Raw genomic sequence first — 71,123 nt, forward strand, 5'->3', positions numbered from 1 at the left:
CGATTCTTAACTGTTATGTCATTCAGCCCTCGATAATCCACGCATGGGCGCAGGGACCCGTCCTTCTTCTGAACAAAAAAACCCCGCTCCGGCGGGAGAGGAGGAGGAGACTATGGTACCGGCGTCGAGCGAAACCGACAAATAATCCTCGAGAGCCTTACGTTCGGGAGCCGACAGAGAGTATAATCTACCCCCGGGGGGGAGTAGTTCCCGGAAGGAGATCAATACTACAGTCATACGACCTGTGTGGAGGGAGAGAAGTGGCCTTGGAACGACTGAACACCGTGCGCAGATCGTGATACTCCTCCGGCACCCCTGTCAAATCGCCAGGCTCCTCCTGTGAAGAAGAGACAGAGGAAACAGGAGGGATAGCAGACATTAAACAGGTCACATGACAAGAAACATTCCAGGATAGGATAGTATTACTAGACCAATTAATAGAAGGGTTATGGCGCACTAGCCAGGGATGACCCAAAACAACAGGTGTAAAAGGTGAACGAAAAATTAAAAAAGAAATGGTTTCGCTATGATTACCAGAGACAGTGAGGGTTAAAGGCAGCGTCTCACGCTGAATCTTGGGGAGAGAACTACCATCTAAAGCGAACAAGGCCGTGGGCTCCCTAACTGTCTGAGAGGAATGTCATGTTCCCGAGCCCAGGTCTCGTCCATAAAACAGCCCTCCGCCCCAGAGTCTATCAAGGCACTGCAGGAAGCAGATGAACCGGGCCAGCGGAGATGGACCGGAAAGGTAGTGCGTGATCCAGAAGGAGAGGCCTGAGTAGTTGCGCTCACCAGTAGCCCTCCTCTTACTGATGAGCTCTGGCTTTTACTGGACATGAGGTGACAAAATGACCAGCGGAGCCGCAGTAGAGACAGAGACGATTGGTGATTCTCCGTTCCTTCTCCTTGGCCGAGATGCGGATACCCCCCAGCTGCATAGGCTCAGCATCCGAGCCGGCGGAGGAGGGTGGCAGTGATGCGGCAGGTGGCAGTGATGTGGAGAGGGGAGCAACGGAGAACGCGAACTCCTTTCCACGTGCTCGGCGACGAAGATCAAACCGTCGCTCTATGCGAATAGCGAGAGCTATTAAGGAGTCCAGACTGGAAGGAACCTCCCGGGAGAGGATCTCATCCTTAACCTCGACGAGGAGACCCTCCAGAAAACGAGCGAGCAAAGCCGGCTCGTTCCAGTCACTAGAGGCAGCGAGAGTGCGAAACTCAATAGAATAATCCGTTATGGATCGATTCCCCTGACATAGGGAAGACAGGGCCCTGGAAGCCTCCTCCCCAAAAACAGAACGGTCAAAAACCCGTATCTTCTCCTCCTTAAAGTCCTGAAACTGGTTAATACACTCAGCCCTCGCCTCCCAGATTGCCGTGCCCCACTCACGCGCCCGTCCGGTGAGGAGAGAAATGACGTAGGCGATGCGGGCTGCGCTCCTGGAGTAAGTGTTGGGCTGGAGAGAGAACACCACATCACACTGAGTGAGGAATGAGCGGCACTCAGTGGGCTCCCCTGAGTAACAGGGCGGGTTGTTGATCCTGGGCTCCGGAGACTCGGAAACCCTGGAAGTGGGCGGTGGATCGAGGTGGAGTTGGTGAACCTGTCTTGTGAGGTCGGAGACTTGGACGGCCAGGGTCTCAACGGCATGTCGAGCAGCAGACAATTCCTCCTCGTGTCTGCCTAGCATCGCTCCCTGGATCTCGACGGCGGAGTGAAAAGGGTCCGGAGCCGCTGGGTCCATTCTTGGTCTGATTCTTCTGTTATGTACTTGAGTGAAGACCCAAAAGCGGTTTTAACAGAAAACAGAGTTCTTTAATGAAAAACAGGAATGGCATAAATCCTCTTCCAACGTTGTCAATGGAACAAAAAGAACGTTAGTATAATGCAGGATGCACCTGCCAGGCAGACTCCGACAGGATAGGACAAGGTGGAAGCAAACGGGACGACAGCTTGCTTCTGGCATGAAAAACACAAACAAGAATCAGACACTGAAAGTAGCAGGAACAGAGAGAGAAATAGAGACCTAATCAGAGGGGGAAGAGAGAACAGGTGTGAAAGAGTGAATGAGCTAGTTAGGGGAGATGTAGAACAGCTGAAGAATGAGAGACAGAGAAGGTAACCTAAAAAGACCAGCAGAGAGAGACAGAGTGAAGAGAAAGGACAGGAACAGACATAACAAGACATGACACCCACAAAATGACCTGCCCTATCCAGTAGCCTACACTCTCTCTTTACTGACAGCTGATAAGTAATCCTTCTCACCCCCCCCCCCCCCTTAATGATTTAGATGCACTATTGTAAAGTGGCTGTTCCACTGGATGTCAGAAGGTGAATTCACCAATTTGTAAGTCGCTCTGGATAAGAGCGTCTGCTAAATGACTTAAATGTAAATGTAAGCTGAAGCTGCAATTTCACCATGTTCCATGGCTGCTTTCCACTAATGCATTTGGAGACTGTTTTTAATTTACAATGATTACATCAATATAGCTAGCTAATAGGAAGATAGCTAGCTGGTGGCATAGCTGACGACATTTAATTAACTTACCTAAACACGGTGTAAAGTTAGCTGGCTTGCTATCTAGCAGCTCACTTGAGTTAACCTATAAAGTGGCCTACTGTAGCCAGCTAGATTGTTTTTTAACATTTAAAAAATGTATTTACTTACTTGAATAGGTTCCCCCACTGCCTCCATTTTTTGGGGTCCTTACACAAACTAAATAATGGGCAATCTTCAAGATATTTTGGTGATAGCAAAGCGCAGCCAGCAACCTTGTGGACAGGACGAATGGAGTCAGAGCGGGTTGGTGTCATTTTTTTTTGTCGAAATAAGGATGCATAAGCAGAAAAGAACCCCATAAAATATGGTGTTGGATCTTTAGTGTTATGGGGCTATTTTGCTTCCACTGGTCCTTGGGCCTTTGTTAAGGTCAATGGCATCATGAACGTTACCCAGTACCAGGACATTTTAACCAAAAACCTGGTTGCCTCTGCCAGGAGGTTGAAACTTGATTGCAAATGGATCTTCCAGCAAGACAATAACCCCAAGCACACATCAAATTCTCCAGACATCAAGCCCATTCAAAACCTGTGGTTTTGGGCAGTCCATAAGCACAGATGTAGAATATTGAGGATCTCAAAATATTCTGTATGGAGGAATGGTCTAAGATCCCTCCCAATGTGTTCTCCAATCTCATAAAACATTTTAGAAAAAGTCTCAGTGTCGGTATCCTCGCAATGTGGAGGGTGCTGGAGTACTGATTAAAAAAAGCTTTTTAAACAGTATGTCAGCTGTGTTGATACACACTGTATTAACACAGCTGCCTTCTCAGCTTTATCTTTCTTATTTTTTGACCAAAGCCATTCGCTCACCTGACTGTTCACATCCCATCCTCGTCACCAAGCTTAAAAGATAATTTTCAGGTGAACAAAAGAGAAATGCAGTAACGGATATAGTCAATCTTAAATCAATATGGTTTTAATACAAGTTTGCAAACAGGGAGCACAGTATCCTGCACAGGAGCAGAGAATAATGTTTAACTTGGCCTTCACCCTTATATCCTAATTACACTGCACCAGGAAGTCAAATCAACTTTGTCAGCTGCTAAAGAATCAGTCTTTCACAAATTACAACAATGTCCTTGGTCCTTGGACCTCCAGTCTGGTGTCAATCCCTATCAACAGATATGAGTTTAACATATAGCATCGAGTCTATTGAACATCAACCCACACAACCAGAACCTTGGAAATCATGTGTATTACAGATAGGGAAAAAACATACAGTGTTAATCCCTCTAAAATTAATAACAACTTTATTAATCTTAAATATTAATTGCACCCTGTCCAAAAAATCATTCAATATTTTGCTCATCATATTATAATAGATAACGCCATAATGTCTTGTTTGCAAATAACACCCTTCTCAGATGAGAATCTAGAAATATTACCAACATTTCAAGAGTAAGAAATTCATTACTATGAGTAAGACCATGTTTATCAAGAAAGACATTGAGCTAAACACTTAAACTTGCTCTCACAAACAATAATAATTATTTTAATGTCATATAAATCCAGTTGCCAGTTTTAATATATTATTCCAATCATGTCTTCAGATCAAAGGAAACATTCACAACAGTCTCTTTTTGATCCTTCAGAGTACTGTATGCAGGTTGAGTAGCACACACAAACATATTTTGAGCCAAATAATTACACACAAAAGGACAAAAAAAGACAGAAGAGATGATAATGAATTGATGTGGTAGCTAGTGTTTGTCAGAAGCATTTTGGGGAGGCTCTCATTCTCAAAGGTTTTTGGAATAGCATTGTTTCATTCAGGTTGAATAGCCTTGTGTCATAATGCGCCCACCACCACGCCTAGTTCCTCCAGGGGGTTATTATATATTCCACAAAACCATTCCAGGTGCATCTCATGGAGGGGCAGCAGTGGAACAGGGAGATACTGGACAAACGTCACTCCCAGAACTCAATCATATGTGGACACATTATGGATTACTTGCAGCTGCCAGGTCAGAGTCAAATGAGCATATCAATTATTTAGATGTGTCTGTATGTGGTATATCTATGGGGTTATGTCAGTTATGTCATGGTGTGATTTTTGTTTGTGTTTTGAGACATTCGCTCAGGTAAAGCAGTAAACCCTGAGATAAGGCTTAAGGCTATTTTTTTTACACGTTTCTTATGATATCTATGAATAAGAAATTGTATTTGTGTTAGCAAATCAATCTATTTGAACAATATTTTGTACTCACATGGTACACATGGTATGTAAATAACATATGCAACATGTGATCTGGTTGGGAACTCTGTATTTGCTTGATATTGTTGAGTGGAGACAAAGAATAAGTCAGACTACTTTTTAGTTTTAATAATGTGTTGCAATTACTTTGGTTAAGTTTGTATCTATTAACTGCATGCACACAATCGTCCCTCCAGGCCAAACTCACAATCTTTTGGCAGTCTGTTCATTTCTCTGACCTGGCCCTGGCCATTTTGGTCCTTCAAACGGGCAGACTGGGTTACACACAAAACTTTGCTCCTGATTACATGGCCTGCGTTTCCTGTTGCTTACATGGTTTCAATCAAAGAATATACGGGTGACGAAGATGCTTCTTCCCACCCTGCCCTCACAACCCACCTGACTAGTACGCTTTCCTTTGATCTTCAGTCTCTACTTTACAGGCAAAACTCAAATAATTATTCATGACAATTTACAGTAGATATGTTAATATTGGTGTCGGATCATCATGTACTCTGCGTCTATTTGTTCCAGAAAGCATCACAGAAAAATCTACACCTGGTGGGCAGATTTTGGCAGAGAGTAAACAGAGAAGCTCCTCTGACAATATCAACTCTCCACAGACAAGTGACAACACCTGCATACCCAAGGACTTCAGCTGCATATACAACAAAGGTAAATCCAGGCCAACAAAAGCTGCATTATGAGGCTGATGAAAGCTACTGCTGGTAACCTTTTCATCAGTTAAACTGCACTCGAGGTCTTTGTCCCAAATGGGACCTTTTTCCCTATAGAGTGCCATACTTTTGACTAGGTAGAGCAGTGTGGGGACTAGGATGCCATTTGGGACACATGTCAATAAAATGTATTTATTAAACCTTTTTTTACATCAGCCGATGTTACAAAGTGCTATACAGAAACCCAGCCTAAAATCCCAAATAGCAAACAATGCAGATGCAGAAGACACATACAAGATCAACATGGTCTGGCTTTCTATCCTGAAGGTGAAAGAAATGTACACCTGTTTAGGCGAGGCACTGGCTAGTGGAGTAGAACACTTGGGGAAAAAAGGACAGCCGCACACTCTAGGAGCTCAGATGAAATAATTGAATAACCAAAGTTTTGACAGCCAAGCTGTCTTCATCAGGGTATATTGACAAACGCTGCAGGTCACTTAAGCAATAAGGCCCATGGGGGTGTGGTATATGGCCAATATACCACGGTTAAGTGCTGTTCGTAGGCACAACGCAACGCCACAAACCCTCAAGGTGCCTTATTGCTGTTATAAACTGGTTACCAATGTAATTAGAACAATAAAAATAAATGTTTTGTCATACCCCCGATATATGGTCTGCTGTACCATGGCTGTCAGCCAATCAGCATTCAGGGCTCGAACCACCCAGTTTATAATAGTATTATATAGTTTGAAAGGACACACACAGGTGTCTGTAATCATGGCCGGCTGTGGCTTGATTATATTGGTCGATTATTTACAGATATACTGTAAATAGAACATATAAAAAACATGAATGGATAACATACGATCATAGATACAATTTGGCTACATAGGCCTACAAACAGTATTTACAATGGATAGCAAATTAAAGTAAAGGTCCAAACGGCCTCTCGTTTTAACAATAAATTGTCACGGTCATCCCTTCTCCTAGGGAGGGGGACGTGTTCAATGCTGATATAATGAAGGGACAAAATAAAGTTGTTGCACCTAATTCTTGTAACTTCTGCTTCCAACTCATACTCTCAAACACGTAGATCCCCTGAACGCAGCTCACTTTCCAGCCCTCTTTCCTGCTCACACTCTCAAACACCTAGATCCCAATCACCTGAATTCTGATCACCTGTTCACACACCTGTATGTCAGTATCACACACTATTTAGTTCAGTTCTTTGCACCCCATCATTGTGAGGTATTGTTTGTTTTGTGACACACTTCTAGTCAAAGCGCTGGTTTTCCAGTGATTTAATCCTCCCGTGTATGATAGTTTTTGCATGCCTCACTAACGAAGCCTTTTGCCTATTCTCTGCCTGTACTTTAGCCTATCGGATTTCCTGTTAACTACCTATTGCCTGATCTCCCGGACTATGTTACTAGCCTCCTTTTCCCTGCCTGTACTGTTGCCTTTTTAGACCCCCAGACAAGATTAAAGAATGGGACCTGTACAATATAGAGGAAAACCTGGTTCAGTCTCCTTTCCAACAGACACTGGTAGACAGATTCACTTTTCAGCAGGACAATAACCTAAAACACAATACCAAATATACACTAAGTGTACAAAATATTAAGAACATCTGCTCTGTCCTTGACAGACTGACCAGGTGAATCCAGGTTAAAGCTATGATCCCTTATTGATCTCTTGTTAAATCCACTTCAATCAGTGTATATGAAGAGGAGGCAGATTAAAGAAGTATTCTTAAGTCTTGAAACAATTGGGACATGGATTGCGTATATCTGCCATTCAGAGGGTGAATGGGCAAGACAAAAGATTTAACTGCCTTTGAATGGAGTATGGTAGTCAGTGTCAGGTGCACTGGTTTGAGTGTATCAAGAACTGCAACGCTGCTGGGTTTTGCATGCTCAACCGTTTCCTGTGTACATCAAGGATGGTCTACCACCAAAAGGACATCCAGCCAACTTGACACAACTGTGAGAAGCATTGGAGTCAACATGGGCCAGCATCAACACATTGTAGAGTCCATGCCCCGACAAAATGAGGCTGTTCTGAGGGCAAAAGAGGGTTCAACTCAGTATAAAGAATGTTTTGTATACTCAGTGTAAGTCAGTCCTTGCGTCTGCAGTTTGCATGAATTTGAGTGGTTAATAGAATACATGTTGACAGAATGGCTGTGAAATAGGTAGGGCCCTTGCTTCTGGTACCACTGAAGGCCCCAGTGTTCAGTCAGGCAGCTTGAAGAAGATGTGTCACCATCCAGGCTCATGTCACAGCATACAGTGGCCTGATAGCGAGATTAAAATAAATGCATTATGTACCTTTCACCACAAAAGCCATGTAAGCATTCACTGCACATGTTGCTGAACAATTCAACCCTTTTGCTAGTGTCATTGATATATGGAAATTCACATACAATATTCATAAGCTTTGACTAATACCTGTATTGTCTTGTGGGCCGCTTTAGCATTAGCTAGCCTAACATGAATCATATTACCGGAGCAAATAACTTCTTCTTTCAATACATGTGTTCTGGACCTTTTAAAAACTACTCGCGGGCCGCTAACTGTTAGATAACAAACAACCTTATCCAGTCATGTTACCTAGCTGACTAACAACCTGATAACACGACCACCAGTATGCTTTAAGATGGCACTGGAAAAAAGGAAAGGTGCTCTTGGATGTGCTCTCAGGCCTATAGGCTAAATCAATTGAAATCAATACCTATGGTGCTCCTAAATACTTTTTGGTGCTCTTAATTATTTAAAAATGAGCACTGACTACCAATTTAAAAAGTTAATTTAGAGCCCTGACTGTGTCCCTTTTATGTTTAGATCTACTCCCTGCTCTCAGTGGTGAGGACACAACCAAAAGTTTCTTCCAAGAGCTGGTGAACATTCTCCTCAGCTATGTCTGCAAGTCGTTCAGACGGAGCTCCAAAGTCCTGGACTTCCACCACCCTCACCAACTCAGAGAGGGCCTGGAGGGCTTCAGTCTGGAGCTCCCAGACCAGCCCGAGAACCTGGAACAACTCCTGGTCGACTGCAGGGACACCTTGAAGTATGGAGTCAAAACAGGTACCGTAAGAGCTGTTGACTGTTTTGCCAAACGGTTCACCAAGCCCAAGGTTCAGTACATATTGCAGTTTTGGGGTTAGGGTTCAGTTCAGGTACAGTGAGAAAATGAAATGCCAACAGTTAATGTAGTTCCTTTTTGTTTATTTAAGAAAATACAAATTATTGGTACTCCTGATTCAAGATGATCATGATTCATAATGCTTTATGACAGCACAGGTGAAATTGTTTAAAATACAGATTTCTGTACTCTAACGCAACCCCTGGATATGATGGTTATTATATCAATATTTGAGCATTAAAGCTGTTCTACTGCCATTTCTTGCATAATTAAGTTTACAGACACAAAAATATCCCACCTTGTTAAGTGTATTTTGTTTTGTCGACATTTGGAAAGTTTACCAACAAATTAGCTAGCTGTTTACATCAGGCTGGTCATGAAATGCTTTATCCAACATGTACTTTACTCACATTAAAAGGATGGATGGAAACCGGGTTAATGTCAAGCCGTTTTGATGCTGGAATTATATTTTGGACGAACCTGCACATGCCTACAGGAGACTTGAAGTAGCCAAATCAGATTAAAACATTGTGACTGGTTGTAAGCTATATGTAAGCTATATTTTGTCTCCAATGTTTATTGAAAACATACATACATTTGCACAATAATGACTTGTTGTCTCTCAAATACATTGTTACAGTTGGTGGTTAACTATCTAGCAAATTTTTTGCCATATTAGCATTAATGTGAAATCTGTCAAAACACAAGTTGAAACAAGTTGAAAATGAGCCACTTACAATTCCCCACATGGCAGTTTCTTGTCATTCTTGCTGGTAATCTGGCGAGCCAGAATCACAACAACAGAATCACAACAACAGGCTGACTTCTCCCCTATGGAAGCGAACATAGTTTTCGTGACATTATCAGCCAACCCATCTCTATTATGGCCACATTATTATAGGACGACTTGGGATCTGCAACAGATCACGCATATCAGTATCAGAAGTAAAAATACAGCCAGACTGGCCTGCTACTATACCTTTCTACATCTTATACACTGTCGAGAGTAGACCCACAACTGATCTAAATGTAAAGAAACATTCATATCACAGGGCTTTTGCACATTATTTAAATAAAAAATGTTCACTGCAGCCGAGAGTAGAATTTTGTACTCACTTGAAAACAATAATGCAAATATTCATTGCATTGTGGTGTTGTAGGCTAGTCTAGGTAAGATAATTGTATTGTCCCTAAACAAGATCAAATCAAATTGTATTGGTCACATACACATATTTAGCAGATGTTATTGTGGGTGTAGCGAAATGCTTGTGTTCCTAGCTCCACAATGCAGCAGTATCTAACAACACACAACAACTGAGTCCGCAGTGTTCTGTCAAACATTCTTAAAGTGCCAGTGTTCCATGACTATGTTCTGTACATAGGGCAACAGCCTCTAATGTGCATGTTAGAGTAACCAGGTGGTAGCCGGCTAGTGACAGTAACTAGGGGTACTGGGCGGAGGCAAGTGGTGACTATTTAATAGTCTGATGGCCTTGAGATGAAAGCTGTTTTTCAGTCTCTCGGTTCCAACTTTGATGCACCTGTACTGACCTCGCCTTCTGGAGGGTAATGTGGTGAACAGGCCGTGGCTCGGGTAACTGAGGTCCTTGAAGATCTTCTTGGCCTTCCTGTGACACCATGTGCTGTATGTAGATCTCCTGGAGGGCCATACTAGGTGGTGATATATTCCAATGGTGCATCTGTAAAAGTTTGTGAGGGTCTTAGGGGCCACGACAACTTTCTTCAGCCTCCTGAGGTTGAAGAGGCGCAGTTGCGCCTTCTTCACCACACTGTCGGTGTGTGTGGACCATTTCAGTTTGTCAGTGATGTGTACCCCAAGGAGCTTTTCACCTTCTCCACTGCGGTCCCGTCGATGTGAATGGGGTTGTGTTCCCTCAGCTTTCTCCTGAAGTCCATGATCAGCTCCTTTGTTTTGGTGACATTGAAGGAGATGTTATTTTCCTGGCATCACTCCACCAGGGCCCTCACCTCCTCCCTGTAGTCTGTCTCAATGTCGTTGGTAATCGGGCTACCACAGTTCTTTCATGCGCATTGATGCACTTGGCCTCTCCTCAGCTATTCCTATTTGTTCTTGTGGATTCATATTGAAAATTGATGCAGCTTTGAATGCTTTTATGTGTGCTATGATTGCTAGTTAGCCTATTGCAGATCTGGACAAATGATCCACCGACCATTATTGTCACTCTGAGTGGAGAGATGAGACGGCAGGGTTGACATTTAGGCTGTATATTGACCTGTGGTATAGTTAACCAATAAGGCCCGAGGGGGTGTGGTATATGGCCAATATACAACGGCTAAGGGTTGTTCATAAGCACAACGCAACGTGGTACAGTATATTTGCCATAAACCGCAGAGGTGCCTTAATGCTATTATAAACTGGTTACCAACATAATTAGAAGAGTAAAAAGTTATTTTTTGTCATATCCGTGGTATATCAGTTTTCAGGGCTCAAACCACCCAGTTTATAAGGAAAGTTAGTGCACGGAAAAGCAAATTGTAAAAGGGATGTATCAAAACACCTTGATATTGTCATGGGAAACTAGGTGAGTGAGGAAGAATCAGGCGCAGAGAGCATATAGTTCCACAGGAAGTAGTGCACTTTAATTAACATTGCACCGAAAACAATGCCCACAACACAGGGCGCGGAAAATGTGGACCAACCCAAACATACAGGGTACCAGGTCCGGAGTACGAATACCAAAGTCATGTCATACACACGTAACATAAGAGTAATCCCGCACAAAACAAGGGCGGGTAGCCTAGCTATAAATAAAGAAGCCCATCAAGCAAACACAAAAGACACAGGTGCAACTAATAAGACAAAACAAACAGAAAATGAAAAAGGGATCGGTGGCGGCTCGTAGGCCGGTGACGACGACCGCCGAGCACCGCATGAACAGGCAGGGGAGCCAACTTCGGTGGAAGTCGTGACAGATATAGGTGAGGTGCATGCAAGAAGATGAGGAAATATGGATAGAATGGAAGACATTCTATAGTAAAAGCTGCCAAAGAGTGAATGTAAACCAGGGGGAAAAAACTCACTACCCTCCTCTGTGTCCAATAAAAAAAATCCCACAACCCTCACCAAAGCAGCAAAAAAACTGATAGACAACTCTCCCCTATTGCAGAGTGGAGACGAAGTTGTGCTGTTTTTTCGTTTTGTGGGTGATGTAGGCCAACCTGGACTCAGGAGTAGATGTAACATATTACATTTAAATCTGTGACATTCCAATTAGTATTATATGTTAAGTTTTGCATGGTATGTATTAATTTGTGGATGTCCATCATTCATTTTGTATGATATGTTGCGAATTACAATTTGTATATGTTACAAATTTCAATTCGTACAATAAGTTACGAACTGAGTACAATATATCACACATTTGAAAAACGTATGATATGTTATGAATTCCAATTTGTTGTGGCTAAGGTTAGCTAGGTCACTAATGCTAACATTAGCTAGGTGGATAACGTTAGCTAGGCTAGGGTTAGGGCAGGGTTTTCCAAACCCCAAGGGGTGCACGTTTTAATAATGTTAATGCACCCCTTGGGGTCCCGAGGACCGAGTTTGGGAAACGCTGGGTTAGGGGTTAAGGTTAGTGTTACGTCTGTGTCGGCATTAATGTGTCAACATGTTTGAGGTGTTGACAGCTACATGGGCTATTCTCGTTGATCAGTGTCGACATATTCTCTCTGTCCATTGCTGTTGTGACCATCTCGAATCACACCGTACCTTCTCCGCTGTGCAATCTGGTTTCCGAGCCGGTAACGGGTGCACCTCAGCCACGCTCAAGGTACTAAACGATATCATAACGGCCATCGATAAAAGACAGTACTGTGCAGCCATCTTCATTGCCAAGGCTTTCAGAGTGCAGTGTGTCAAATCGGAGGGCATGCTGTCCGGTCCTCTGGCAGTCTCTATGGGGGTGCCACAGGGTTCAATTCTCGGGCCGAATCTTTTCTCTGTATATATCAATGATGTTGCTCTTGCTGCAGGCGATTCCCTGATCCACCTCTACGCAGACGACACCATTCTATATACTTCCGGCCTGTCCTTGGACACTGTGCTATCTAACCTCCAAACAAGCTTCAATGCCATATAACACTCCTTCCGTGGCCTCCAACTGCTCTTAAACGCTAGTAAAACCAAATGCATGCTTTTCAACCGTTCGCTGCCTGCACCCGCACGCCTGACTAGTATCACCACCCTGGATGGTTCCGACCTTGAATATGTGGACATCTATAAGTACCTAAGTGTCTGGCTAGACTGTAAACTCTCCTTCCAGACTCATATCAAACATCTCCAATCGAAAATCAAATCGCCGCCAAACTTACCCTAGTAATACTCACTATCCTACCGATCCTCGACTTCGGCGACGTCATCTACAAAATAGCTTCCAACACTCTACTCAGCAAACTGGATGCAGTTCATCACAGTGCCATCCGTTTTGTCACTAAAGCACCTTATACCACCCACCACTGCGACTTGTATGCTCTAGTCGGCTGGCCCTCGCTACATATTCGTCGCCAGACCCACTGGTTCCAGGTCATCTACAAGTCCATGCTAGGTAAAGCTCCGCCTTATCTCAGTTCACTGGTCATGATGGCAACTACTGTGTTATTGACTTGTTTATTGTTTACTCCATGTGTAACTCTGTGTTGTCTGTTCACACTGCTATGCTTTATCTTGGCCAGGTCACAGTTGCAAATGAGAACTTGTTCTCAACTAGCCTACCTGGTTAAATAAAGGTGAAATAAAAAAAATAACAAAATAAAAATCTACTGGGAAGTCAAAATGTTCTTAAACGATGATGTAGAATCCTCCTTGTTTATCGACCCAACCACTCGCCATCACACAGATCTAGTTCTTGGCTGCAAAAGGACTTTATGAAATTTGCCAATTAAGATTTGAATTTATACTACAAAATGTGCATAGGATCCAGTTGTTTTAACACAATAGCCTGAAATGTTTGTTTTTTTCAGCTCAGATTTACTCTAAGCTTATACTGTAGGCTTAGTGTTTTTTTGTGTGTTTTTTTAATGTATTCATTCGGGAACCGAAGTCCCAGTACCGAACGGTCAAGTAAAAATATGTGTACAGTTACCCCCCCATACTCCATGTACCAGTATGTCATGGGTTCTGGCCATGGGAATGGCTAACATTATAGACATCATAGACATTATAGATTAGTAGAATGTTCCAGAATGTCCTCATCTGTCCCCAGGTCACCCACGCTTTTTCAATCAGCTGTCATCAGGGCTGGATGTCATCGGTCTGGCCGGGGAATGGCTGACGTCTACCGCCAACACAAACATGTAACATTTACATTCCTTTTTATTTAACCCTTATTTTACCAGGTAAAATGACTGAGAACATATTCTCATTTACAGCAACGACCTGGGGAATAGTTACAGGGGGGAGGAGGAGGAATGAATGAGCCAATTGGAAGCAACCAAAAAAAAATCATCATCAAGCTTTAATTATTTGAATCAGCTGTGTAGTGCTAGGGCAAAAAACAAAACATGCACCCAGGGGGGAAATGTTTTTTTTTAAGTACATTCCCTCTGGGTGCATGTTTGGGGGGGCAGGACCGAGTTTGGGAAACACTGTTTTAAATCATAATGAATAAAATAATATGGACAGGGTGAATCTGATCCTATATCAGCACTCCTATACGCTTGATACATACAGCCCCAGGTTACACTACATTCTTAGAAAAAAGGTCTCCAAAAGGGTTCTATGGCTCTCCCCATTGGAGAACCCTTTTTGGTTCCAGGTAGAACCCTCTATGTTAAAGGTTCTACATGGAACTCAAAAGGGTTCTACCTAGAACCAAAATGTTTTTTTCAAAGGGTTCTCCTATGGGGACAGCCGAATAACCCTTTTATAGGTTCAAGGTAGCACCTTTTTTTCAAAGAGTGCATGGCCCATGGTGGGATCTGTCCTCTGGTAAATGTCATTCTGCAATATGAGTTAAAGTGTAAAAACTTTTTTCTAGGTTTACATATGAAGTGTCCCCAGTGTTCATTCTGATGGAGGAGATTCTACTGAGGAAGATGCAGGAGATTGTGGGTTGGTCAGAGGAAGAAGGGGATGGAGTGTTCTGTCCAGGTACAGTGTTAGCTACATTCCGATCTTGCTATCGATACAAACAATGTAGCCAATGACAAACATACACTTTGTTACATTTATCCTTGGTACTTTCAATGAATTGGTTCATTGTGTCCTCTTAATTTTTTATATATTGTTTAGTTGTTATGAAGTTCAATGAAATTATAAGCTTAAGACAATCTCTCAGATATCCACCTATAATACAGTACTCTCTATGACTCTCTATAGGTTACACAGACCTTTGGCCCCAATCCTATTCTAACCACCTCTCGCCGGCTTTGTATTCATGCTACCTGATGAAATTGCTGTATAACATGATCATGTTGCTATCTAATGCACATTCAAATGTCACAAATCAACACTGCAGAGCTTTCCCTGTCCTCTGCCGTGCCTTAATTGTATTACTTTTGAAAATATCTGGAAATGTGCATGTACACCCTTGCCCATCTACTGTTGCTAGCCACAATTCTGACTTGTGCTCTGATATATGTTTCACTGATTTCAGCTCTCGTAAAAGCCTGGGATTTCTGCACGTTAACACTAGAAGCTTCTGATTTGTCATAGACGCTAGCTAAAAATATTTAATGAGCAAGCCTTCCTTCATGACCTGGCCTCTGTAAATTGGTACATTGCTTTATTCCCTCTGTTCGAAGAAGCTTGGACCTTCTTTTTTGATATCTTCAGTGATATTGTTAACAAACCCTCCCCCATAAAGAAAATGAGAATTAGATACAGGTTCAGCCCCTGGTTTGACCATGATCTTGCAGAGTTACTCCACCTCAAGAATTGCATTTGGCAAAAGGCTCAGCACGTGCATACTCAGGCTGACTGGCTCTCGTTCAGGCAAATGAGAAATAAGTATACTCAGGCCATCCAGAAGGCCAATGTTAGTTACCTTAAGGAGCAGTTCTCTCTCTGTGGGTCTAACCCCAAGAAGTTCTGGAAAACGATTAATGACCTGGAGAATAAACCCTCCTCCTCACAGCTGCCCATGTCCCTTAATGTTGATGATGTGGTTGTTACTGACAAGAAGCACATGGCTGAGCTCTTTAATCACAACTTCATTAAGGCCGGATTCGTATTTGACTCAGCCATGCCTCCTTGCCCGTCAAACATTTCCTCATCTCCCACTAATGCAACTAGCCCCAATGCTCCTCCCTCTTTTTCCCCTGCCCCGCTACAAAGTTTCTCCCTGCAGGCGGTCATTGAGTCCGAGGTGCTAAATGAGCTCCTTAAACTTCACCCAAAAAAAACATCTGGGTCAGATGGTTTTGACCCTTTCTTCTTTAATATTGCTGCCCAGTATAATCGCGTCGCCTATCTCTGAACTCTCCTCTCTGGGGAGGTTCCCATTGCTTGGAAGGCAGCCAAGGTTAGTCCTCTATTTATATGCAGATTATACAATCTTATACTGGCCCCTCCTCAGATATTGTGTTAATCGCTCTACAACAAAGCTTTCTTAGTGTCCAACAAGCTTTCTCTGCCCTTAACCTTGTGGTTTGGTAAGAAGAATGCCAATTTCACCACAGGTGTGACTACTACCTCTGGGGGTTTAAAGCTTGAGGTAGTCACCTCATACAAGTACTTGGGAGTATGGCTAGACAGTACACTGTCCTCCTCTCAGCACATATCCAAGCTACAGGCTAAAATTAAATCTAGACTTGATTTCCTCTATTGTAATCTCTCCTCTTTCACCCCAGCTGCCAAACTAACCCTGATTCAGATGATCATCCTACCCATGCTAGATTATGGAGACGTAATTTATAGGTCGGCAAGTAAGGGTGCTTTCGAGCGGCAAGATGTACTTTACCATTCGGCCATCAGATTTGCCACCAATGCTCCTTATAGGACACATCACTGCACTCTATACTCTTCTGTAAACTGGTCATCTCTGTATAACAGCCGCAAGACCCACTGGTTGTTGCTTATTTATAAAACCCTCTTAGGCCTCACTCCCCCCTATCTGAGATATCTACTGCAGCCCTCACCCTCCATTCACATCCGACCGTGATTGGGAGTCCCATAGGGCGGTGCACAATTGGCCCAGCGTCGTCCGGGTTAGGGGAGGTTTTGGCCGGCCGGGATGTCCTTGTCCAAAAAATAGGCACTCTGGGCTTTTGGTTTCTCTCCCTCTAAAAACAGAAATAAATATGTTGACCTTTATAAATATTATTTTGGCCTTTATTCAGATTTTAACCACTTTTAATTCTCTAGTACAGACAGTATTGAAGACTATCAAAAGCTTCTCAAAGATGCCCTCTGGTGGTCAAACTAGCACTAACGAGCATTAATGACAACAATAGCTGACAATGAAAAAACGGGCCATAGAATTGTGCGGCAGCCCGCAAGGTGTGCAGCAGTATGGCGCAACTTTTACAGGAAGAACTACTGTACAACACCCGTTCTGCCAGTTACATTCTGTTAAAGGTACTGACAGTTGTGGCTGCTTTGTGTGGTGTATTGTTGTCTCTACCTTCTTGCTCTTTGTGCTGTTGTCTGTGCCCAATAATGTTTGTACCCTGTTTTGTGCTGCTACCATGTTGTGTTGCTACGATGCTGTGTTGTCATGTGTTGCTGCCATGTTGTCGTCTTAGGTCTCTTTTTATGTTGTGTTGTCTCTCTTGTCGTGATGTGTGTTTTGCCCTATATTTTTATTTAATTTATATTTTTAATCCCAGCCCCCATCCCCACAGGTGGCCTTTTGCCTTTTGGTAGACTGTCATTGTAAATAACAATTTGTTCTTAACTGACTTGCCTAGTTAAATAAAGGTAATATAAAAATAAAATAAAATGTATATATTTCCTTAGGTGGGACCATGTCCAATCTGTACAGTGTACTACTGGCCAGATACCACTTCTTCCCTGAAGTGAAGACCAAAGGGATGACTGCTCTGCCCAGGCTCATCCTCTTCACATCAGCACATGTACGCATCACCAGTATTCACGTCAGGTCATGCTTATTCATATTATCTATAAACATGTACTGACATATACGTTTTCCCTATTCTAGAGTCATTATTCAGTCAAGAAATCTGCAGCAGTCCTTGGGATAGGAAGTGAAAATGTTGTGGTGGTGAAATGTAATGACCGGTAAGCAAGGAGGGAGTGTGATTTGCATTTGTTGATCGTGAACATTGACAATATCATCAGAGCTAAATGAGTGATGTCATTGTTTTACTATTCAAGGGAAAGATGATCACTGCAGAATTGGAGTCAAGTATCATTACTGCCAAAGATCAGGTAATGGATGAATGAGTCTTCTCTTGCCAAACTGAGGGATACAGGGCTGTGACTTAAATACACGGAAGCATACCTGTATACAGTATGTCCAGCCAGTGAAGGATTTAATCAAATTAGGATGAAACAGACACCCCAAACAGAATACGCTCAAATCAGATTTTCTGTTTGCCATTCAACAACATTGGATGGTGCATAAAAGGAGCTACCAGAGCTCCAGTGTGTTGGCAGGGACTATTTCACAGGAACAGGTCAATACACTCATCATGATTCTTGTCATCTCTCTCTCTCTTCAGGGTTGTGTCCCATTCTACGTCAATGCCACAGCAGGCACCACTGTGTACGGAGCCTTTGATCCTCTCAATGCCATCGCAGACATCTGTGAGAGCCATGGACTCTGGCTGCATGTTGATGTATTTACCTTATAGCATCCATCATGGCTTACCGGACACACATTTAGCCTTATTGCTGACATATTTTAATTGGGCATGCTTTAGTCCAGTACTAAGCATAATTTGTGTCTGGGAAACCGTCCCCATAAGAATTTGTTATATTTAAAGAGAAGATTGTATTTAGAGTAATATTCTCTTTATTTCTTAACAGGCAGCCTGGGGCGGAGGACTGTTGATGTCCAAGCGGCACCGTGTGAAACTACAAGGGATTGAACGGTAGGTACGGTAACCAGAGAGAACAGAGACTTAAGGACACACAACATTTACAGCTCTCCGAAAAGATAATAGATTTCTGAATTTCACTCCTCCATACAGCCAGGATCAATTACATTTTGGGGATACTGTTTCCCTTCACAATTGAAATGGAATTGACCCTCAACAGTTCTGCCTTCATTGGATCTTACATGCAGGTCTATTTGAATTATGTTTATTACAGAGCCTGGTCTGTGACTTGGAACCCCCATAAAATGATGGGTGCTCCGCTGCAATGCTCAGCCATACTGGTGAAGAAAAGGGTGTGTAGTCTAACGCTATGAATATAAAAAAATCAAGACTACCAAAACATTCCACCCTGAATTACAATTTGCACGCATTCAGAAATACACATACATAATGGAGTCAGTGGTTTCTCACTCACAGGGTCTCTTGAAAGACTGCAATCAGATGTGTGCTGAATACCTTTTCCAAACTGACAAGCACTACGACACCTCTTATGACACTGGAGACAAGACCATTCAGTGTGGCAGGCATGTTGATGTCTTCAAGCTCTGGCTCATGTGGAAGGCCAAGGTATGTAACATACTCACATGGATTTTATATATTTATTTATCAACTGGTAAATAAAACTAACTTCATTCCCACCTTGATGCATTTTATATATATATATATATATATATATATATATATATATATATATATATATATATATATATATATATATATATATATATTTCTCTTCTTAGGGTTCAGAAGGCTTTGAATCACAGGTCAATAAATGTTTGGAAAATGCTGAGCACTTGTTTGACAAACTCAAACAAAGACCAGACTTTGAACTCGTCTTCAAAAGCGAAGTAAGTCTGTTTTTTAAAGTCCCTTGTACTTATTGAATAATTCCTCAGTGAGATGAATCGTTGTAAGCCTTTTATCTGTGATACATCCCCATGCAGCCTGAACACAGCAACGTGTGCTTCTGGTACATCCCACCAAGCCTGAGGAACATGTCACCAGGTCCTGAGAGGAACAGGAGACTCCATGAGGTAATGCTACACCTTGGATCTCTAATGTTAGTGATATATTAGATGTCTTAATTCAACCTTTGTGGTTCTTTATCCATTAGATGCTGCAGATACTGTATCTGTACTCATAACTAGCAGCAGCACATTATGAATTCAATTCTATAAAATCTGTACTCTATAAAGCTATAGCTAAATCACTGTTTGGTTTCTAAGGTGGCACCAAAGATCAAAGCCAAGATGATGGAGCAGGGGATGGCCATGATTGGCTATCAGCCACTCGGAGACAAAGTGAACTTCTTCCGATGTGTCTTCTCCAACCCGGCCACACAGACAGAGGATGTGGACTACCTCTTGGAGGAGATCGCTTCTCTTGGTCATGACATCTGCATCAGGACTGAAACTGATTTATGAATCAGGTTTGAGACAACTTTATGAATCAGATTGTGGCTCAGATTAACTGTAAATCATGCATTTAGAGGGAAATGGGTAAAAACAATCAGAAAACTAAATATATCTCTAAATGTTTTGTTGTGTAATTACAGTCCTTCTTATGTAAAAATATATACAAATATGATTTTTGTATTCCTGAGTATCAGGGAATTGTTAGAATGTAGCCAGTTCATTTCTACATTCATTTTATTTGTGTACAACAATATTGTAGCCTATACAGAGCATTCGGAAAGTATTCAGACCCCTTGACTTTTTTCACATTTTGTTACGTTACAGCCTTATTCTAAAACTGATTAAATAATTGTTTTCCACATCAATCTATACACAATATCCCACAACGACAAAGGAAAAACTGTTTGTTAGAAATGTTTGTAAATTTATAAGAATAAACAAACAGAAATACCTTCTTTACATAAGTATTCAGACCTTTAGCTATGAGACTCGAAACTGAGCTCAGGTGCATCCTGTTTTCATTGATCAACCTGGAGATGTTTCTGCAACTTGATTGGAGTCCACCTGTGGTAAATTCAATTGTTTGGACATGATTTGGAAAGGCACACACATGTAGGTGTATATATAAGGTCCCACAGTTGACAGTACATGTCAGCCAAAAACCAAGCCATGAGGTTGAAGGAATTGTCCGTAGAGCTCCGAAACAGGATTGTGTTGTAGCACAGCTCTGGGGAAGGGTGCCTAAACATTTCTGCAGCATTGAAAGTCCCCAAGAACACAGTGGCCTGCATCATTCTTAATTGGAAGAAGTTTGGAACCCTCAATACATTTCCAAGAGCTGGCCGCCAGGCCAAACTGAGCAATCAGGGGAGAAGGGCCTTGGTCAAGAAGGTGACAATGGTCACTCAAACATAGCTCCAGAGTTCCTCTGTGGAGAAGGGAGAACGTTCCAGAAGCACAATCATCTCTGCAGCACTCCACCAATTAGGCCTTTATGGTAGAGTGGTAAGGCGGAAGGAGATGAAAGATGAAAGGAGCAAAGTACAGAGAGATGCTTGAGGAAAACCTGTGCCAGAGCGCTCCGGACCTCAGACTGGGGTGAAGGTTCACCTTCCAACAGAACAAGAACCCTAAGCACACAGCCAAGACAACGCAGGAGTGGCTTCGGGAAAAGTCTCTGAATGTCCTTGAGACGCCCAGCCAGAGCCCGGACTTGAACCCACTCGAACATCTCTAGAGAGACCTAAAAACAGGTGTGTCAAGCTTGTAGCTTCATACCTCAGAAGACTCGAGGTTGTAATCCCTGCCAAAGGTGCTTCAACAAATTACTGAGTAAAGGGTCTGAATACTTATGTAAATGTGATAGCTCCATTTTTATTTTTAATACATTTGCTAAAATGTCTACAACTTGTTTTTGCTTTGTCATTATGGGGTATTGTGTGTAGATTGATGTGGAATCAAAACATTTGAATCCATTTTAGAACAAGGCTGTAATGTAACAAAATGTGGAAAAGGTCAAGGGGTCTGAATACTTTCTGAATGTACTGTATATCTTAATTTTTTATATATAATTTCTCAAGTTTGATATTTTCAAACATTTCAAAATATTAATGTTAAGTAGGCAACAGTTGACGCTGTAATTTAGTAATTGTATCAACTGAAGGGTTATTAAAGTGTTTAATCATATTGCCGTCCTTGTGTGTTGCCTAAAATTCAGAGTAAAATGTCACTAAAAAGTCCATCACTACCATCTGTAGGTAAAAGGGAAGACTTGAACAAATCCAATCATGTGCTCTAAAATTGGTCAGTTTTTGTTTCTCATATGAATGAACACAAGTAGGATTTTGTTTTTCTTTTTTGAATGAATCACAATAGAGAAGCTGGAATGATGGTGATTGGTTATATTATATTGTATAACTCTTTATTGCACAACAACATGAAAAATCCTTTGAAAAATTCAAATTCATCATTATAACTGTACACATTCCTAAAACCAAAGTATAACAACCATTTCTTCCCTCAGTACGACAGCACTATCTCTGGTTAAGAAATAGCCTGAATACTGGCATTGTGACAATGTCCAGTCATTATTAGTATCCAGTCTTTTAGGCACAGGATATCATGGTGAACCGTTTGTAAATGCATTTCTTGTTGTACAGTACAATGACCACAAGTAAGAGTAGGACAAAACCCAGAAGAACAACTAAGCCTACCCTGGTCGTGAACGAGCTCTTACAACAACCTTCCTCCCTCTCCCCATGTTCCTCCCCCAACCCTGGGCTTCCCTCGTCAGACACAGGCACTGGAGACATCTCCTTTGTCTGCCCAGCCTGCAGGTGCCTACCTGAATGTTCACCAGGCACTGTGGCCCTCTCTTGGTGGTCTATAGACAGGTAGCAGGTGTTACTAAGCAGCTGTTTGAAGAAGACAGGTGTGTATTCTGTGGGGTATGGGAGCGAGATGATGGCCATAATGTCCGGGTCATCTGGGAGCTGGGAGACGGAGACCCCGGGTGGCAGGGTGGTGACAGAGCGACACCAGGGGCAGCGCAGCTCACTCAGGCTCATCTTCATCTGGGTCAAGCACACAGAGCAGCAGATGTGTTGGCAGTCCAAGAGCTTGGGCCTGTGCCGCAAATTGTAGCAGTTCAGACAGATCTGACATTCTAACATGAGGTTTTGTTGTGAGACGGTTTCCATAATCATGAGTTTGGTCTGTTGTGTCAATGTCAGGCACAAGATGTCAAACCACAAATAGTCTTGTTCCCTCAGTATGAGTATGCAGATTAGGGATTTTTGCACATCCAGAGAGAGACTCACAGATATTTCATGCTCTTGGTCTCGTCTCACCTCTTCTTTACAGTTGTGTTGACACAGTACTTAGTTAAATCCATGTCTGGCTCCATCTACCCTATTAGAGAGAAGACATTTGTCAAGGCAGTGTGTGATTCAGTAATCCTCATTAAATCACTCATACTGAAAAAGTCAAAAGACTACTTGGTCATGTCCTGCCCTGTGTGTGTTGTGTGTGCCTGTGTCCTGTGTATGACTATAAGGATAAAGTACAAGAAACCATTTTTGTCATTGAACAAAAAAAAATAAAAGAAGCCTAGATAATGAGCAAACCTGTATCTGGTATGGACTGGCAAGGATGTTGACCTCTAGATCTTTATCGCTCAGCAGCCTAAGGAGAAGTTCCTGCATGACGTTGCTGAAAATATCTTAAGACAATCTTATGGGCTTAGTCCAGGTTGAAGTTTTTAGTTGAAGAAGCAGTCGTGAGTTACAGAATGCATGTCAGCCCACAAAACGTTTTCAAGTTCTTGCAAGTACTGACATACCAACCAAACCAGTTCACCAGGTTGTCTAAATAGGACACACGAGCACAGTCAAATTATCCCTCTACATAGCGGCAGTAGATACAGTTCTGTAACCTGCCTTCCACAGTTACTGTAGTAGCCTATCCTAAGTGCTGAAGTTTGCAAAAGTACAATGTACTTTAATTAGAGCTTTCTAAGGCAAAGTCCTTGAAATGGTTATATATAGTTGATAATCACCTGAAAAGAAAAGTGGATGGAGCTGTAATTTGAAAGCAAAATATTACATGACGCCACACGTTACTACCATATAGCCTAAATCATGAAGTTAAAAAGTGAATGTCTACTTTAAAGGCTATGTAAACACTGAATGCCATGAAAGGTTGTTGCATTTAACTGCCAATAATGCTGTCTTCAAGGTCATTTCCTTCGTAGGTGATGTCAAAGGTCAGCATGTGGGAGGAGTGGGAGATCATTTTGTTTAACCTTTATTTTGACAGGGAGTCATGCATTCTCACAAAGCAATAATAACAATTTTGCTGTCCTATAAATCCAGTTGCCAGTTTTAATATAATATTTCAATGGTGTCTTCAGACCAAATGCAGGTAACATTCACAAGTCTTTTTTTGATCCTTCAGAGTACTGTATGCAGGTTGAGTAGCACACACAAACATATTTTGAGCCAAATAATTACACACAAAAGGACAAAAAAAGACAGAAGAGATCATAATGAATTGATGTGGTAGCTAGTGATTGTCAGAAACATTTTTGGGAGGCTCTTATTCTCAAAGGTTTTTGGAATAGCATTGTTTCATTCAGGTTGAATAGCCTTGTGTCATAATGCGCCCACCACCACGCCTAGTTCCTCCAGGGGGTTATTATATATTCCACAAAACCATTCCAGGTGCATCTCATGGAGGGGCAGCAGTGGAACAGGGAGATACTGGACAAACTTCACTCCCAGAACTCAATCATATGTGGACACATTATGGATTACTTGCAGCTACCAGGTCAGAGTCAAATGAGCATATCAATTATTTAGACGTATCTCTATGGTATCTCTATGGGTTATGTCAAGATGGGGGGGGGGGCTAAAAATGTCATAACTGTCCTTTTTCTGGCTATACTCTTCATGTATTTTGAATCGCATGGCAAGTTTTAATTTATGAAATCTGTAAGTATGACAACTTATTAATGGTAGCGTATCTATTTGAATAATATGTTAGATTCACATGGTATGCAAAAAAAACATATCCAACATATAGACCACTCGAGTGGCGCAGCGGTCTAAGGCGTCACTACAGACCCTGGTTAGTTCCCAGGCTGTGTCACAACTGGCCGTGATTGGGAGTGTCATAGGACGGTGCACAATTGGCCCAGTTGGCCCAGTGTCGTTAGGGGAAGGTTTGTCCAGGGGTGTAGACTGTCATTGTAAATTTGTTCTTAACTGACTTGCCTAGTTAAATAAATACAAATATATTGGATACAGGCCTAATGTCAAAATTCAAAGAATTCCACATGACAACATAGACATGTCAATATTGTATTGGATCATCATGTACTCCGGGTTTAATTGTTCCAGAAAGCATAATTGAACATGCTAAACCAGGTGGTCAGGTTTTGGCAGAGAGTAAACAGCACAGAAGCTCCTCTGACATCAACCCTCCACAGACAGCAAGTGATAACACCTGCAGCATAACCAAGGACTTCAGTTGCATCTACAGCAAAGGTAAAACAACAACAACAAAAAAACAGCCCAACTTCATATGTGGGCATTTATGTATCTAATCCGGTTTCCGTATGAAAAATGACTGACAAAATCCCAAATTCCCGCGAGATATTGCGTGGCTCCTAATCTGTGACCAGAACTTTTATTTGTGAGGCTCCGTTTCCGCGACTGCGCAGATCCTCGCAGTATCTCAGTGGAATGTGGGACTTCAATGATTTCTCATGCTGAAACCGGAATACGGTAGATAAATACATCCACAAAGATGATATTCTAAATGTCACTAAGCAAAAACACTAAACAGAAATAGCCACTACAATGTCAAAATATGATTTTGTTAAGAGTTCTGTACCATTTGCTTGTGTATCCATCGTCATTCACTACCTAACCTGCGTTATATAGTTTGCCAGCCTAGCAAACTCTGGTCTTGTCCAATGGAAACCGATGCAACCAAAGATCTTTATAAAAACAAGATAGTCCACAGCCTGTCGTTTCAAACGTTAATAAATTAGTCATAGTGGACAGAGCCAAGCACGAGCTAGCGCATATTTTCGTTAGGGAACGCCTACTCTGTCAAGTATCCGCTATAACTCAATTTGTCTACGCACTGTTTTCTAAACAACGTTTTTTTTTACTTTGGCAAATAGTAAAGTCTACTGAACTTGATCCACATTGTTCGTAACCTATTCTATTTTTGGGAACAAAAAATTGTATTGAGATCAAATGTTTCATCGATGAGAAAGTTTGCAGAATGTAGACAAAAGAATCATCTCATTCCATCTCCCACTGCTGGCAACTAACCTTCCTCTCACTACCATATTTGGTAGTAAGTGGAAACAAACATGCGGTAAAATATCTGGCTAATTGTTCTATCTGTAATGCAACCCTGCAGGCTAGCTAGATGACCAATGTTGACAGTCAGGTACTCACTATGAGATTCAAGGCTCTATTTTGATGGTTAGGGAGAAATCAACCACTAGGTTGTTGAGATGTTGTTTGTTATTTTTATTTTTTTTACAATTCTAATTAATGCAACAGTTTGACAATGGATGAAGATACACCACAAGTGTAAACATTTTAAAATACATCAAATATTGACTGAATTATATCACATAAACATTTTACTGACATATACATATATAATGACTGGAGTTCAGGGATTTTGATGGAAATTCAGGTATTCAATATATTGTAAAATCTCACTTTTTTTCTTAGGATGCACTCATATGTACATTTTCAAATGGTATCAGGTATTTTTTTAAATATTTAGTGTTAAAATAAAGAAAATTATTATTATTTTTTTTTATTATTTTTTTTTTTTTTTAATACACTGGGAGTATTTGCATATGACTAAATTAACATAAAGGGGTGGAATTTACCACAGGTGGACTACAATCAAGTTGTAGAAACATCTCAAGGATGATCAATTGAAACAGGCCGCACCTGAGCTCAATTTCGTGTCTCATAGCAAAGGTTCTAAATACTTTTATAAATAAGGTATTTTTGTTTTTTATTTCTAATACATTTTCTAAAGAATGTATAAACTGTTTTTGGTTTGTCATTATGGGATTGTGTGTGTAGATTGAAGGGGGGGGGATAATGAAATCCATTTTAGAATAAGGCTGTAAAGTAACAGTATATATATATATATATATATACACTGAACAAAAATATAAACGCAACATTTAAAGTGTTGGTCCCATGTTTCATTAGCTGAAATAAAAAATCCCAGAAATGTTCTATATGCACAACTTGGCTGCAATTTAAATGAATCTCATTTTCTGGTGCTCCTACAAACTATTGCAAGTTGGGAGCAATTGCTACCATTGAAAAAATTATCACTGAACGTGTCCCTTTATGTTTAGATCTACTCCCTGCTCTCAGTGGTGAGGACACAACCAAAAGTTTCTTCCAAGAGCTGGTGAACATTCTCCTCAGCTATGTCTGCAAGTCGTTCAGACGGAGCTCCAAAGTCCTGGACTTCCACCACCCTCACCAACTCAGAGAGGGCCTGGAGGGCTTCAGTCTGGAGCTCCCAGACCAGCCCGAGAACCTGGAACAACTCCTGGTCGACTGCAGGGACACCTTGAAGTATGGAGTCAAAACAGGTACCGTAAGAGCTGTTGACTGTTTTGCCGAAAATTTACCAAAAATGTACTATAGGTAGAAAACATGTACTCCATGTACTAGTAAGTCATTGCTTCTGTCCAGGAAATGTCTGACATTATTGACATTATAGATTAGTATAATGTTCCATAATGTCCTCATCTGTCCACAGGTCACCCACGCTTCTTCAATCAGCTGTCATCAGGTCTGGATGTCATCGGTTTGGCTGGGGAATGGCTGACATCTACTGCCAACACAAACATGTAAGATTTACATTATCCCTAAGGTGTAAGATCTAATTTCTCACTAAGTCCTCATATTGCAGAATGACATTTGCCTAAGAACATATCTGACATTTACCAGAGAACAGTATATATCAAGCTTCTCAGAATAGTTGTTCTGATCTTATAGACAGGGTGGATCTGATCCTGTATGAGCACTCCTATGCTGAGGCGTTTGACGCGTACGGCCCCAGATGACACTAGGGCCTACGGTGTGATCTGGTCTCTGGTAAATGTCATTCTGCAATATGAGTTAAAAACTTTTTTCTAGGTTTACATATGAAGTGTCCCCAGTGTTCATTCTGATGGAGGAGGTTCTACTGAGGAAGATGCAGGAGATTGTGGGTTGGTCAGAGGAAGAGGGGGATGGGGTTTTCTGTCCAGGTACAGTGTTAGCTACATTCCGACCTTGCTATCGATACAAACAATGTAGCCAATGACAAACATGCACTGTGATACAATTATCCTTGTTACTTCTATTGAATTGGTTAGTTTTGTCCTCTTAATTTTGGATATATTGTTTAGTTGTTATGAAGTTGAATAAAATTATAAGCTTAAGACAATCTCTTAGTGAGTTATCCATCTATAATACAATATGTATATATTTCCTTAGGTGGGACCATGTCCAATCTGTACAGTGTACTACTGGCCAGATACCACTTCTTCCCTGAAGTGAAGACCAAAGGGATGACTGCTCTGCCCAGGCTCATCCTCTTCACATCAGCACATGTACGCATCACCAGTATTCACGTCAGGTCATGCTTATTCATATTATCTATAAACATGTACTGACATATACGTTTTCCCTATTCTAGAGTCATTATTCAGTCAAGAAATCTGCAGCAGTCCTTGGGATAGGAAGTGAAAATGTTGTGGTGGTGAAATGTAATGACCGGTAAGCAAGGAGGGGAGTGTGATTTGCATTTGTTGATCGTGAACATTGACAATATCATCAGAGCTAAATGAGTGATGTCATTGTTTTACTATTCAAGGGGAAAGATGATCACTGCAGAATTGGAGTCAAGTATCATTACTGCCAAAGATCAGGTAATGGATGAATGAGTCTTCTCTTGCCAAACTGAGGGATACAGGGCTGTGACTTAAATACACGGAAGCATACCTGTATACAGTATGTAGGATGAAACAGACACCCCAAACAGAATACGCTCAAATCAGATTTTCTGTTTGCCATTCAACAACATTGGATGGTGCATAAAAGGAGCTACCAGAGCTCCAGTGTGTTGGCAGGGACTATTTCACAGGAACAGGTCAATACACTCATCATGATTCTTGTCATCTCTCTCTCTCTTCAGGGTTGTGTCCCATTCTACGTCAATGCCACAGCAGGCACCACTGTGTACGGAGCCTTTGATCCTCTCAATGCCATCGCAGACATCTGTGAGAGCCATGGACTCTGGCTGCATGTTGATGTATTTACCTTATTGCTGACATATTTTAATTGGGCAAGCTTTAGTTCAGTACTAAGCATAATTTGTGTCTGGGAAACCGTCCCCATAAGAATGTGTTATATGTAAGCAGGGATGGGGAGTAACAGATTACGTGTAATTGCAAATTCAAGTTTGTTCCACCTAAGCGAGTCTGACAATAAATCAGAGACCACTATGACGACACAATAAATGTGTTTGACGGAACGCGGGAAAAGAGCAGGAACAGGCTTTTGTGGGCTACAGTCCAAGCTATGTCTTCCAATGGAGCGACGGCTGTCGGCATCCTAATATGATCCAATTTGAATAAACGCTTGAAGGTAAGGATGACAGCAGTGGTGTAGTCTACGGCGATACGGATATCACTTATTGTTGATACCTACTGTACATAGCGCATTGATGTGAATCACACTGCTGCCCGCCTTATTTAGCTATTTGCGCCTTATGGATTGTGGGGTTTGTGGATGGCTGTTGACAAATCTAAATGTGTGTTTAAACCCAATAATGGTTGAATTCAAGAAGTTTAAGCTGCCTATTAGTCAGTTTTTGAAACTAATGGACAGCCAGTGAAAAATGTGGTCTTGCAACAGCTGCATAGTGTGGATCCCAGCCTATGGAATATATGTGGGGCTTTTTTGCTAAATCTAATTCATGCGTTTAAAAATATAAAAAATCCATAGACCTAATGGAGACATGCTCAATCTCGCACACTTTTGATAGACAAAGGGGCAAACTGTAGTTGCTACATCCATTTCTGGATTTATAAATGATATATGTATATGTATATGTATGTATGTAAATATATAATATAATCCTATTATTATATGTAGTAGAAAGCGATGAGTTAGAAGAAGCCTACATAACCAACCCATGAAGTAAAATTTAACATCAATATATGGCCAGCTATGTAAACGTTAATATTGATTTATCCTGCAATAGATGTCAATCAATTGGTAACATACATTTTTGTCTTCTTCTAATATCACTTAAGGGGAAAGTAATCTAAAAGTAACTGAATGTAATCACATTACGTTACTGAGTTTGGGTAATCCAAAAGTTACGTTACTGATTACAATTTTGGACAGGTAACTAGTAACTACCGGATTACATTTAGAAAGTAACCTACTGTACAACCCTGTATGTAAAATATTAAATATATAAAGATAAGATTGTATTTAGAGTAAAATTCTCTTTATTTCTTAACAGGCAGCCTGGGGCGGAGGACTGTTGATGTCCAACCTGCACCGTGTGAAACTACAAGGGATTGAACGGTAGGTACGGTAACCAGAGAGAACAGAGACTTAAGGACACCCAACATTTACAGCTCTCTGAAAAGAAAATAGATTTCTGAATTTCACTCCACCATAAAGCCAGGATCAATTACATTTTGGGGATACTGTTTCCCTTCACAATTGAAATGGAATTGACCCTCAACAGTTCTGCCTTGATTGGATCTTACATGCAGGTCTATTTGAATTATGTTTATTACAGAGCCTGGTCTGTGACTTGGAACCCCCATAAAATGATGGGTGCTCCGCTGCAATGCTCAGCCATACTGGTGAAGAAAAGGGTGTGTAGTCTAACGCTATGAATATAAAAAAATCAAGACTACCAAAACATTCCACCCTGAATTACAATTTGCACGCATTCAGAAATACACATACATAATGGAGTCAGTGGTTTCTCACTCACAGGGTCTCTTGAAAGACTGCAATCAGATGTGTGCTGAATACCTTTTCCAAACTGACAAGCACTACGACACCTCTTATGACACCGGAGACAAGACCATTCAGTGTGGAAGGCATGTTGATGTCTTCAAGCTCTGGCTCATGTGGAAGGCCAAGGTATGTAACACACACATATGGAGTTTTTTACATTTTATTTATCAACTGGTCAATAAAACACATCTCTTCTTAGGGTTCAGAAGGCTTCGAATCACAGGTCAATAAATGTTTGGAAAATGCTGAGCACTTGTTTGACAAACTCAAACAAAGACCAGACTTTGAACTCGTCTTCAAAAGCAAAGTAAGTCTGTTTTTTAAAGTCCCTTGTAGTTATTGAATAATTCCTCAGTGAGATGAATTGTTGTAAGCCTTTTATCTGTGATACATCCCCATGCAGCCTGAACACAGCAACGTGTGCTTCTGGTACATCCCACCAAGCCTGAGGAACATGTCACCAGGTCCTGAGAGGAACAGGAGACTCCATGGGGTAATGCTACACCTTGGATCTCTAATGTTAGTGATATATTAGATGTCTTAATTCAACCTTTGTGGTTCTTTATCCATTAGATACTGTATATGTTATCCTTCATTACTAGCAGCAGCACATTGACTTCTGTTCATACTCTATAAAGCTAAATAACTGTTTGGTTTCTAAGGTGGCACCAAAGATCAAAGCCAAGATGATGGAGCAGGGGATGGCCATGATTGGTTATCAGCCGCTTGGAGACAAAGTGAACTTCTTCCGATGTGTCTTCTCCAACCCGGCCACACAGACAGAGGATGTGGACTACCTCTTGGAGGAGATCGCTTCTCTTGGTCATGACATCTGCATCAGGACTGAAACTGATTTATGAATCAGGTTGGGTGAATCAGGATTTAGACCGCTTTATGAATCAGATTGTGGCTCAGATCAACTTTAAAACATGGATTTAGAATTATTCTCAAATGTTTTATTGCGTAAATATTATTTTTTAATATTCAAAAATTTGTATTTCAGATTATCAGGTAGCCAGTTAATTTCTACATACATTGTGTACAACAATATTGTATCTAACAGGACAATGAACATGGTTTAATTTTTTTTATATAATTTCTCAAGTTTGACATTTTAAAATATCAATGTTAAGTAGGCAACAGTTGATGCTGTAATTGTATTAACCAATGGGTTGTTAGTGTTTATCATATTGTCATCGTGTGTGGTCTAAAATGTAACATTTTACTAAAATGTCCAACATCTGTAGGTGAAGACAGATTTGAACAAATACAATAACAAAGCTTTAAAATGGGTCAGTTATGTTTTTCATGTCAATTAACATAAATACATTTTTTTTGCTTTTGTACTGCATGTTTTACAGTACAATGTACATAAGAGTAGGACAAAACCCAGAAGAACCACTAAGCCTGCTCTGGTCATGAACGAGCTCTTACAACCTTCCTCCCTCTCCCCATGTTCCTCCCCCAACCCTGGGCTTCCCCTCATCAGACAGGCACTGGAGACATCTCCTTTGTCTGCCCAGCCTGCAGGTGCCTACCTGAATGTTCACCAGGCACTGTGGCCCTCTTGGTGGTCTATAGACAGGTAGCAGGTGTTACTAAGCAGCTGTTTGAAGAAGACAGGTGTGTATTCTGGGGGGGGTCATGTCGGGGTCATCTGGGAGCTGGAGACCCCAGGTGGCAGGGTGGTGACAGGGCGACACCAGGGGCAGCGCATCTCACTCAGGCTCATCTTCATCTGGGTCAAGCACACGGAGCAGCAGGTGTGTTGGCAGTCCAAGAGCTTGGGCCTGTGCCGCAAATTGTAGCAGTTCAGACATTCTAACATCAGGTTTCATTGTGAGATGGTTTCCATAATCATGAGTTTGGTTTGTGTCAATGTCAGGCACAAGATGTTAAACCACAAACAGTCTTGTTATATAAATATATGCAGATTAGGGATTATTGCACATCCAGAGGGAGACTCAGACAATTCAAGCTCTTGGTCTCACCTCTTCTTTACAGTTGTGTTGACACAGTACTTAGTTAAATCCATGACTGGCTCCATCTACCCTATTAGAGAGAAGACATTTGTCAAGTCAGTGTGTGATTCAGTAATCCTCATTAAATCACTCATACTGAAAAAAGGAAAAAGACTTGGTCAAATCCTGCCCACTGAGCTCTGTCCAAAACACTGGTGTCAGAAACAACCAACCAGTAGCATTAAGGCTGCACAATTCTGATCTTGTTCCACCAATCAGCCTTTTGACCAATCACATCAGCTCTGAAAAAGATCTGATTGGTCTAAAAAGACAGGTATTTCACCAATCAAATCAGATATTTTTCAGAGCTGATTGGTCAAAAAAGTTTAGATTGGGCTGCCTGTCTAAACTGTGTGTAAGGATAAGTAAATAATGTAGCTAATGTGCACATTTGACTGCTAGACCATTATCACTCAGCAGCCTTAGGTAAAGTTTGTGAATGACATTGCCTTGAAAACAGAAGTGCAGCAATCTTTGTCCAGGTTGAATTTGAGTTAAAGAAGCAGTTGTGAGTTTGACTACATACATTTGGTCAACAACAAAACACACCTGGATAGAGCTGTAATCTGAAAGCGAAATATTTCATATAGGCACATATTACTAGTACCATATAGCTTTATTCATGACGTTGCAAGTTAAAGTCATGTGGATATAATGATGGCGCCGTAGGAGATGGCTGACGCTTTTCGGGCACCAAACCAATTGTGCTATTGTGAGTTTTTTTGGGCGTTATTTTTAACTTATTTTATACATAATGTTTCTGCCACCGTCTCTTACGACCGAAAAGAGCTTCTGGATATCAGGACAGCGCCTGATCACCAACGAGACAGCCAATAGGAAGGAAGGCAGAGACCTTGCAGTGTGGTGCCAGGATAACCTCTCCCTCAACGTGATCAAGACAAAGGAGATGATTGTGGACTACCTAAAAAGGAGGACCGAGCATGCCCCTACTCTCATCGACAGGGCTGTAGTAGAGCAGGTTGAGAACTTCAAGTTCCTTGGTGTCCACGTCACCAACAAACTATAATGGTCCAAACACACCAAGACAGTTATGAAGAGGGCATGACAACGCCTATTCCCACTCAGGAGAATGAAAATATTTGTCACGGGTCATTAGATCCTCAAAAAGTTCTACAGCTGCACCATCACCGCCTGGTAAGGCAACTGCTCTGCATCTGACCATAATGCGCTACAGAGGGTAGTGTGTACGGCCCAGTACATCACTGGGGCCAAGTTTCCTGCCATCCAGGACCAGGCGGTGTCAGAGGAAGGCCCCAAAAAATTGCCAAAGACTTCAGCCACACTAGTCAGACTGTTCTCTGCTACCGCACGGAAAGTGATATTGGAACGCCAAGACTAGGTCCAAAAGGCTTAACAGCTTCTACCCCCAAGTCATAAGACTCCTGTACAGCTAATCAAGTTGATCAGGCCATTTCACAGCCTTATCAGAAAGCGTATTGGGTATTTTTTTTAGATTAGACTGAATTCATCCTTCATTTGGGACTACTAGACACTGATTCTGATGTGCCTTTCACAATTGACAGTGAATATATTTTTCTTTCGAATTGTTGTGTGCGTCTATAGAATTCAGCTGTCATCATTAGCAATCTACCACACTTATTTGTATTTTTTTTTTAAATATAACCTTTATTTAACTAGGCAAGTCAGTTAAGAATACATTTTTATTTTCAATGATGGCCTCCCCCGGAAGACGCTGGGACAATTGTGCGCCGCCCTATGGGACTCCCAATCACGGCCAGATGTGATAAAGCATACTTATAAAGCCCATTTCCATCCACATTTTCATCTCAAATGCTTCCATTACTCCAAAAGACCAAAATACAAGGAATTATTTAAAAAAAAGTTTAATTTTGTTGCAGGTAGGCCTATAAATAGAGTTAAAATATCTTTCATTTGTCCTCAGTCTGGTCAGTCAGTACCTTGTGTTTTTTTCCCCATTTGCTCCTGTAGAGAAAAATAATTAATTCAAAATGGTTAACAATTTTCATGACCATTTTAATATCTTCTCTATAGGTTCTGCTCGTCTTTTCAAAAAGTACATCAGAACTCCAGCATAAGGCTTCCTCTTGGAATATTCATGAAGATCATTAAATGGTTCTACTTGCCTCTTGTTTTACCAGATCTGCCATAATACCCATTACAGCATTCTTGGTAGCCATTCCTCTGGGTGTTCCACTGTCCAAGGGAGTTTGATGGGTTAGTCTGTGCCTGTGTTCTGTCTGTAGACAAAACCAATAACACCATCAGGTATTCAGCATTGCAAACACCAACACAGTGGAAAATAGTTATATGTTGAACATACCCTGTGGTCCATTTTGCCATGGTCTCCGTTTCTTTTTATTATTGTTCGGGCCATACCCAGTTTCACAAAATTCATGACCAGGCCTGGCCTTGTTTGCTTTCCTGGAATCTGCAGGAGAAAGGTAAAATGTACGTGTCATTTTCCAGCATCGTTTCAAATGTGCATGTGTGTAAGAATACAGTGGTGTAAAGTACTTAAGTAAAAATATTACTGAAGTAGTACTTTGAAGTAGGTTCACTTTACATTTGACAACTTCATACTTTCCTAAAGAAAATAATGTATGTTGTACTCCATACATTTTCCCTGACATCTAAAAGTATGCATTACATTTTGAATGCTTAGCAGGACAGGAAAAGGACCCAATTCACACACGAATCAAGAGAACATCCCTGATAATCCCTACTGCCTCGGACCTGGTGGACACATTAAACACATATGCTTCATTTTTAAATTATGTCTGCGTGTTGTAGTGTGTCCCTGGCTATCGGTAAATAAATACAAATAATTGTGCCATCTGGTTTGCATAATAAGCGATTTGAAATTATTTATGCTTTTACTTTTGATACTTAAGTATGTTTAAAACAAATATTTTTAGACTTTTACTCAAGTAGTATTTTACTGTGTGACTTTCAATTACTCATTTTCTAGTAAGGAATCTTTACTTCAACTCAAATATGAAAATTGGGTACTTTTTCAACCACTGAGAGTACATCAAAATCGTACAGTAATTAAGACCAGTTTATGAAATGACTTACCCATCTGTCGTTTCTGTGGAATGCAACACTGCTGCTCCTGAGGCTTGGGGAGATCAGGGGCCACATTTCCCTCATTCAGTCTGCCTGTGGGGCTCTTCCTGAAACTCGCAACGGTTAGCTTCGGCTCATGACAGGAGCAGTTCCTCTCCTGTAGCTTTGAACACTTCAGACCACACACCTTGAACTGTCTGTTTGAGGAAGGAGCCGTTAGCATCCTAATATCTGCGATCATCTGCTTGCAGCCCTGTCGACTGGGTACAACAGGCCCAGTCTGTTTGGCAGGCTCCTTCTCTTCAGTCGCCATTTCCTGGTTGCAGGGACCTGGACAACTGTAACCAGGCTCTTGGTCTCCTGCCATACATTTGAAGGCATATGTTTCAGGGTCATCTGGAGAGCAGAGGGGTCTCTGAGCCCTGTGCTCTGTAACTTCCAGAGGCTTCAGATTTGGGCTACATTGAGCCTTGGGTTTCAGTGACCCTTGAGTGCTATTCAATGATCCTTCAAGACTTGGGATCATTGTACTTTTGTTTGAGAGCATAATAGGCAAACCATCCACACTGGCTTTTTCCACAGGCTCCACTGACCAAACAAACTCCTTATCGTTTCTCTGTATTTGCCTATAATGGAATGACTCCTGGCATGGAGTAGCATTCTCGTCAGACATTTTCTCAGCCTCTTTCACATTTTCTAAAGTCAGCGAAAACCGCCGACTTCTCCTCCTCTCTGTTATATCAATGACCTGACTGGCTCGGATGCCTTGATTGACCTTAGCAGGATCAGATTCTCTCTCAGTCACCACCTCAGGATTCATAAGGACGTTCTCTATCAGCAATTCCTTGGAGGGGACATATGGGGCCAATGACTGCACTGACCATACTGACTCATTCAACTTTTTCGGTACCTGCCTATAATGAAAGGACATCTGGCTTTGATCAGCTGAAACTTTCTCAGACGACTCCTGTGCCACATCTTCTGGCGCCATCAGTCCATTTTGTATCAGCCACTCTGTAGAAGGGACGTATGGTGCCATTGACTCCACTGACCACACAGACTCATTCACCTTTGACTCCGTCATCAAGTCATGAATGATAAAAGGTAGCTTCAGTATTTTGTAGTGGCAATTGTCTAAGTTAGTAACACCTTCACAGCTTCCTGTCATGACCACGTTGGAGCCCTCTGTGGTATTCTCATGTGTAATTTCTTGGGTAAGAATCTGACCACATTTGGGTGCCCTCTCCATTTTGGAAGATGGCGAACCTTCGCCGATCAACACATCTGGGAAGGAGGACGCACACCTCTCAGCCATGATAACCTCATCCGCCTGGTCAGAGGAACTACACATGGGGACCATGCCATCAACAGAGCTAACTGACCACACATCATGATGCACTAGGTGACCTCCACCATGGACAGGCTTCCCCAGTGCTTCTATAGAGGTCCTACGCAAGTGGATGGTCTTGGTTCCTGCAGGTGGGTCTGTAGGGGAATTAGGTTCTACTTCCGGGCAGCTCCGTTTCTCTGCATTGGAGCTTGGCGATGATGGGGTGGTGGAGTGGGTAGAGTTGGTGCCTCTTCCAGAATCTGACCCAGCCAGAGGGGCAGCTGAGGGAGAATAGTCTTTCTCCGCTTCAGGTGGTGGTTCAGTCTGTACTTCGGAGTTGACAGTCTCTCTGGGTGTGGTGTTCTGGTAAAATGTTCTCAACCTATTGTGGTGGTTCTGGTAGACCATGGCAGCAGGACGAAACTGGTATTGTCTGTACTCAGCAGGGTGCAGCTGGGCATGGGGAAGAATATAACCTGGAGCCTCCATGTATGGTTGGGGAGGGAATGGTGGCATAACCATACCCGGCATACCGTAACCTAAAGACAGAATGAGAAGGGATGAGCATCATTGAATTGAATTAGTTATTAAATAAAAAGACAGCTGAAAAACATGGTGTTCCTCAAATTATGGAAGTGTACATTTTGAGTTTGTACAATAGTATATTAATCAGAACAAACATTTGGTTTAATTATCATTAATGTTACTTTACACACAGAGACTGAACATTTCATAGCTTTTATAGTACAGAGCATGAAAAAGGATTCAAGCGTACCCATCCCTGGAAAGCCAGAGTATGGATTGTAGGGCATGGGCCACTGGTAGTGGTAGACAGGAGGAGGAGGAGGAGGGGGCTGCACGTAGAAGTAGGGTCGAGACTGCTGCACATGGGGCGGATGTTCGGTCAGATAAGGCCCTACTCCTTGGGGTCCATGCACTGGATGCCGTGTACCAGGGTTAGGCTGGCGAACTGGCTGGCGTGGCCCAAGGCGCCATGCATGTCGACCATGCGGTCCATTTTCAAACGGGGTTGCTGCCATAACTCAACTAGCCAAAGAAAGAGATGGTAACTATAAGGAAATACATTGAATCAATGAAAAGTCTGACATTGTAATTAATTAATGACCTGAATTCAATCAATGTCATTGAATAATAAGTGCATCTTACAAATGGTGACACTACAACAATTAACTCCAATTTCCCTGAATAAGAAAATAACTCCAAAACAGAGCACACAAATGTAAGAAATTATCTGATCGCCACCAAAACAATAGATCAACTTGCATTGCCTAACAACACGCTGATTGAAAGTGGAAACTAGACACACCTGGCATTAAGTAGATGACTATGAGAGGTGTGGTTTCAGTTTGAAAAACAGTTCCTTATTTGGATTGGTTTACCACCGGTTGCAAAGCTACCGGTAATTTGCCAAAGTTACTGAGATCTTTGGTAATTTAGGTAATTTAACAGGTAATCTATAGCAATCTATGGTAACTTTGGTCATTTACACTTTATAAACTTTTTACAAAATGTATTCATATAGTATACTTTTTTTAAAATATTGGTGTCCATATTGTCCTTGAGTTTCTAGTGGTTAGACCAGGGGTATTCAACTCTTATCCTACGAGGTCTGGAACCTTTATTTAATTAGCCAGCTCCTGCAGGGATGGGGGCTGGGATTAAAAAATAAAAATAAATATAGGACAAAACACATCATGACAAGAGAGACAACACTACATAAAGAGAGACCTAAGACAACAACATAGCAAGGAAGCAACACATGACACCACAGCATGGTAGCAACACAACAAGGTAGCAGCAAAAAACATGGTACAAACATTATTGTGCACAGATAACAGCACAAATGGCAGCTGGGGTGAATGAGGAGTGATTACGATAGAGGAAACCAAGTCTAGATTTAACTTTAGCCTGCAGCTTTGGTATGTGCTGAGAGAAGGACCGTCAAGCCATACTACCTCAAGCTCTAAACCCTCAGAGTTAGTAATCACACCTGTGGGGAGAGGGGCATTCTCCTTACCAAACCACATGACCTTTGTTTTGGAGGTGTTCAGAACAAGGTTGAGGACAGAGAAAGCTTGTTGGACACTAAGAAAGCTATGTTGTAGAGCGTTTAACACAAAATCCGATGATAGGGGTAGCAACCTTAAAGAAGAAAGGGTAAAAACCATCTGACCCAGATGTTTTTTGGGGGTCAAGTTTCAGGAGCTCCTTTAGCGCCTCGGACTGAGTGACCGCCTGCAGGGATAAACTTTGTAGCGGGGCAGGGGAAAAAGAGGGAGAAGCATCGGGGCTAGTTGCATTAGAAGGGGTGGGAGATTAGGAAATGTTGGACTGGCAAGGAGGCATGGCTGACCCCTCCTGTCTCAGCCTCCAGTATTTATGCTGCAGTAGTTTATGTGTCGGGGGCTAGGGTCAGTCTGTTATATCTGGAGTATTTCTCCTGTCTTATCTGGTGTCCTGTGTGAATTTAAGTATGCTCTCTCTTTCTTTCTTTCTTTCTTTCTTTCTTTCTCTCTCTCGGAGGACCTGAGCCCTAGGACCATGCCTCAGGACTACCTGGCATGATGACTACTTGCTGTCCCCAGTACGCCTGGCCGTGCTGCTGCTCCAGTTTCAACTGTTCTGCCTGCAGCTATGGAACCCTGACCTGTTCACAGGACGTTCCACCTGTCCCAGTCCTGCTGTTTTCAACTCTCTAGAGACAGCAGGAGCGGTAGAGATACTCTCAATGACCGGCTATGAAAGGTCAACTGACATTTACTTCTGAGGTGCTGACCTGTTGCACCCTTGACAACTACTGTGATTATTATTATTTAACCATGCTGGTAATTTATGAATATTTGAACATCTTGGCCATGTTCTGTTATAATCTCCAACCGGCACAGCCAGAAGAGGACCGACCACCCCTATTAGCCTGGTTCCTCTCTAGGTCTCAGCCTTTCTAGGGAGTTTTACCTAGCCACTATGCTTCTACACCTGCATTGCTTGCTGTTTGGGGTTTTAGGCTGGGTTTCTGTACAGCACTTTGAGATATCAGCTGATGTAAGAAGGGCTATATAAATAAATTTGATTTGAGTCAAATAAGAATCCTGACTTAATAAAGTGTTGATTAAAGAGCTCAGCCATGTGCTTCTTGTCAGTAACAACCACATCATCAACATTAAGGGACATGGGCAGCTGTGAGGAGGAGGGTTTATTCACCAGGTCTTTAACTGTTTTCCAGAACTTCTTGGGATTAGACCTACAGAGAGAGAACTGCTCCCTAAAGTAACTAACTTTGGCCTTCCGAATAGCCAGAGTGCACTTATTTCTCAAGTATGCGTGTGCCAAGCCTTTTGCCAAATGCAATTCTTGAGGTGTAGTAACTCTGCAAGATCACGGTCGAACCAGGGGCTGAACCTGTTTTTAATTGTAATTTTCTTTATGGGGAGGTGTCTGTTAACAATACGAATGAAAATATCAAATAAAGAAGGTCCAAATGTCTTCGACAGAGGGAATCAAGCTTATTCTGTACCAATTTACAGAGGCCAGGTCATGAAGGAAGGCTTGCTCATTAAAGTGTTTTAGCAAGCGTCTATGACAAATCAGGACAGGTCGTTTCACCGAGTAGCCATTTGAACACAGGCTGTAAAACAGTGATCACTAAGGTCATTACAGAAAACACCAGACTGATACCTATCAGGATTATATGTGAGGATAACATTGAGGAGAGTAGCCTTTTTTGGGTGTTTGGAGTCATACTTTGTGGGATTGGTAATAATCTGAAAGAGATTTAGGGAGTCCCATTGCTTTAGGACTTGGTCAGGTGGTTTAAGCATGTCCCAGTTTAGGTCACCTAGCAGGACAAATTTAGACAGTGTAAGGGGCCAGGAGAGAGCTTAGGGCAGGTAGGGTACAGTCCGGTGCTGATGGAGGACGATAACATCCAGCAACAGTCAAAGAGCTATTTGAAAGTGTAATGCTTAAAACCAGCAAATCAAATTGTTTGGTGACAGACTTGGAGACATTCAAGCACTGAAGGTGATCCTTGGTAAAGATTTCAACTCCCCCACATTTGGAAAATCTGTCTTGATGAAAAAAAAGGTTACAACCAGAAAGGTTAACATCACTATTCAAAATTCATGCCAAAACACAAATTTTAGACACCAATTGTATTCACTAAGTTGGTTTGTATTTAGGATAACGTTTTACAGCTGTCATTCTATTTTTATTTTATATGATAACACCTCTGAGGGGCCAGAGATAAGTACACCTGTGATAATCTGAAGTACCTAAAAAGGCCACTAGATGTCATGTTATTAAAAAAAATGAAAGTTACCAACATTTGGTAGTTTACTGGTACATTTTGAAAAGCCAGATTAAACCAGACTCATTTGCTTTACAAAACACACTTCACAAAAATATAACCGGAAATCAGTTAATTGAAATAAAAACATTAGGCCCTAATTTGTTTTCACATGACTGGGAATACAGATATGCATTTGTTAGTTCCAGAAACATTTTTTTTAAAGGTAGGGGCATGGATAGGAAAACCAGTCAGTATCTGGTGTGTCCATTATTTGCCTCATGCACAGCAACATCTCCTTCGCATAGAGTTGATCAGGTTGTTGATTGTAGCCCGTGGAATGTTGTCCCACTCCTCAATGGCTCTGCAAAGTTGATGGATATTGGAGGGAACTGGAACACGCTACAGTACACATCGATGCAGAGCATCCCAAACATGCGCAACGGGTGATGTCTGGTGAGTATGTAGGCCATGGAAGAACTGGGACATTTTCAGTTTCCAGAAATTGTGTATAGATCCTTGTGACATGGGGCCGTGAATTATCATGCTGAAACATGAAGTGATGACAGCGGATGCATGGCACGACAATGGGCCTCAGGATCTCGTCACAGTATCTCTGTGCTTTCAAATTGCCATCATTATAATGCAATCGTGTTCGTCGTCCATAGCTTATGCCTACCCATAATCCCACCATGGGGCACTCTGTTCACGTTGACATCAGCAAACTGCTCACCCACACGACACCATACAGGCTGTATGCCATCTGCCCGGTAGTTGAAACCGGGATTCATCCTTTAAGAGCACACTTCCCCAGCGTGCCAGTGGCCATTGAATATGAGCATTTACCCAATGAAGTAGGTAGGTCACAACACCAAACAAGTCAGGTCAAGACCCTGGTGAGGATGACGAGCACACAGTTGAGCTTCCCTGACAGTTTGTGCTGAAATCCTTTGGTTGTTCAAACCCACAGTTACATCAGCTGCCCAGTCTCAGATAATACTGCAGGTGAAGTCGGATCTGGAGGTCCTGCTTACACTGGAGGTCCTGTTACACATGAGCTGCCGAAGTGAGGCCGATAGGACGTACTGCAAAGTCTAAAACCACATTGGAGGCAACAACTCTGAAAGACATTCTTGCAGTCAGCATGCCAAGTGCATGCTCACTCAACTTGACACCTGTGGCATTGTGTTATGACAAACTGCAGATTTGACTGGCCTTTTGCCCCCAGCACAAGGTGCACTTATGTACATGTCACCCATTAGTCAGTATTTTAAAAAAAGGTGAGCACAAGGCTGTACTGGCTTCCAGATTACCGTGAACAAGTCAGACAAGCCAATGATAATAGTACAGATGTGAAGTGGTCTGCTCTTCCATGAAGTCCATAATACAAGGACAGCCAGCAATTACAGTGGTCTTTCAATTACTGATCCAACTTGTAGAGCACTAGCCACAACTTTCATGAAACTGAGTCAAACTATTCTTCATGATGAATGGAGCCCAAGTCTATTAAAATAATAGTCATTTTTTAAAGTGCAATGCAAGGATTTTAATGACACAACAACACTGCGCAGACAAGTAGATGTCAGTTTGTCAACATTACACTGCAATGCTTAAAATATCTGCACAATAATAAAAAGACACATTTAGATTGATTGGCTCTTAGCCTCAAACAAGCCCAGCAATTTTTTTTCGTTTTCCATCTCCTCTCCAAGCCACTGCATTTCCACTGCTTGATACATCTTATTACCTGGGCTTCATCCTCAGTGAACGACAGACACTGAAAAAGAGTTTAAAAGCTGCAGAGTAGACTGGACCTGCACCTCCCAGGTCCATTCTGGTCTGCAGGTCAACATGGGGGTTAGCGTCACAGTACGGTCTGTGGGGCTGCAGCCCAGGCTGTGATTAGGATGAACACACAGCGTCCAATATGGCTACCATCATCAAGCAATGGAAATGCAGGCATCTACTGTGTAGCTAGTTGTCGAACTGCCGCCTGAGATTCTTTTTTTTAACCACGTATACAAACATTACGAGTGTCTATTAATTTATTACAATGTGTTTTGTGTGCATTTCATAGTGCAAGTGAATTTATATATTAGGTAATACATTTAGAATAAATATATTAGGAGCGGTGCAATTCTTAAATAGGCTAATATCTTGTGCCCCTTCTCTTTGTGGTCCCTGAAAAAAAATGAAAAAAGTTAGTGATCATTTTGAAACGTGACAAAAGTAGTAGTATCTCTATACTGCAACAACCCTTTACCTCGGCCCCTCTGGCAGCGAGAGAACTCGGATTCTTCATGATCATCATAGTCAGTCCTTCGGTGCCTCTGCTGAACGAATGGCCTTCTGCGTGGGGGTCTCACTGAAGGATACAGAGAGGGAAGCATGAGCTGGGACAACAATAACGGCCAGGTCAAACAGTGAATGACTAGTGAAAAGTAGAGAACTGATGAAGGCAATGGGTAACTCAGCAGTTCGAAAAGGAAACTCACTTTGTTCTTGTGACCCATTGTACGGTCTCCAAGACTTTGGCTTATATTTGGCACCAGAACTCCCCCAGCTATCTTGGTCTGATGCCACAGTGCCCGCTCTCCAAGGTTTCTCTGGGAAACATGACAAATTCACATCACATTTGTAATAAATGACACAAGGATTAAAAGTAAAAACACTATTTAGAAGGGGACATCAGACCATGTCAAGAGATCTTACCATTATAAGGCCTGCATGGGGCATTTCTTTGTCCTCCTTTCCCTTTATACTTCTCAGCTTTGCCAGTCGCTTTGTGGTCCTCACAGCAGTCAAAACTCCAAAGGTAACCGTGCTCCTGCTCTTCATGACACATGACTTCATGGTGGTCCTCACAGCAGCCCCTCTTTGGTTTACTGTTATGAAACTGGCGAGCAGGCAGCTGGGGCACTCCGTTAGGGTGATGTGGTTTCTTCACAGGCACCTGACAGGTGCTCAACAGCTCCCCTCCCTCATTGTAGTCATCTTCCTCTTGCACATCGTCATCCGTTTCCTCCCGCTCAACATAACGGCATAGCCCTTGTGAGTCGTCTGGCCTCAACTCTTCCGCCAGGCTCAGGCCACAGCTGAGACAGGTCTTCGAACAAGCTGCAAACCCTTCTTCTACTGGGTTGGATTGAGTTGGTACGTTTTCCTTAACAGAGAGGTCAGGTGTATTGCAGGTTGCCTCGGCTAGCTTGCCGCCTCCCACATACATGTGACCACCAGAGATAAGGTCCACATCGTCGATATCAGTGGAGAAGAGCTCGTCTCTGGAGGAGAGCTCGTCTATGGATGGGCTGAGGACACTCTGGCGCTCCTGGGCCACTTGGGGGTAGTAGCTACAGTAGTAGGCACTCCCAAGCGGGGACAGATGGCTTTGCGGTGGAGGCACCAGACTGGACGCAGCAGAGTCAACATACCACAGTGGATCGTCCAGCAGCATGCCTGTAACCTGATCACAGGGCAGCCTGAGGATTCTGTAAGGCAAGTCAGAGGACTCTGCCTTGGAGGCTAAATTTTCTACAGGGTCCTTCAGCTCAGAGGCGGATGGTATCAGAACCTTGTCACAATCTTGTTCTGGAGCCAGACAGTCAAGTGAGTGGTGGTCATGTGAAGCCCCATTCAGTTCAAGGCTCTGTGTCAAGGCCACAGAGTCACATTTGACGTCCTCTGGAGCATTAGGATGTTCTCTGGACTGCCCCTCCATCCCAGGTTGTTCAGTATTCAGGTGGCTCTTCTCAGAGTGGCATTGCTGCCTAGACTCCTCCAGACTCTCCTCATGGACAGAAGAGCTGTCAATGGGCAGTACCACAGAGCCCAGGGACCAGCAATCCTGCGTGGCCATCTCCAGGCAACTCTGGCTGGTTTCTGCATGATAGACCACTGCTGTAATAGCAGAGTCACTGAATACACTGCTGGGCAGAGGAGACTCCCTCTGCCTCCTCTTACCCTGTTGGGGTTGTCTCTGTGGTAGAGGTCTCAACTCCAGCTCCCTACCCATCCCACTGAATTCTTCCATATTTCCAGAGGAAGAAATGGTTGTCTCAGAGGTTAGGGACCCTAGGTCAGATTTAGGGTTTAACTCACTGTCTTCAGGTGGCTTCTCATTGGTTCTGAGCCTGTCCAGGCTGTCGATCAGCTTGTGGACAGTGTCGCTCGGATCAGTTTGAACCTCTGAACATACGGTCTCTCGCAGTACACAGGCCTGTTGCTGGTAGTGGTGGCGGTACTGGACGTCATAGGTCGCAGAGGAGATGTGGGGGTTAAACACCCTACTGTAGTCAACAGGCTGCATCGGAGCCTGGGGAACCACATAGCCAGGATACTGCATACCAGTGTATGGATATGGAGCCATATATGGACGCCCATAAGGAATTACTGGAAATAAAGACATTTTAAATTAATGTAAATTCATGGTGTTTAAGATCAAGAAAAATGTGTGCCATTGTACCTGGTGGGGGAAGACCATACTGGCCATATGGGTTCATATTCCATTGGTACATATTATAATAAGGTTGAGTTGGTGGTTGAACATAGAAAAATGGTCTTGTGTGATTAGTTGGATGATGTGGTTGCCCAACTCCCATTGAGTGTGAAGAATTATTCATATCTGAATGAAAGAATAAATTAATTAGTTGATTTGACACTTCCCACCACAAATATTCAATTGAGTAATGTCACAATTTATCAAACCCAGTACACTAATAAATAAATCACCTTCCATTGCTTGGTCAAGGCTGAAAGACACAGCACAGGATATTATACACCGCAAGTCTAGTGCAAAGAGGAAACAAGAAGTTAACGTAAGCCTACACATCATTAGATCGGCATCCTAAATCGGTGTAGAAACTGGTAGCGTTGCAGAGGATATGCCTTCCATTCAAATTAGGCGACAATCTGACTGCATCCACGAACAACAATAAATATGTATTATGCCATTACATCAGAGTAATACACAAGAAAATTACGTTGGGGGGGGGGGGGGGGTGTATAAGGACTTACATGTGACCGTGACGGTCCAACAAAAAAACCGTGAGACCGTAGGCGTGCACGAAACGAGAGCAACACAAAACTCTCCCGTTCCTCACCCTCCCCACCATATTTATCACCTACTGCGCGTGGGCAATGCAACACCCGCGCCCCACACCAATTAGCGTGTAATCAACTGGATATTTTTCAGGTGAGCCGACAAGTAAATTAGGCAATTAGTCATTTTCACCACAAGGTGACACCAAAACTTCACAAACAATGTACTGCACTGCAGTTTTGCGACGTTTCCTCAGTCCAAGCCATATTGGCTCCGGGGATCTCTGTTTGAGATTTAGGTTTTGACACACAATGGCGATGCATGGGGGTTAGTTTCTTTGCCCAAAGCAGAATACGGCATTTTTCTCACGCAGTTATTTACATTCGTAGCTAGTACTGCAGCTAGATTTTACTACGACCTGTTACTACTTGTTTTAGAATAACATTTGATATATAACAATATATATAAATACATGTTTGTAGCGCACAAGTCTGTATTGAGGTGCGTGACATGGTGTTTTGAAAGCCCCTGCTTTTGAATGAAATGCCATCTCATCGTGATTCAATGGCTGTCACTGCAAACAGTTGAGCGAAAACACTGGGTAAGCAGATTGCTTATATGACAGTATTTTCACATAGGTAGAGACATAATTTCCACTTAAACTTTAATTAGCTAGTAATTGTGTTGTTGCAAATATACAGTACTGCAGATGCAGTAAAAGTCTCTGGTTGCTGTGCGTGTCGCTTGATATGACAGCCTTGTGATTTATAAGCCACACACTTGTCGGGGTTTACAGGTAACGTCTTATGATTGAATGGATGTCAGTAAGGCAAGCATCTTGCTCATACTCATCAACCCTGCCTGTGGTGTGGCAGTGCCCTCAATGATTTGCTATCTGATCTGTGTGATGGTGATGACGATGACTGATGTCTCTTTTCCAGGATGGCTAGTACCCTTTCAGACCAGCTAGAGGAGGTACGATGCCATGCGGAAGCTTGTCTGTATTCCACTGGCTCAGTGCTGGAGGTCCGTGCAGGAATATCAGCCATGGCCAACATACCCTTACCACCATCGGTCAAATACCGCTACATTGCTGCGGAGACCATGATAATTGAAAACGGCGTCAATAACAACAGGAAAGAAGTGAGTTAGTTTGAGTGTGCTTGAAACGGTAAACAATATCCATGTCACAATGACATAATTACCTTCACTTAGCCTACATTTTGAAATAGTGACCCCCCCCCCCCACTCTCTCTCTATACATTGTGCTCATATTTTTGTTCACTGTCTATTCTTTTCTGAACCTTTTTCTGTATCAAACTTTTTTCATCTTTGTCCTCTCTCCTGCCAGACCATAGGTTCCCTGCAGAGATTGTCCACAGCACTGAACATTCTGGAGAAGTATGGCTGTAACCTCACCAGCTCCAGTAGGCCCAAGTACTGGCGTGCTGTCAAGCACAACAACCCCGTCTTCAGAGCAACAGTAGATGCCATTCAGGTGAGGATGTCTTCAATACAGGCAGGTGAGATTCTGGGTGATGATATGTTGTCTACTGTCTTGTCACTATTATCTTATTGGCATTATGTTGATATAGGCTTAGTTCAATATGAATCTATAGCCTACTACCTTGTTAATGAAGTTAATTGTGCACACACCACAACACTAATGTTATGCCAACAGTATTGCATAAAACCCTCTATATCCTTTCCTCTCCTCTGTTCTACCCCAGGGAGGAAGGGCAGTGCTTTGTCTCTATGGTTACTCCAATCAGCAGCCAGACGGCCTGAGTTTCCCTGATGAGGTCGTGGAACCTGACATTGAGAAGGTCGCAGCGGTCACCTTGGAGGTCATGAGTCTACGCATGGAACTGGACATGCTCATCAAGGTCTGGACCAATGGCAGTTATTCTGAAATATTTCAGAGGTTTCTGAAGTCAGTTGTACGACTGAGTCGTTGATGTTTTCACAGGAGGCTCACCCCCACCCAGAGTTCTTTGAGAGAATTATCCCATCACTGAACCAAAAGGTATTTTTCCTATCTCCCATAACCTATAATCTTCCTCTCTGCCTTCTACATGTTTTTTTTTGTTTACCCTATTTGCCTTTCTCTACTTCTGGCAGTTTTTATATTTGTGTGGTTTTGTGCCTGGTTGTTTCCACCACCATCAGATGACTGAATTCTCCTTTATGATTCCAGGATGACTTCGGACCCATTTCTGATGCGGTAGCTATTCCCTCCAGCCTCAGAGAGAGCCAGCCCCTGTACATGTCTCTGGCCTCCCTGTCTCAGTCTCCCACTAGTGCTTTTCTTCCAGTACGGACTGCTAACGCCTCAACCTCCACCTCTATCTCTACCAGACACACAGGTTGGAAGTGTGTGTGTGTGTATTTTTTACATCTGAAACTTGCATTCAACTTTCCTTGTTTCTCTTCCCCTTTGCAGACAACTGCACTATCTGTGCTATATTCCCAGTGGCTGCCCACTGTAACTCTTGTGTCCAATGGCTGTGTACTGAATGTGATAGACTGTACCACTCCTCTGCAGAACGAGCCAATCACCACAGGACTGTCGTGACATCCTCTAAAATGCGAAAGAACCAGAGGTAAGACATGACAAGTAAGACAAAATAGAAACTGACAGGAAAGGGTGAGAATCGCTACATTTTCAAAGGTGGTGATTATTGCTGAAATGCAACTCCCTGTGTTGGGCACTAGATTCACTTCCTCCCTCTCTTTCCCAGCAGCTCCCTCCTGTCATGGCACTGTACCCACTGCACCAGGGTCAACTCCAACCAGGACATACTGTGTGAGACATGTGAGAGACCACGCCTGGCCTCCTCTGGCTCTGCTAAGGATGAGTTCCCACAGCCCTTCACCATCACTGGTCAGTTTACACACACACCCAACCAACCAACCAACAATGTTTGTGTTTTAATAGTGGTGGTTTGCCTTTTTTGCACTCCAATCAGTCTCACGCCTCTGTATTTCTATGTATACTGGTTTATTGTCTGAAAATGGAAAGACACTCTTGGTGTATATGAGCTGTTGAGTTAATATTCACCTCTTCCATAGTCCTGTGTTGAGTGTGTTTTCACTATGTATGTCACCAGAGTGGCAGTGTAAAAGCTGTACGGTGTTGAACGCGGGCAGTAGTATCCTGTGTGAGGTGTGTGAGCGCCCCCGCCTGGCCACCAAGCCTCCGGCAACCCCCACACGCCCCACTCCTACACCCAACCGGCCTGCTGCTCCGGTACTGGGTATGCCAGGAGACCCAGACAGCCAGGTAAACTACTGTTAAAGTCAATGCAGAAGCAGCACATATTCAGTTGAAATGAAAGTTTCAGATTGTGCCTTTATCACCATGTATTACAGTTGATGTTGTTCCTCTATTCCTGTGAGTGTCTAAGCTCATGAAAATTATCTCTTCTTCTCTCATCATTTTGCAGTGGATGTGTCAGTTCTGTACTTACATCAATTACACTCCAGCGTCAGTGTGTGAGATGTGTGACCTCCCCCGCCCCGAGCCCACCAAAATGCGAGTCAAACTGCACCCTCCGTCCCAGGTCAAAAAGGTCCCCGTGCTGTCCATCAAACCCAAAGACCCGCCCATGGAGGACCCTGATTTGACGAGACAGAAACTGATGAGGGAGGAGGGGCTAAAGCTGATCCAGCTCATTAGAGTGAGTGAAGGCTTTCTGTTTTATCTATAATATGGTGTATAATCACATTACCCCACTACTTGTAATATTACAAGCTATTTGCTCATTTAAGATTTTGATTCAGTAAAGTCTTTATTGTACCATTGCTGGCCAATTTGGTTGCAGAAAACAAACGATTTCAGAAAACAAACATTGTGTAAAAATAACCTTAACATCCTCTAGGTGTGTAATATACATCGTGGTGAGTAGCAGCAGCTGAGGCCTAGTGAATATGTATGACAAATAGGTTTCTTTATTTCCCTCTCTCTTCCTGTCTCTGTTAACTGTTTCTCCATCCTGTCTGTCTGTCTGTCAGGATGGAGAGAAGAAAGGAGTGAGTCCAGAGGAGGTGTATACAGGCCTGCGCGTCTCCGGGGTCGGAAACATCCTTCCCTGTGATTGGCTCAAAGCGGAGCTACCTCACTTGCTCGACCAGATCTGTGCCACGGCCACTTCGTCTCGAGCAGCAGACCTGAAGGCCGGACAGAACCAGAACGGTACTGGTACTGCAGAGGATACAGGTGTGGAGGAGGAGCAGACCAGAGGGGAAGGAGTGACACTGTCCAGGGCTGAGGCCAAGTTGGCCTGGCTGTCTGCAGGGGGAGACACTGAGAGAGCAGCGAAACAGGCTCTCAGAGACAGACACTCTAAGGTGAGAGACGGGTCAGAAAGTCTATTGCCCACTAAGAACTGGTCTAAGGTCAGTTGGACTGTCACTTTTGTTCACTTTGCTGACAGCTATGGGCTGGTTTCCTAGACCTAGATTAAGCCTAGTCTTGGACTAAAACAGACCTTCAATGAAGATTCTCTACTGACTATTTTGAGTCCCAATTTAGGCTTAATCTTGATGTGGGAAATTGGCCCCATATGTAGGAGATTAGCCTTCCAAACGCTCAAGGAAGGTTTTGGTCTCTCATGTACCTTTGCAGGTAAAGGAGCTGTGTTCTCTGGGGTTCACTGATGAGGTGCGGTGTCAGGAGGTTCTGAGGCAGAGCGAGGGAGAGGTGCGGGGGGCTCTGTCTCTGCTGCAGCGACCCCTCATGGAGCCCTTCCACCAACGCATGTGGAGCGACCAACCTGAGCCACCCATCGACATCAACCACCCCGACAAACAGGTGGGTCACTGGGGCTCTCTGAACTCCACTATATTTTTCTGGCCATACATGTAGCTGAACACAGAATAGCTATATTGATGATAATCTGTTTATACCTACCACCATTAGAAAGGCCCACAGGTCATACATGTTCTTCAGTCATCTTGACAATTGCTTGATGTCTCATGTACATTGATGTTTTACAGTGATAAGAGTTATTTTTGAGTGTGGCATATCTCTCCTTTTGTCATTCCTCTGTATCTGTTTGTCCACTTCACTGGTCTGATCTCTCTCTCCTCTCACTCTTCCCCCTCCACTCCCTCCCTCCTCCCCCTGGGGCCAGCGTGTGTGCCGGAGGCTGCTGGCGGTGTATGACCTGCCCAGCTGGGGCCGCTGTGAGCTGGCCCTGTCCCTGCTGCAGGAGCGTACCGCCCCCTACTCCCTAGACGACGTGGTACAGGCCGTACGCGAGTCACATGACCGAGACTTCATCCGCCGGGTGCTGGCCAAAGAGTGCCCCATCTGCCTGTCAGACTTTCCCCACAGCAAGGTACTCTCTCAAGTGTGTGTGTGTGTGTGTGTCTGTGTGCGTGTCATAGCACAAGCTTGTCTTTACTCAAAATGTAGCAAAGCTTTTCTCCTTTTTTTTTCTTTTTTTTTTGCAGTATCCAACCCCCACAACTCTCCTAATCCTTTCTTTCTTCCTCTCTCTTCTCTCCTTCCCTGTTTCAGATGCAGTCTCTGACCTCCTGTCAGTGCTCGGTGTGCTGTGGCTGTTTCCAGCAGCACTTCACTATCGCAGTGAGAGACAAGCACATCAGAGACATGGTGTGTCCCGTCTGCTGGGAACCTGACATCAACGACCCCGAACACCTCAACAGCTACTTCTCCACCCTGGACATCCAGGTAGTACATCACACAGAGAACAACGTCACACAACATCTCCCTCAGATTCTCTATTTGAAGAGAGAAGAAACAGTGAGACAAAAACACAATTCCAGGATTTCAGAGGCTTCTCTCCCTTCAAAATGCAGTTTTTGGTGGTGTCAGTGTTGTCTCGCAAGACCATAGATTAGTTTTCTGGGTGTGTGTTTGATGGTAACACCTGTAATCATATTTTCCTGTGCGTGTGTGTGTGCAGCTGCGGGAGTGTCTGGAGCCGGAAGTGTATGATCTGTTTCATAAGAAGCTGACTGAACAAGCCCTCATCAAGGACCCCAAGTTCCTCTGGTGTAGTCATGTGAGTTCTAATCACATAAAAGCCTTGAGTGGGTTTTTATATTTTATTTCCTATGTGTACAAAGGCAAGGGAAAAATGTTATAATGTATGTTTCCAGACATAATTTGATAATCCCCATTTGAGGCTGTCATAATAAAATAAAAATCACAGTAATCACAGTTCACTAGCTAAGAAATGGCAGTATACAGTCCATTCGGAAAGGATTCAGACCCCTTTCCACATTTTGTTACGTTACAGCCTTATTCTAAAATGTATCAAATAGTTTTCCCCCTCATCATTCTACACACAGTACCCCACAGTGACAAAGAAAAAAACGTTTTTAGAAAGGTTTGCAAATTTATAAAATTAAAAAAACTGAAATATCACATTTACATAAGTATTTAGACCCTTTACTCAGTACTTTGTTGAAGCACCTTTGTCAACGATTACAGCCTCAAGTCTTCTTGGGTATGACGCTACAAGCTTGGCACACCTGTATTTGGGGAGTTTCTTGCATTCTTCTCTGCAGATCCTCTCAAGCTCTGTCAGGTTGGAAGGGGAGTAATTGCTGCACAGCTATTTTCAGGTCTCTCCAGAGATGTTTAATCAGGTTCAGGTCCGAGCTCTGGCTGTGGCCACATAAGGACATTCAGAGACTTGTCCCAAAGCCACTCCTGCATTGTATTGGTTGTGTGCTTAGGGTCGTTGTCCTGTTGGAAGGTGAACCTTTGCCCCAGTCTAAGGTCCTGAGCAGGATTTCTTCAAGGATCTCTTGGGGACCTTCAATGCTGCAGGCATTTTTTGGTACCCTTCCCCAGATCTATGCCGACACAATCCTGTCTCGGAGCTCTACGGACAATTCCTTCAACCTGAAAACTGCTGTTCACAAATGCTCTCCATCCAACCTCACTAAGCTCGAGCTGTTTTGCAAGGAGTCATGAGAAAAAAATGTCAGTCTCTCGATGTGCAAAACTGATAGAGACATACCCCAAGCGACTTACAGCTGTAATCGCAGCTACAAAGTATTAACTTAAGGGGGCTGAATAATTTTGCACGCCCAATTTTTCAGTTTTTGATTTGTTAAAAAAGTTTGAAATATCCAATAAATGTCGTTCCACTTCATGATTGTGTCCCACTTGTTGTTGATTCTTCACAAAAAAATACAGTTTTATATCTTTATGTTTGAAGCCTGAAATGTGGCAAAAGGTCGCAAAGTTCAAGGGGGCCGAATACTTTCGCAAGGCACTGTATGTGCAATGTGCATTTGCAGGTATGTCCAATCAATTGAAGTTACCACAGATGGACTAAAATTAGAAACATCTCAAGGATAATCCATGGAAACAGAATGCACCTGAGCTCAATTTTGAGTCTGATAGCAAAGGTATTTCTGTTTTTTTTATTTCATTAACTATTCCTGTCTTCCCCTTCCTCCCCTCCCCTTCCTACGGTCAGTGCTCCTATGGGTTCATCTATGATGGAGACCAACTGAAGGTCACCTGTTTCCAGTGCAGGAACAGCTTCTGCGCACAATGCAAGAAACCTGTAAGTGACAAACATCCACTCTATGTGTGAGAGCGGGTGATAGAAGGAGATGTTTCTTTGGTGTGAAGCTGGAGCCTAATCTGTATATCATCCTCTCTTGTCACCGTGCATTCACTAGTGGGAGTCTCAGCACGGTGGTCTGTCGTGTGAACGGTACCAGTCCTGGAAGAGAGAGAATGACCCAGAGTACCAGAGGCAAGGCCTGGCCGGATACCTGCGTGACAACGGCATCAGTGAGTCTCTCTCTCTCACACACACACCTTCTTAAACACCTCTTCCATTGAGAGCTACTGTAGCTTTTTAACCAGGAAAGGCAGGTACTTGCGGAGGTATGAACGACCAGACACTTTACTAGGTGTTGGGCTGAGAGAGATCAAATTGGTCTTACTCATAGTTCCTCTTCCAAACCGGTACATTTCATTAGCATCATGAATAACACTCTCATAGAGGTACTGTGGGCCTTCTGCCTGAACTAAGCCAGAAGAATAAGGACAAACCGGACAGTGCCGACAAACAGTTAGTTAGAAGCAGCATTAGGCCCTCCTATCGCATCTGACCACGTTGAATATTGTCTGTCATTTTCTGTTAATTTCTCGACAATTCATGTTGAATTGTTACCTTTCATCGACACTCAGGTGTTCTACTGCACCTCAGCAGGTGTTCTACTGTATTTACCTTTAAACCCTGTTTTTACCGAGTTAGAGCAAGTTAGACCCTTTAAGTATTTACGGTCTCTTCCATGACCTTCATAGGTGGGAATTATCTCATTTAGTTCCTTTCCTTGATTCATTCTCATGTGTACTCTCCCAATACCCGGGAATCATGTCCGTGAATTGACTGCCTCTTTCCCTCAGCATGTCCAAACTGCAGGTTCCAGTATGCCCTGTCCAAAGGAGGCTGTATGCACTTCAGCTGCTCCCAGTGCAGGTACCAGTTCTGCAGCGGATGCAACAACCCCTTCCACACTGTAAGTCCCTTAAATGGCTTGGTGTGTTTGTGTTCTTCATTTGTGTGTCATTGATTGTGCTAGTTCCTGGCAAGGTTTTATCTTATGGGAGTTGACTTGAATGTCACTTTAATGTGGGTGTTTTTCTTTCCTTCTCTCTGCCACTCTCTCCCTCTCCTCCTCTCCCACCATTTCTCTCTTTCTTTTCTCTCTCTCTTGCGCCTTCTCTTTCTCTCCTTCCTCCCTCCCTCTTCTGTAGACTTGTGCAGTGATCCATTGTAGTGTGACAGGCCTGCATGCCCATCACCCTCGAGACTGTCTCTTCTACCTGAGGGACTGGGAGCCTGGCAGACTACAAGCCCTGCTGCAGGTAGAGACTCACACGACACACACATGGATGCTCACACTCCATTACAATCACCATAACCACATTATAGCACCCTGACTCACATAACTGATTTTATTGCAAGAATATCTGTAGATGGACCGCATTAAAATAATTGTTTATTGTTATTGTCTGTTTGCAGAACAAGGGTGTTGAGTTCAATACAGACACCCCTCCAGGAACTCAAGCAGGTAAGATTCTATGTGTTATTTTCTTTTTACTCAGAAAAACTGAAACGGAGAAATACTAAGATATATCATTTTCTTTCTCTCTTTCTCTCAGGGCTGTGCGGAGTGATAGAGCAGAAGGATGAGAGTGGGCAGCAGACGGACTCGGCCTGTGGGGCTCAAACTCAGCCTGGCCATGCAGGACTGTGCGAGTATGTTACCTCTCACTGCCACCACCAGTATTTTTCAAGGACTCAACGGCACTTTAGAGAACAACAGAGTTCTCCCATGATAAAGATGCATCGATGTAACCTAACTGGTTTTTGTCTAATCTATTCCAGGAAACACTACAGAGAGTACTTGGTGAGCCTCATCAATAGCCATTCCATCGACCCGGCCCCTCTCTTCAATGCCAACGAGCTGGGGCTGGCCTGTCGGAGATACCAAGTGGATGACGCCCGGGGGGAGCTGGAAGACGATGTGACGTACTATACTCGAATACTGGAGGTATGCTTTGATGATCCTTGTGGAGGGATTTGTCTTTTTCCAAATATTTAGTCACTTGGTTTGAACATTTTCTAATCTTATTTCAGAAACTTATTGATGAAGTACCACTTGGAGACAAGGTTCCACGGAAGAAATGAAAACTACTTGTTTGCTCGTTGAAGTGTTTTTTAGTATTGAGTGTTGGGATTTTGGCTGTATAAGCCATCAAATGTGTTTGCGTCAATGTGACTGTTACACCACACAGCAGAAAGCTCTGCTTACATCCCCATTATTGTGCTACAGTTATTTATGAATCTGTGTTAGGGCTAAATGCTCAGTTGCACATTAATTTAAAACAGAGAAGTATGAGTGGGTGTGTGGCCGTGTGGGTGTGTGCATAACATTTCAAGACTGTGATAACAGGGTTACAGCTTAAATAACCAGTTATATTTAGAGGCATCGCTTCATTGCACAGAGTCTGGAGGTGCATGCTCTTAACTGTATATTTCTGTCTGGGGGGAAAAAAGATATATATTTAAACACCCAAATAACCACTAGGTTTTCACACCAACTCTAATCTAACACACCTGATTTTAATAATTAGCTGGTTTATATGCTGAATCAGGTTAGTTAAAACTGAGGTTGAGCCGAAAACCTGCATGAGGGTAGAACTCTAGGAATGGGGTTGGAGAGCCCTGCAATAAACCAAAAGATCAATCATCCACTATGGTTCTGTCATGCTTTTTTTATCCAAAATGTTCCTGGTATGCTTGCTGGAAGGGAGGTAGTTGTGTCCTCAGAGTAACTGCAGGGTTGACATAGTTACTGGAATGTTTAGGGGGGATTGGATCAGTACAGCCCCAGAGGTACCGCTTCAACACTGGACATTTCGAAACTGAAGATTGTTTGCCCTCCAGGTATCATTGTGTAGTATTTCTACAGTAAATGAATCATACACAATCATTAACAATAAATATCAGATTTTACTTGAGATATTAATTGTTTTCCCTTAATTGCGTTTGTCTTCAGTGTCAGTGAATTATGACTGAATATAACTTTGTGTAAGTTGGCTCTGACTAATGTGGGACTGATTATAAAGGTTGTGGCCCACTGTGTGTTGCGGCGCCAAGCGCTATGATTAGTGGCCACTGTTATTCACTGTTCAGACTCTGAAAAACACGCAGAGCAAGAACTTTAGCGTAACTCAGACCTTTGAAATTGCATTTATTCTACACCAGGTTTCAATGTGCTTATTGACTTACATGTATATGCTCACTCTATTGTTTGCATAAAAATCATGTTTGTTAAAAAAGGAGCAGCCTTGACATTTTAGGGTCAAAGAGTATTTCAAAACATTTGAGCTTGAACCAGCCAATTGACGGCTCAAATATGAATAATCATACGTGTATTGCTGTTTTTCACTCCAATACCAAGTCAGATGAGTCAGCTTCTGACATGGCTGCTCATGTCTTGTGACAAATGAACTCTCTTGTGCTTGTCTCGAGGATGTTTTGGGAAGCGAAGCAGCCATTGTCTGAGATAGATATCAGTACAGCAGCAGGATCAGAGACAAGTGGAGAGGGGGCAGGGAGAGCCTGCAGGTTTATGGGTACTGCTGTGATGGTGTTTCTGTGCCACGGGGCAGGCGTTGGAACAGAGCAAGGCACACTGCCAAAAGACAGAACTCGTATTTGTACCCCCTGCTTAGGCCAACCATCCAGTGAGTGCCCTGAAGAGACGGGGTTCCTGATGAAATGAACAAAATAGGAAATACACTATACGGCAACATGTTTTCCTGACATATAACACACACCCTCAGGTCGTGGTATTTAGGTTAACCGAAGCCAGAATTGTTGTCATGAAATATAACGTTTTATTTCAAGCTCAGCCAAGCTAGATCAATTGTGTTACTGCTCTATCTGCTCTGGAATTGACCTCTGGGGTAGTTTGACAGGTTGGTGATGATGGGGAAGGGAACAGCTTTTTAACATGCACCACAAGACCTGTTTGACCTTCATTATCCACAGCCAGATAGCAGCCCTGCAAAGCAGGTGTATCTGTGGAATGTTTATCAGCCAGCTGTGTCAAACTAAATCTGCTCCATCAGATACATTTCAGATGAGAACATTCAGTCTGTCAAGGGGCAAAAACTGAAGGACGACAAGGGAACTTGAAAAACACCAATATCATCAACGGGGGAAATTGTAAACATTAAAAGCTTGAGACTATAAAAGACACGTAGTGGTAGGTTATGTTTGTTTAGCACAACACTATTGATTACACTGATGCAGGTTGTGATAGTGTTACAAAAGCCATAACTCCAATTTGTTTTTGCTGCATAATAGGCCTACAGTACAAGTCAAGCTGACTATCAGGTGCTTCATACTGGATGGATTTTTGACTGGTATGTGCATGGGCTGACATATAAAACAGGTTTTCTGTCAGGGGTCTGACAAAATGGTTTGCAATTTCAATTTTCATACCATCACTATTAATAGTCAAGTCTTGTCCTCGGGCTTGCTGAAATGGTGGAATCTACCAATCGGGTTGTAAGATTCGGAGTGCTGTATGTCAAGATTGGTTAAAACCATGATGAGCAGCTAAAGGGACATCCTTATGAAATCAATAGGTTTAGTGCCGTTGATAAACTATCAATACATATTTTTGTATTTTACTGTCAACACTGAATGAATTAAAAGCTAAAATATCGAATTGTTTACTGTATCAAGCAGGTTGGGCGTCATCGGTACTTACAGTTTATGTCGGAAGTGTACGTACACTTAGATCGGAGTCATTAAAACTTGTTTTTCAACCACTCCACAAATGTCTTGTTATAACAAACTATAGTTTTGGCAAGTCGGTTAAGACATCTACTTTGTGCATGACACAAGTCACTTTTGCAACAATTGTTTACAGACAGATCATTTCACTTATAATTCACTGTATCACAATTCCAGTGGGTCATGAGTTTACATTCACTAAAATGACTGTGCCTTTAAACAGCTTGGAAAATTCCAGAAAATGTAATGGCTATAGAAGCTTCTGATAGGCTAATTGACATCATTTGAGTCAATTGGAGGTGTACCTGTGGATGTATTTTAAGGCCTACCTTCAAACTCAGTGCCTCTGCTTGACATCATGGGAAAATCAAAAGAAATCAGCCAAGACCTCAGAAAAAAAATTGTAGACCTCCACAAGTCTGGTTCATACTTGGGAGCAATTTCCAAATGCCTGAAGGTATCCAGTTATTCTGTACAAACAACAGTACGCAAGTATAACCACCATGGGACCACGCAACCGTCATACCGCTCAGGAAGGAGACGTGTTCTATCTCCTAGAGATGAACGTACCTTGGTGCGAAAAGTGCAAATAAATCCCAGAACAACAGCAAAGGACCATGTGAAGATGCTGGAGGCTACAGGTACAAAAGTATCTATATCCACAGTAAAACGAGTCCTATATCGAAATAACCTGAAAGGCCGCTCAGCAAGGAAGAAGCCACTGCTCCAAAACTGCCATAAAAAAGCCAGACTACGGTTTAGACTATGGCACATTGGGACAAAGATCGTACTTTTTGGAGAAATATCCTCTGGTCTGATGAAACGAAAATAGAACTGTTTGGCCACAATGACAATCGTTATGTTTGGCGGAAAAAGGGGCAGGTTTGCAAGCCGAAGAACACCATCCCAACAGTAAAGCACGGGGGGGGGCAGAACTGAAAAAGCGTGTGCGAGCAAGGAGGCCTACAATCCTGACTCAGTAACATCAGCTCTGTCAGGAGGAATGGGCCAAAATTCACCCAACTTATTGTGGGAAGCTTATGGAAGGCTACCTGAAACATTTGACCCAAGTTAAACAATTTAAACAATTTAAAGGCAATGCTACCAAATACTAATTGAGTGTATGTACACTTCTGACCCACTGGGAATGTGATGAAAGAAATAAAAGCTGAAATAAGTAATTTTCTCTGCTATTATTCTGACATTTCATATTCTTAAAACAAAGTGGTGATCCTAACTGATCTAAGACAGTGAATTTTTACTAGGATTAAATGTCAGGAATTGTGAAATACTGAGTTTAAGTGTATTTGGGTATGGTGTATGTAAACTTCCGACTTCAACTGTCGATCTTACCGTTGTAATAGCTAGCTGACTTGTTCAAGTGAGAGATTCAAATACAAACTGAAGAGAGAGAGCGAAGGTGTAGTCTATTTTTTTATGTGGCTGATATGTAATTGTCCACAGAAATCAGAGGCCTAGGTATTTAGCCAATCTGCAGCAGGCAAGGAGGCCAGCTTGACTCCTCCCATCTCTTCGCCTGAACTCTGGTATTGCCCTGAGGGTCTGGGTACCAGCACCCAGGCATGTCACTCCCTCTCTCACACTCCTCTACAGATCATCCAGCTGGAAAGAGACAGGGCCAAGGCATGGGACAGGGTCAGCATCCCTCTCCAAAAATACCTTTTGATTAGAACACTCATGGGCTCCATGCAATGTCAACATAGAGCTTTTGCTGTTGCATTTTATTGAATTGAAGCAGCACTTGAGTTTTTGCATTTCTTTCTGGGTCATTCCACGAAATGAGTGCCTTTTGCGTCCTTTTGATATTTTAAGTCAAAATTGTGCACAAATATTGAATTAGAAAAACCTGTTATTAAATGAGTTGCCCTTTAATATAGACCACATGGAAAATGCAATTAAATCTGATTTTGTTGTGTGAATAAAATTCTGCTTTTTGTCCCTTTGTGCATCCTCTGTGACTTCTCTGAAGATTTTAACCCTAATATTTTCCTAAGTTTTCACCATCATTTCAAAGCCCTAGTTTTTTAAATATTTGCTTTGACAAAGTCATTTCTGAAGATTACAAATTATTTAATGTGATGAGTAATTAATTTTAAGGTAAACTTTTTCCAACTTTTTAAGGTCAACCCTGTTACATTAACAGAACTCCCATTTTAATATGGTGAAACATTGAACATCTAATAGTCAAATCATAGTGTAAAAGTATGCAGGTGAGCTGGTTCTACTCTTTTGGACATTTTCTGGTGTTTTGTGGTAGAAAACTGAGCGGGTCGAGCATTACAGGTCAACTCTGTTACTCATAGATATACAGGCTAGAAATGTTATGGACAAGCTTTCATTCCCCCTGTCACAAGGGATATATGGCTGATGTATGGCTGATTTAAGATGAAATCATCAACCCTGTTACTATCAACCCTGTTACTGTCAACCCTGTTACTGTCAACCCTGTTACTGTCAACCCTGTTACTTTATTTGGCACTTAATAGGCACTTTACTATAGTAATTTGTTTATTTAAGATGAGATAGGAAAATGTTGGTGAAATAAAAAGTTACACTACTCAAAAGGCACTTAATTAGTGAAACGACCCATCTGTATTACCAAGATATTGCCAAAAGCCCTCTGTTGGCTACTCCAAGGACAACATTTTATGTTGTGGTTGTTATTACTTTGGCCCTGTTCCTATACACCACAATCTAGCACAAGTCAGCACGTAAGTAGCTGCTTTTTCATAAATGTCAGCGATACATGCATCATTCTGTGTTGTTTACCAATGAAAACACCTAATTTGAAATGTCATGGCAATTAAGTCTGAGCTAATTAATTATGTTGCCCCTCCTATTTCCTCTAGCCAAGCCAGCCCCCAAAGTAGACCATGGATCACAAGCACCCTCCCACTGGGCACACACTGGCCGAATCAACGTTGTTTCCACGTAATTTGAATGAAATTACGTGTAACCAATGTGGAATAGACAATGAATTGAGATCTGTGCCCAGTGAGCTGGTCTCATACCCAGGGGCCAGACAGACAGTACCCAGACAAAATCTCTCAGAAGGGCTAGGCCAGACAGGCACAGTGTTCCCCTGCCAGTGGGAGTTACACAGTAGAACGAGTGACAGATTGACAGATTGAGAAATAATTAGAATATTGTACTTAGCCCATTGGCTGAGTTGGCAGTTGACGGCAGGTCTTTGATTTTGTTGTTGTCTGCTGCTTCTCTCTACCCCTACACCTTTATTGGTTGGTTAGTGACTTGTTACACTCCAAAGGTTTGGGTATTTCAAACCCATTTCCCCTGACTATTTTGTTAACATTATTTTGGCACTGTACCATAGCTTTTCAATGTTTTGACACTTGCCATTTTATAGTACAGTGCCTTCTGAAAGTATTCACACCCATTGACTTTTTCCACATTCTGTTTTATTACAGCCTGAATTTAAAAGTAATTAATTAATTAGTAATTAATTAATTGAGATTCTGTGTCACTGACATACACACAATACCCCATAATGTCGAAGTGGAATTATGTTTTTAGAAATGTTTGCAAATTATTTAAAAATGAGGGTTAGGGTTAGCTGAGATGTTGTGCCAATAAATATTCAATCCTTTCTTGTAGCAAGCCTAAATAGGAGTAAAATTGTGTTTAACAAGTCATATAAGTTGCATGGACTCACTCTGTGTGCAATAATAGTGTTTAACATGATTTTTGAATGACTACCTCATCTCTGTACCCCACAAATACGATTATCTGTAAGGTCCCTCAGTCAAGCAGTGAATTTCAAACCAGATTCAACCACAAAGATCAGGGAGGTTTTCCATTGCCTTGCAAAGAAGGGCACCTATCGGTAGATGGGTATAAATTAAAAAAGCAGACATTAAATATCCCTTTGAGCATGGTATTAATTACACTTGATGGTGTATCAATACACCCAATCACTACAAAGATACAGGCAACCTTCCTAACTTAGTTGCTGGAGAGGAAGGAAACCGCTCAGGGATTTCACAATGAGGCCAATGGTGACTTTAAAACAGTTGCAGAGTTTAATAGCTGTGATGAGAGAAAATTGAGGATGGATCAACAACATTGTAGTTACTTCACAATGCTAACCTAACTGACAGAGTGAAAAGAAGGATGCCAGTACAGAATACAAATATTCCAAAACAAGCATCCTGTTTGTGATAAGGCACTAAAGTAAAACTGCAAAAAATCTGGCAAAGAAATGAACTACCACTATTCATATTTTCAAGCATGGTGGTGGCTGCTTCATGTTATGGGTGTGCTTGCCATCGGTAACAATTAGGGAGATTTGTGGGATAGAAAGACATGGAATAGAGCTAGGAAAAATCCTAGAGGAAAACCTGGTTCAGTCTGCTTTCAAACAGACACTGGGAGACAAATGCACCTCTCAGCAGGACAATAAACTAAAACACAAGGCCAAATATACCCTGGAGTTGCTTACCAAGAGGATATTGAATATTACTGAGTGTCCTAATTACAGTTATGACTTAAGTCGGCTTGAAAATCTTTGGCAAGAATTGGAAATGGCTGTCTAGAAATGATCAACAACCAACTTGACAGCTTGAAGAATTTTAAAAAGAATGTGCAAATATTGTACAATCCACGTGTGAAACTTTTCGAGACTTACCCAAAAGGATCCTCAGCTGTAATCTCTGCCAACGGTGATTCTAACGTGTATTGACTCAGGCGTGTGAATACTTATGCAATATATTTCTGTATTTTATTTTCAATACATTTGTAAACATTTCTAAAAACATGTTGCCGTTATGGGGTATTGTGTGTAGATGAGTGAGAGTAAAAAATGATGAATACTTTCTGAAGGCACTGTAAATCCAAGACGTCTAACCCAGTTTGAGAAAGTTTCAGACGAAGCCTCTTCTCATGACAAGCCTTGTTTGGTTCAGTGGACAAGCCTCCCTGTGTCACCATCTTTACAGTTAGATGCCAGTCTGAGAGTGACTCTAGATAGCAAAGGCTACTGTCCCACTTTTAGCATGTCAGCTCTCTTACTATTCGAACGGCCCTGTCACAATGGCATGTTGTCTCACCGCAGGTCCTGACTCTGTTTGAAACGTTGGGGTTTGTTGCTGAGCAACTACGGCTGTCATTAATAACAAAGGAAGAAGATTCTTCACTTGACAAAATTATCACATTTCATTCAAATTCAGAATGATGGGCATGTTTTCTGCCAGATCTGCTGATCGATATACCTTTTTTTCAATATTCATCACCTCTGAATTCTGCATCTGTGTGTGTTTTACATAATCTATTCATTGCAGATATCAAGTGTAAAATGAACCCAAACCCTTCTGACAGAAAGGTCAGACTGATCTGAAACTCAGTTTATGTATCATGTTTGTTACAGGATGGTATATTTTAGAATAGGATATGTCTGTAGAATATACGTATAGTAATTATAGTATAGCATGTGAATTACAGTAAATAGACTGTATCCATTGAATTGATACCATGTGTTTTAGGAGAGGATCACAGCAGCCTGCCTGGTTCCGATGACATATGATGCTGAGGGTTGCTCTATTAATATTTCATACTGTAGATATGGCCCAGATATTTGACGCAACACTGGGCTTTGAATAGACAATATCATCTAGATATTTTAATATACAGTACCAATGAAGCATGCATATTTGGTGACTGCTTTCTTTTATGATAAAGAAAAAATCTAGGTTGGAAACATATTTTAAATCAAAAATACTCCAGTGAGTTTGTGTTGTGTCCAGTACTTAACAGTAAGAGACCATGAGGGGTTAAATGCGGAAGACACATTTCAGTTGAATACTTTCCGTTGGACAACTGACTAGGAATCCCCCCTTTCCTTTCCCTTTCCCAGTACATTCAGATGAGTATTTATTTGCTGGTTGCCACTGATGCAACTGAGTCAAGAGGCCAGTGGAGTTGTATGATTGCTCCTGTCATTAAAAACGAACCTTGGAAATCATTAGGAGGAATTAATGATGGAATTCAGAGCTAGGCATAGCTATCCATTTGACAGAGTGCCTGTTCAAATCAATAAGAGTAGACAGCAGTAATTAAATTGCGGTTGCATAGGGAGGGATGTGTCCTCCACAGAACAGGAGTCTCTCTTGAATAACTAATATGCTTACTGCTGACAGATTTGAACAGCAATTTATGGTGGAGTAATTGAAAGTGAGAATTCCACATGATAAACATGAATATGTGTGAGAATTCATTGCTGCAGACAGTTATGAATAATGTACCTTTTCAGTTACTTCAAATCAAGAGGTGAGAGCTAAAGGTAGGAAGCACAGCCAAAACAACATGGGTGCGATAATGTGGGGGCTGTCCCTAGTTCTGTGAGGTGGCCCTTATTTCATCATGGCAAAAGTTAAACAGCTCACAGCAGCCTTCCTATTTAATGAGTTCCATCTAATGAGAATAAATACATTGTTGAGGTTCTCTACTACAGTAGTGTTGGTACCCGGGACCAGAAACCATGCCGGGCATCCCTTGTGGCCACCAAACAGGCAATTTTTTTCTAGAGGCCCCCGTTGTTATCCAAATAAACATTATGCGCAAAAAAACCTGCAATTCAGACAGGCCCACTGGGCCAAAGATGGACCACCTCATCTGACATTTGTCCAAACTGCATTTAGGAAAGTCTGTTTCTGGTTGGTACGGAGTGAGCCATTCCTCCACAGTGTGTTGTGTTTATGATGTGACAGGTGAGCTAGCAGAGGATCCAGCACCAGGTGACAGCTAGCCTGACAACTCACACTAAATTCTCTAGCTGCTCTGTCGTTCGCTACATACTTTAGTCTGAGACTGCCATCATTGAAGTTCTTTATGGTGACGAGGTGCACGAAAGGCATTGTCAGTGATTGGATCGTCTCTGACCAATCAGAGTATCAAAGCCAATGACTCATTGTATAACCCATCGAAGCAGGCTTGAAAATAAACGCCTGAAACTAGATCCCCTACATCCTGACAAGATGGGAAGAAAACCTCCAGTGCAAGTTTTCTTCTGCACTGTTCAACCAATCCAGTAAATGTGGAGGAGGAGTTAAGATGGAGTGTTGCCTTCTTAATGTCCAAAAGAGGAAGCCATGCCACAGGCTCTCTTTCATTTCCCCTGAAAACCAGAACATCTAGTTGTTGTGGACTTGCAGAGGCTACGCATTTCCAAACAGCTGCTTTACCTACGTATGTTCTGGCTCTGGCCCAACCCATCGGTTTCTGGACCTATCAGACGGCCCCGAATGTGTTCACATTCGGTGAAGGGTTGGGGAGGTACTCAGATCCAGACTCATTGCGGAGAAGAAACTAACGTCTGTGGGTGTGGCGTAGCGTTTGGCCAGAGCAAGGAGTCTGGATAGCCAGGCAAGGTGACAGCACCATCATTCTGGCCTAGTCACCCATAAGTGGTGTGGCTGTGGCAGTCAGAGAGCGAGAGAGAGAGAGAGAGAGAGAGATGGCCACAGGTACAGCAACACGGCACAACACTGGCCAGTGGTGGAAGGAGATGTGTGACGCTCATCTTCACGTCAGTGGGGCTTGAAATGGGATCTGCCAAACACTAGCAGTTCGAGTCACGCCAAGGTATTTATCCTCCCCTGCACCACTAATGACAGATGGTCACATCTTTGAAGATTTACCATGCGTCGCAGATTGGCTGCCTGGGAGGGAGGCTACGGTTGTCATTCGGGGCCCCTAGGTGCCGCAGTGCCACTGTATAAGCCATTATGAGTGTGTTATAGTGTTTAGGAATATAGAGCTATAGAGTTGTCCTCTTTCCCCCATCTCCACATTCTCACTCCTCTGTAGCATCACCTGTCTGTCAATCAGTCATGGCATGGATAGATTTTTCTTTGTGACAGGGTCCATATTTATATCTGGATGCTCTCCACCTCTCACAATGGCACACAATTTATTAACTATTTCCCTCATTTTAGACAGCTAATACAATCAATCTCTCAGTTTTAAATCGCAAATAATAATATTTTAGTGTCACTGTTCAGCATTTCAACAAAATACCATTGAATTAAGGTTGTGGTCGTGTTTTGAGGTTTTGCAGTTATATAGCGTGGTCGTCCTCTGGCCATGCGTGCAGCCAAGCTGTGAGGAGGGCGTGTCAAAATCACAGCGGTTGTGCGGCTGTGCTTCAAATAGCCTATGGTGCGGTCAAGGCATAGCCTGTTATAACTGCGGAGATCATTCATTAAAATCGCAGTCAATGACAGTGTCGGGACCCTCTAGTAATAAATGACGGGACTTGATTGCTTACCGGCGTATTCTGTATGAGGGTAGCAGTAGGCTATAGTATGAAAGTGAGTTGACGCGGGAGCTGTCCATGGTGCTGAACCGTTGTACGCACTGTAACAGAATACCCAGATGAGAAATAGACTACATATGTGAATAGTGGGATAATTGACTTCTTAACCACAAATCAACACTTTCTAGTGGGTGCGTGCGTCACTGCTCCAGTTATTTATAGCTATTGTATTATTTCATAGTGCAGCAGGAGAGCCCTATTCCCTCCCCACTGGGCACAGACGTCAGTTCAACGTCTCGTTTGTATTTACATTTGGTTGAGTTGTCAACTAACATGAATTCAACGTGATTTAGGTTCAAGGTTGGGTGAAAAAATACAAAATTCTCTGAAGTTGCAAATCCAATCAGTTTTCCACATTGATTCAACGTTTAAATTATGTGGATTCGACGTTGATTCAACCAGTTTTTGCCTAATGGGTCTGGATTAGGTTAACAGCCTATTGTATTTTGCTCATCGTTGGTCAAGTATAACCTACCTGAAATATTGGCCAGGCCTTCGATTCATTTTATTGAAGTGCTTTGGAATATATATATAGCCTATATATATATTTTTTTTTAATTAGCCTATACATTTGGTTTAATTAGGCCTATCAAGAGTGAATTGCAATATGCTGTAGCTCTATTGTGGCTATTGAGGAGAAATGTGAGGTGAGGAGCGACTGAGGAAGAGTTGCGAAGCAATGATGTCATAGTTTCAAGTATGTGCCATGGGAAAGCATATGGTTCGTACCCGCTGCCGAGCGTTAGGGTTGCTTTGTTATGAACAGGCGGCGCTGTAGCTGGCGGAAGAGGAGGTCGCCCAGCCCAGTATCTCTTCGCCTGGAACACAGAAGCCGAGGGGGAGACAGGAAAACGGGAGGAGAAAAGACGGTGTTGGCTGGAGGAGAAAGAAAAAGCTACGATAATGGCCGCTAAATCTGATGGGGTATTGAAAATTAGAAAGAGCGATGTAGCGTTCACGCCTTTGCAGAATTCGGACCACTCAGGCTCAGTACAAGGACTCGTTCCAGGATCGCAGCCGGATTCGGGAACCGGGGATGGGGAATTCGTGAATGGGGAATCGCGGTGCTGTGGTTCTAATTCGACATGTCTTCGCCTTGGCAGAGAGCAGCAAACAAAATACACGATATGGGACTGTCTATGGATTCTCGCTGCAGTGGTTGTGTATTTCGCCGATGTAGGCACCGACATTTGGCTTTCTGTCGACTATTACCTCCGTCGCGACTACTGGTGGTTCGGGCTCACGCTATTTTTTGTTGTGCTAGGGTCGTTCTCCGTCCAAGTCTTTAGTTTTCGGTGGTTCGTCCACGATTTCAGCACCGAGGAGAGCTCCAATGCCGCCGGTGCGGCAAACTGCTCATCCCACATGGACGGGAAGCTGCTGAGCGGTTCGGCTTCACACGGAGATGTGGGCGCCCAACCGTCCACACCTCAAAGACAGGCGTCCACCGCGAGCAAGAGCAACACCACAACCAACAGCAACAGCAGCACGGCAACCCCGACTAATAAGAAAAGGTCGGCGTCCTGTTCAGTATTCATATGGTCCGCGCAATCCGTCACCCACATCTTGCAGCTTGGACAGATATGGAGGTAAGCATTTAATATGCTCTTTGGAATGAAGAGAGTTGCAGCCCATTAGCCTACGTGTGTTAACTTCTGACTGCACGTACCTCATAGCCGACACTTAGCTCCCATCATGCCCAAGAGGGTCTACTGTTATTAATTATTAGGCACCGACTGCCATAGAACGTACAACATTTCAGGTTTTACGCGCACTGCAAAGCATTTTGAGTAGCATACCCTGAGTAGCTTCTTGGTGGGTTATAGGTGTTACATCTTAACTAAGCAATCATAGGGAGAGAAAATAATCTGTCGCAAAACAAAATGGTATCATGTTTCATGATGTGATATCCTTGTGAATGTGTTTGGTCCAATGGCGAGCTCGACGTTGTGCATGTTCAATTGAATTCCTCACACCATACAGTATAGGGCTAGATGTATGTAGCCCAGCTTAGCATACAAATGGGAAACTCTTTACAACTAGGCCTATTATTTACAAACAAGTACATTATGTGTGAGGAAAGAAACGGTAATAAACCACATTGTTCTCCCTAAATTAAGAATATATCAAATATGTACCGGAGACATTTGGGTTCTGAACATTGTGTGTGTGTGTGTGTGTGTGTGTGTGTGTGTGTGTGTGTGTGTGTGTGTGTGTGTGTGTGTGTGTGTGTGTGTGTGTGTGTGTGTGTGTGTGTGTGTGTGTGTGTGTGTGTGTGTGTGTGTGTGTGTGTGTGTGTGTGTGTGTGTGTGTGTGTGTGTGTGGACCAGGGCGTCAATACACAGTCTTTTTTGCAAAAAGCATGTCATGTCAGAAGAAACATCAAGTTCAAAATCTATTGATCTATTGATAGAAACATATACTGAGGCATGATATTGAATAAAATCACATTGCAAATCCATTATTAATGACATTGAGCTTTTAACTTCAAGAATTTCTTGAATTAAATACAGGGGGCGTAACAAGCTATTAATGGATATTGCTTCCATTCTCAATTCAATTTCTCTCTGGTGCCATCCTATTTTTGTATCCATTCTGTTCCAGTCACACACATGTTATCTGTCACTGGGCTAATTTAATGTGGGTGTGTTCGCACATGCATTATTATTTGCATGTGATATTATGTTTTATTGATTTCCTGTTTATCTCCTGGCCATGCATGATAAGGGCATCACATCATCTATGATAATGTACATTTCATGGGGGCTTGCACCCTTGACTCCTTATGTAACTCCTTGACACTGCCACACTTCAGCACTTGAGCATTTAGGGAAAGAGGAAATTCAGTAGTACAACTGAATGCCTTCAACTGAAATGTGTCTTCCGCATTTAACCCAACCCCTCTGAATCAGAGAGGTGCGGGAGGGCTTCCTTAATTGACATCCACAGCGCCCAGGGAACAGTGGGTTAACTCCCTTGCTCAGGGGCAGAACGACATGTTTTTTACCTTGTCAGCTCAGGGATTTGATCCAGCAACCTTTCGGTTACTGGCCCAACGCTCTAACCGCTAGGCAACCTGCCGCCCCATTTGGTTTCATCATTGTTATGTCACATTGTCTGGTGCATTGAGAATACTGTAGATCTGACTCCACCAGGGTGTGTATCCTCAGAGAGTAGACAGGGTATTGTTGAGACACGGCAGTGAGCACAGTAGTCTGGGGAAATCAGGCAAAGTTGAGGGTGGCATCCCAAATGGCACCCTATTCTTTATGTAGTGCACTACTTTGGACCAGAAGCCCTGGTCAAAGTAGTGCCGTATATAGGTAATAGGGTGCCATTTGAGACATAGACAAGGTTTTATAAATGGCTGAGTGTTAATGAAGTTCATCAGACCCCGTGTGAGCCATGTTGGTTCCTGACAACGGTTATGACATGACATCATCACCATGTATATTATTAGCACGATGACTCTATAATTGTTTGTCCAAACTGGTTTCCCATCAGATATTTCTCCAAACACTCACATTGGAAATGGTTTATGGTTTGAATAATTCTGTTATTTCTGAATTATGAGTAACCTTTTTTCAAATGCATTTTCTGTATTAGTTTCCTCTTATTTCACACACACAATGTAAAGTTTTCAGTAAAGTTTTCTTCTTTCAATTGCAGCTGTGGGGTTAATAGTATGTCTGTCAAACCTCCCCCTAAGTGTTTGTATTTATTATGGATCCCCATTAACTGCTGACAAGGCAGCAGCTAGTCTTCCTGGGGTCCAGCAAAATGAAGGCAGTTTTATACAATTTTAAAAACATTACAATACATTCACAACACACTGTGTGCCCTCAGGCCCCTACTTCACCACTAGCACATATCAACAGTACTAAGTGTGTGTATAGTGCATATGTTATCGTGTGTGTGTGTATAGTGCATATGTTATCGTGTGTGTTTTTTTTAACCTTTATTTTACTAGGCAAATCAGTTAAGAACAAATTCTTATTTTCAATGATGGCCTAGGAACAGTGGGTTAACTGTCTGTTCAGGGGCAGAACGACAGATTTGTACC

The 71,123-nt window shown here is 42.5% G+C and overlaps 5 protein-coding genes and 1 pseudogene across 8 annotated transcripts; 4 read left to right on the plus strand and 2 right to left on the minus strand.

The window, feature by feature from the left end:
• The first annotated feature begins 4,447 nt into the window (after nt 1-4,447).
• Nucleotides 4,448-20,321, plus strand: LOC135513824 (glutamate decarboxylase 1-like; annotated as a pseudogene).
• Nucleotides 20,322-21,923: 1,602 nt separating this feature from the next.
• On the minus strand, nt 21,924-23,427 carry LOC135508052 (E3 ubiquitin-protein ligase RNF152-like). Its single transcript, XM_064927969.1, has 2 exons — nt 23,163-23,427; nt 21,924-22,947 (listed from the first exon to the last, which is right to left on the minus strand). Exon 2 carries the CDS (start codon nt 22,740-22,742, stop codon nt 22,143-22,145), a length of 600 nt encoding a protein of 199 aa, XP_064784041.1. The 5' UTR covers nt 22,743-22,947; nt 23,163-23,427; the 3' UTR covers nt 21,924-22,142.
• Nucleotides 23,428-24,254: 827 nt separating this feature from the next.
• LOC135513829 (glutamate decarboxylase 1-like) lies at nt 24,255-31,843 on the plus strand. The gene is made up of 15 exons (XM_064936787.1): nt 24,255-24,363; nt 24,936-25,082; nt 26,945-27,187; nt 27,358-27,448; nt 27,738-27,850; nt 28,080-28,195; nt 28,282-28,361; nt 28,459-28,513; nt 28,780-28,896; nt 30,118-30,182; nt 30,403-30,481; nt 30,606-30,755; nt 30,829-30,936; nt 31,033-31,122; nt 31,292-31,843. Exons 1-15 carry the CDS (start codon nt 24,267-24,269, stop codon nt 31,487-31,489), a joined length of 1,749 nt encoding a protein of 582 aa, XP_064792859.1. The 5' UTR covers nt 24,255-24,266; the 3' UTR covers nt 31,490-31,843.
• An 11,661-nt stretch (nt 31,844-43,504) lies between these two features.
• Nucleotides 43,505-45,974, minus strand: buc (bucky ball). Its single transcript, XM_064926529.1, has 5 exons — nt 45,818-45,974; nt 44,068-45,744; nt 43,826-43,961; nt 43,619-43,704; nt 43,505-43,536 (listed from the first exon to the last, which is right to left on the minus strand). Exons 1-5 carry the CDS (start codon nt 45,972-45,974, stop codon nt 43,505-43,507), a joined length of 2,088 nt encoding a protein of 695 aa, XP_064782601.1.
• A 778-nt stretch (nt 45,975-46,752) lies between these two features.
• Nucleotides 46,753-56,650, plus strand: LOC135513839 (E3 ubiquitin-protein ligase RNF31-like). Of its 4 annotated transcripts, none has more exons than XM_064936798.1 (23): nt 46,753-46,994; nt 47,335-47,536; nt 47,745-47,891; nt 48,124-48,279; nt 48,363-48,419; nt 48,591-48,759; nt 48,837-48,996; nt 49,135-49,277; nt 49,504-49,676; nt 49,840-50,073; nt 50,408-50,743; nt 51,021-51,206; nt 51,529-51,735; nt 51,918-52,091; nt 52,327-52,425; nt 53,857-53,946; nt 54,065-54,179; nt 54,801-54,913; nt 55,152-55,262; nt 55,420-55,468; nt 55,560-55,656; nt 55,786-55,951; nt 56,038-56,650. In XM_064936798.1, the coding sequence occupies exons 2-23, from the start codon at nt 47,336-47,338 to the stop codon at nt 56,086-56,088; spliced, it is 3,234 nt and encodes a 1,077-aa protein (XP_064792870.1). In that variant the 5' UTR covers nt 46,753-46,994; nt 47,335; the 3' UTR covers nt 56,089-56,650. The 4 variants fall into 4 exon arrangements, with proteins under 4 accessions (XP_064792870.1, XP_064792878.1, XP_064792882.1 ...); XM_064936806.1 differs by having other exon boundaries at nt 49,138-49,277; XM_064936810.1 differs by having other exon boundaries at nt 48,939-48,996.
• Nucleotides 56,651-67,821: 11,171 nt separating this feature from the next.
• On the plus strand, nt 67,822-69,016 carry LOC135513883 (XK-related protein 4-like). Its single transcript, XM_064936877.1, has one exon. The coding sequence runs from the start codon at nt 67,964-67,966 to the stop codon at nt 68,651-68,653; it is 690 nt and encodes a 229-aa protein (XP_064792949.1). The 5' UTR covers nt 67,822-67,963; the 3' UTR covers nt 68,654-69,016.
• Nucleotides 69,017-71,123: the final 2,107 nt, after the last annotated feature.

Source organism: Oncorhynchus masou, chromosome 3 (assembly GCF_036934945.1).
Source record: "Oncorhynchus masou masou isolate Uvic2021 chromosome 3, UVic_Omas_1.1, whole genome shotgun sequence".
In the NCBI taxonomy this organism is placed as follows: domain Eukaryota; kingdom Metazoa; phylum Chordata; class Actinopteri; order Salmoniformes; family Salmonidae; genus Oncorhynchus; species Oncorhynchus masou.

Coding starts and splice junctions, on each gene's coding strand:
- LOC135513883 (XM_064936877.1), top strand. CDS start 67,964: ATGGCCGCTAAATCTGATGGGGTATTGAAAATTAGAAAGAGCGATGTA.
- LOC135513829 (XM_064936787.1), top strand. CDS start 24,267: ATGGAGGGGCAGCAGTGGAACAGGGAGATACTGGACAAACTTCACTCC. Junction 28,514..28,779: donor TCATTACTGCCAAAGATCAG/GTAATGGATGAA, acceptor CTCTCTCTTCAG/GGTTGTGTCCCATTCTACGT. Junction 28,897..30,117: donor GACTCTGGCTGCATGTTGAT/GTATTTACCTTA, acceptor ATTTCTTAACAG/GCAGCCTGGGGCGGAGGACT.
- buc (XM_064926529.1), bottom strand. CDS start 45,974: ATGAATAATTCTTCACACTCAATGGGAGTTGGGCAACCACATCATCCA. Junction 45,745..45,817: donor GTATGGTCTTCCCCCACCAG/GTACAATGGCAC, acceptor CTTTATTTCCAG/TAATTCCTTATGGGCGTCCA. Junction 43,537..43,618: donor TCGCTGCCAGAGGGGCCGAG/GTAAAGGGTTGT, acceptor ATTTTTTTTCAG/GGACCACAAAGAGAAGGGGC.
- LOC135508052 (XM_064927969.1), bottom strand. CDS start 22,742: ATGATTATGGAAACCGTCTCACAACAAAACCTCATGTTAGAATGTCAG.
- LOC135513839 (XM_064936798.1), top strand. CDS start 47,336: ATGGCTAGTACCCTTTCAGACCAGCTAGAGGAGGTACGATGCCATGCG. Junction 53,947..54,064: donor GCGCACAATGCAAGAAACCT/GTAAGTGACAAA, acceptor TGCATTCACTAG/TGGGAGTCTCAGCACGGTGG. Junction 54,914..55,151: donor GCAACAACCCCTTCCACACT/GTAAGTCCCTTA, acceptor CCTCTTCTGTAG/ACTTGTGCAGTGATCCATTG.